Consider the following 69,043-nt stretch of genomic DNA (forward strand, 5'->3'; position numbering starts at 1 on the left):
TTCTGACTCTGATTTTGCGGGATGGCAAGATAGTAGACGATCTACTTCGGGCTATGTTTATTTGTTGGCTGGTGGTGCAATTTCTTGGCATTCTGCCAAGCAAACGCTTGTGGCTTCATCCACCATGGCAGCTGAATATATAGCATGTTATGAGGCATCACATCAGTCATCATGGCTGAGAAATTTTGTCATTGGGCTGTGAATTGTGGAAAGAATTGAAAGACCGCTAAAGTTATATTGTGAGAATAGATCAGCCGTATTGTTCTCCAACAACAATAGGAGTTCAGCAAAGTCGAAACACATCGACATTAAGTTCCTAGTTGTTAAGGAGAAAGTACAAAGTGGACAACTTTTCATATAACACTTAGGCACTAACTCCATGATTACGGATCCTCTTACAAAAGCTATCACACCAAAGGTCTTTCATGAGCATACTGCTCACATGGGTGCTCTGCAATGTGAGGATATTTTGGTTTAGTGGGAGTTAGAATGTGCACACACTTTTATTATGTGATTTCAGTATTATGTATGGATACTTTGTATTCAAACTTCAGTTGATTAATCGTTAAGTTTGATATTATGTCTTTATGCTTTGTACAATAAGGTTTTATGTTATTATTAAGGATCTCACTAAAGTTAAGTAGGACCAGTTGAAAATTGACATGTATAGATCATATTCGTGTGATTTACATGCTACACATTTCATGATGAATCTATGTCATTTAGTTGTGTCAATGTTGGTGATCATTGTTGAATTAGTCATGATTGATATGGCGAAATTCACTGTGATTCAATATGGAGACAGGCCTAATGGACAATATAATTTGGGTATGCCTGAGACATAATGACAATATTTAAGCGCGCAATAAGAATAACACGTATGGAGAATCATATGTGTGACTAGTGGGAGATTGTTAGAATTTCTGACAATTTGTGGGTCACAAATATAATTCTATAATTGTGTTATGGTCATTATTTAATTAGACAAATATAAAATGGTCTTCAAGAATCAATTTGGTGGCTAAGGGCATATGTGTCATGAAATATTATAAGTGTAGATACATTCAGACAGTTTCTGATTTGATGAAGGGACTGAATCAAAATTATTGCAACTTAAGCAGTAACCGCTTCGGTTACTTTTATGGGTTATGGTCCCCATTTGTAGAGCAACAGGTTTGGTTGAGTGGCTGATGAGAATAAGTGGATTAAAAGGTTAACATTATCCATATGGGCATATACCAAGGTAGGATAACATAACCATCAGGACATGAATCACTCTCATCATTAGGGTTCACACTCTCTAACTTGGCTTTCTGATTCCCTTCTAGAGAACCAAAGAAGAACCGTCAAGCTCTAACATCTGGAAGATCACCACACCCACATACCTTCGAGATTCCAAATGACTAATCAATGTATCTTTTTCTTCTTCACCTTGAAATCAATTGAGGTTTCTTCGGTCTGGATCATGGTTGTTCTATTTGAGTTTATGTATGGACATAAACATTGTGTTATAGGAACAAAACCATGATCATTAGGATTTCCGCATTCAATCTAAGGATTATAGATGGAGAAAATCTCCAACAAGTAAATCTCCATTAATATATAAATGTAAAAATGTTAAGGAAGTGTTGAATTCCCAACTTTTATATGAAATGACTGACTCTCAAGCCATCGTATAAAAACATAATCATACTCGAGATATATTTACATTAAATATGGAGAAAATAATACAACCAAATATAAAAATAGACAAAATATTACATATTTAAGCGTCACATTCTCTGTGAATCGAATAAGAATGCTTCACCTTAGTTTCTTCAAATCTAATTGACTCTCAAGTCAATTTAGATCTTTGTCGAAAATAAATTGGTTGAAATATACTCTCTTCATTGGTTCATTTATTACGATTGATAAAAGGTTACTACTTTACATTTTGATTTTACTTCTCTGTTTCCTTTGTTTATAAATCTTCCATATAAACTTAAAATGGATTTAATTTTAATTCACTATAATAATTTAACAATTAGAATAATTAATATAGTAATTGATTATCTACAAAGTTAATGTTCGCTTAATAAATTAGTTTGAGTATAAGACTAAAATACAGTTTGAAATTTAATTCATAAATTATATTCATATTTTTTTACGTAGCTATAATTTATGGTTGCTTATAAACTCAAGAGTAAATTACACTAACACCCCCTGAGTTTTAGTGAAGTTACATAAATCACCTCTCACTTTTCTACCCCTACACAAATCTCTCATAGTTTTTATACTTTCATTATATTGACCATCCCTACATAAGAATTAAGTATAATCTTTTAAACAAAAAATGTGATAAATGCAATTAAGTTAAATAAAACATGATATATTGTATAGACAATTCCAAATAATATACAAATCAATATATCTTTTTTGTAACAAAAAATAATAAAGATACGTTGATTTGTATATTTTTTGGAGTTGTCTATACAATATATGATATTTTGTTTAACTTAATTGCATTTATTATATTTTTTTGTTTAAAAGATTACACTTATTTCTTATGTAGGGGTGGTCAATGTGCGAAAGTATAAAAACTAGGGAAGGTTTGTATAGGTGTAGAAAAGTGAGGGGTGATTTATATAATTTCACTAAAACTCATGGGATGTCAGTGTAATTTACTCTAAACTTAACGTTATATTTGTACAGCTAAAATCAATACACAAATGACACATACATACGTATTTACCCAAATACGGGTGAAATTTTTACTGAACAAACAGAATGCAATTTTTTTGTATGAAAGCAGAATGAGGCAAACAAAATTTCTTGTAACCCAAGTTGTTTTGACAGTTGAAAATCTCTCACAAAAAAGTCTTCCAATTTCACTACACGAAAGAAGAAGAAGAAGAAAACGAAAAGCTTCTGATTTACGTGTTCTAGAATCGAACAAAATGAGTTAGTGACCACCTTTTCCCAATGCCATTCAAAGGTGCTTTGAAAGTGCACCTTACCTTTTGTGTAAATTGTGTGTGCAGATTCTCTAATGGGAAACTTATCAATAAAGTTTCATGACTCATTGCTTTTCTTGATTAGAATAAAATATAACCTTATATTTCCTACAGCTAACAACACCATGACATATATCATAATTTTACTTGCCATAAAAAATAATTTATCTTCTACTTGTTGGAATTTCTGACAATTTGTAAGTCATAAATATAATTCTATAATTGTGTTATGGTCATTATTTAATTAGCCAAATATAAAGTGGTCTTCAAGAATTAATTTGGTGGCTAATGGCATATGTGTCATGAAATATTATAAGTGTAGATAATTTCGGGTAATTTCTGATTTGATGAAATGATTGAATTGGAACTATTGCAACTTAAGTAGTAACCGCTTGGGTTACTTTTATGGGTTATGGTCCCCATTTGTAGAGCAACGGGTTTTGTTAAGTAGGCTGATGAGAATAAAGGTGGGGATTATGAGAAGTTATCCAATAGGATATAAAACCACCATCACAATTCCATAAGGTAATCTTGATCATAACACTTAAGCTTGAACTTGACTTTCTCATTCCCCTCTAGAGAAGTAGAAGGAAAATCATCAGGCTCTAACATCTGGAAGATCATCACACCCACATACCTTCGAGATTCCAAATGGCTAATCAAGGTATGTTCTTCTTCTTCACCATGAAATCAATTGGGGTTTCTTCGGTCTAGATCATGGTTGTTCCATTTGGGTTTATGTTTGAGCATAAACATTGTGTTGTAGGAACAAAGCCATGATCATCAGGATTTCCGCATTTTGTTTAAAGGAATATTAATTGAGAATATCTCCAACAATTGGTATCAGAGCCACCCTAATTTGATTTATGTGTGAAATTAGGTTTCTTGTTTTTCTTCCTCAAAAACTGGATTGATTTAGGGTTTTGTTGTTTCATTTATGCCATGGATCGATTATGATAGAAATTGATTGTTTTCAATGTAAATATATATAGATTCGAAATGAATCGATGTTCTTCTGGATTTTTTCTTGATTTTTGGGTAATGTTTCGGAGAAGAACGATGCAGAAACCGCCATGTTCGTTTTTCTATTGTGGTGCTCTCGCTCAAGCAAGAGCATCCTCGCCCAAGCGAGAGCTAAACAAAAGCATTGGCTTCTATTGCGCTCAAGCGAGAGTACGCTCGCCCAAGCAAGGGTTCCCCGCCCAAGCGAGAACTGGACATAAGCTTTGTCTTCTATTGAGCCTAAGCGAGAGTACCTCGCCCAAGCGAGAGAACTGGACATAAGCTTTGTCTTCTTTGTGCATTGACTTTAAGTGTTATTTGGTTATCCATTAAGTTGTCTGTTATTTCAAGTGAGCCAATTGAAGTGAAATGTCGCCAAAGTGACCCATTTCATGGATATAACTCATGAGGAATATTGGATGTAAGTGTGTATGATCATTCATGCGAGTATTAATTGGCCCAAAGAAAAGTTAATATTTGGCCGAAGATCATAGACACCTGTGATGATAAACATGTTATAATTCTAAATTTTTTATACATGAGACTGATGAATCAATCCAAAGAGGGATTCGTCAGTTGACATCCTTATTATAAATGTTTGATCATTACAACAAGAGTACCACTTGCAGTTAATATTACTATCCAAAGACTTGATATTAATGGTGCACTAGGTATCTTGATTTGGACATATCATTATTTAAGCACATTGATAGTTTTAAGTTGTGAGGATAATTTAATATTTTGTCTTTTGTTCTGTTCAACTACATCAATTGCTTCTATATCTGCAAATTTCAATTCAGTTTCGGTTCTTAATGGAGAAAATTTTAAGGGCTGGAAAGAGAACATGGAAATTGTTCTTGGCTGTATGGATCTAGACTATGCATTAAGGGTAGAGCAACCCCCTTCTCCTTCGAAATTCAGTGCCTTTGAAGAGAGGAAGGATTATGAAAAGTGGGATCGCTCTAATCGCATGAGTCTGATGATTATTAAGCGCGACATTCCATATGTCTTTAAGGGTACTATCTCGGATGAGATAAATAGTGCCAAAGTTTTCCTTGCTGAGATTGAAAAACGCTTTGCAAAGAGTGATAAGGCGGAAACAAGTACTCTGTTACAGAACTTGATTTCCATGAGGTATCAAGGCAAGGGAAACATAAGGGAATACATTATGGGAATGTCCAATATTGCTTCAAAACTTAAGGCCCTTAAGCTTGAGATGTCGGAAGACTTACTCATACATTTCGTCTTACTTTCCCTTCCTGCACAATTCAGTCAGTTTAAGATTTCTTATAACTGTGAAATGGAGAAATGGACTCTAAATGAGCTCATTTCATTTTGTGTGTGAGAAGAGGAAAGACTGAAGCGAGAAAGGACTGAAAGTGCCCATTATGTTAGTACCTCTAAAGACAAGGGCAAAAGGAAAATCACTTCAGAGCCCAAGAATGAAGCTGCTAAGGGTCTAGTGCAAAAGCAGAAGCAAGCTGATGTCTGTTACTTTTGCAAAGGCACTGGACATCAAAAGAAGAAATGTGTAAAGTATCACGCCTGACGTGCTAAGAAAGGTACATTTCTTGCTTTGGTCTGTTCTGAGGTCAATTTAACTTCAGTACCTGGAAACACCTAGTGGTTAGACTCCGATTCAACTTCTAACATCAGTGTTTCAATGCAGGGTTGTCTGAGCTACCGAATGCCTAATTATGTTGAAAGATACATCTACATTGGCGATGGAAAGTCGGTAGAAGTGGAAGCTATAGGGCATTTTAGATCTATAAGTACTTCCTAAATTCTTACCTATATGTAGTAACTTAATTATAATATCATTTTAATTCATATATGTGATATTATGTTGCTAAGTATTTGTATTATATATGTGAGGTAATGCTATATTGATTAAATACTTATGATTTACTAAATAAATTTTGAAGTAATTGTTGAAATATATTTTGAATTACATTCCAACTTGGATTGATATTGTATTAGCTAAGCTAGTTATAGTTAGAGTTAGTTTTAGTGGTTTTAGTTAGTTTTACATGTATATATAGTTTACTTTCATTGTAAACTATTATCCATTAAATTCAATATGATAAGGAGAAATATTTGTTCAATTCAACAAAGCTATGATTCCATTCTTTCTCATTCTTTCTTCTTCTTTAACCTTTAAGTTTTTCTTATTTTTCTCATTCATAAATGTCTCATCTTTCTTGTTCATCTAAAAGATTTGTCAATGCCTCATACCATTTTAACATGGTATCATAGTGTAATTATTATTTTGGTAGCTTCCGCTTATGGCTCTATCTTCCAAGATTCAGCAAAGAATCATCGTTATTCTCAATGAGCCACACATGTGAAACAACAACTTTCTTGCAAGGGGTTCATGAATCTACTAGAGGAAAACTTTGGTATTCTACTATTGATAATTTCATTCTTGACTTTCTTGGTCTCAAAAAGGCTATGTTCCAATGTCATCATATCAAGCTTCATACTCTACTTCAAATTTGAGACTCTAATGTTATGGATGAAGGCAATCAATTATTGAAGATTATCTACAGATTGTAAGTGGTCAGAAATGTTGGGTTTCTTTGAAGTACATTGTTTTCATTCTTGATTATGTTTCCAATGAAGCATTGCATTTCAAGATTCTAACTCTTTCTTTTAAAAGACTTTCTAAAGCATTCATTTTGTTGTTGCTACACTTTCAATCATATTTTCTACTGCTCAAGACAATAATGACTATTCTTTTAAGCCTTCCAAATCAAGTTCCAATTCTTATAGTTGGTACCATTTCTTTTTTTGCTCTTCTTGTACATGAAAGCTTTAAAGCTTTGGGCTATGATTTTACTGAAGATGAATTCTTCATTATTTACTCCCTCAATTATTTCTTTTCTTTACTACTCTATTTTCTTTACCTCTCTCTCGTTAAACACACAACATTATGGTGTGTAATTTTTCCTCATTAAAGCATCATATAAGGATCAAGATTAAGATCTGTTTTTCTCTCTTTCATCCATTATGGTTGGTTTAGTTGACTAAGCTTCTGTCAAAATATATGGTTAAGCTTTGGATGAAGTTGCTTCTGCCTATAGTAGTTAAGCGTCAATATTGTTTCATATTCAGATTTCAAGACTAGGAGATAAGGATTCACTCACCAGCTAGAGGAGGTACTAGAGTATATGATCGTGTTCAACACAATTATTTCAAGCTTGGAATGTATGATACATTCTAGCTTAAGGGGGTTGTTGAAATATATTTTGAATTACATTCCAACTTGAGTTGATATTGTATTAGACTAGTTATAGTTAGAGTTTATTTTAGTGGGTTTTAGTTAGTTTTAGTGGTTTTAATTAGTTTTACATGTATATATAGTTTACTTTCATTGTAAAATATTATTCATCTAATTCAATATGATAAGAAGAAATATTATTCAATTCAATAAAGCTATGATTCCATTCTTTCTCATTCTTTCTTCTTCTTCAAGTTTTAAGTTTATCTTATCTTTCTCATTCATGAATGTCTCAATTTTCTTGTTCATCTAAAAGATTTTTCAATGTCTCATACCATTTTAACATTTGAAATGGTATGAGACATGCTTGAAATCTTCTTAATGAAACAAGAAAAATGAAAAGGAGAATATAATTCATTGAATATTGAACAGATGGAAAATCAAAATTACATTGAATCATTTATATAAAGGATAGAAAAACTAACTATCCTAACCAAACTAACTAATCAACTAACAAAAACTCAACTATTTTAACATTCATCCGCAAGCTGGAATATATTAAGCATTCCAAGCTTGAAATAATTGTGTTGAAACACAATGACATACTTTAATACCTCTTCTTGCTGGTGAGTGAATCTTCATCTCCCATTCTTGAAATCTGAATGTGAAGCAATACTGACGTTTAACTGCCATTTGACAAAAGCAATTTCATCTAACGCTTAACCATCTTTTTTACAGAAGCAAACCAATCATAATGGATGAAAGAGAGAAATGAGATGAACCTTAATCTTGATCCTTATATGTTGCTTCAATGAGGAAAAAATTACACACTACAATGTTGTGTGTTTAATGAGAGATAAGTAAAGAAAATTAGAGTAATAAAGAAATGAGAAATAATTGGTGGTAATAGATTAAAGAATGTGTAGATTCTTGTTGTCATTGAGAAGAAAAGATTAGTTCCAAGCTATTACACTGACCTTGAAACCTAAACAACTAATTCCAAACATCACAAAGCATTGCAAGATAGCATTCATAAGGAGCTCACCGAGATTCTCAGCACTATTCTTGACACCACCCTTAGGCTGGCAAAAGGATAATCTTCTTCCATTTCTTGATATTCCACAAGAAAATCTAAAAGCAAGACCGTGGGTGATGTTCTTGGCTTAAATTTTGGCCAGACCGTGAGTGATGTGCATCCTAACATGTTAGAAATCTGCAGCAAATAGAAGTTGTGTTTTTTGATGTTGTTCTTGGTTGCTTTGACAATGTCAATACCCAAAACAGATGCACAAGATGGAGACAGAAGATGATGAAATGGAAGAATAGAAGTGCGGAGGACAAGAAAGGAATAATTATCCCTCTGATACCATGTTAAAATGGTATGAGACACGTTTGAAATCTTTTTGATGAAACAAGAAAAATGAAAAAGAGAATATTATTCATTAAATATTGAATAGATGGAAAAGCAAAATTACATTGAATCATTTATATAAAGGATAGAAAAACTAACTATCATACTCAAACTAATTAACCAACTAACAAAAGCTCTACTATTTTAATAGTGATTACTTTATTTTTATGCTTGTTGAATGAAATGAATTTTATTTAATAGACAATTTGAATTATGTTTAAGTTAAGTTTTATAATTATTATTTTTATCATATTTTCCTGTTTTTAATTACCTATTAACAGGTATATTTATAGGAAATAAACAATTGTATAAGTGCTCACAACTATTTCTAACATTTTCTAAAGCGTCATTTTCTCACCTTTGTTAAACAAAAAATGGACTAGTGCATATATATAAAAATGTACTTAAATAAAAATTTAAAAATAATTTTATTGGTGGAAAATTTTCTCTCTCTAATCCATTCTCCAACCCAAAGCGTCATTTTCGTTGCACCTTTGTTGAAAACAAAAAATGCAAGCTTGCATTTCATTATTGCATGAGGGTTCATCTCGTTAAATTGAAAGTTTTGTTATATTGCAAAGGAATCCCTTAAATTGTTCCTCAATAACATTTCATTTAACAAGTTATATAATTATTATTTAGTTAAATTCATACAATGCACGGTTCTCCTACTACTGCTAGACAAGAGAATGAGCCAGCCTTTGAAAAGCAATTCACTTTGTTGTGATATGCGGGTGCAACTTAAAAGAAAAGTGATTATTAGGGGGAAGTTAAAGTGAACATTTCTTATGATTCTCTCTCTAAATTTAGCCATCTCATGCTAAAGTATTTTTTTCATGCTACTAAGTGTATCCCCTGACCTTTTGAACAAGGAATTAATCTTTTTTTATGTTCGTAGTTACCTTTCCTAACAAGTGTTGTTCCTAGGGATCAAATTCTTCACATTTTGATCATTCTGAAAATCTAGAGGCGTCTTACACCATTAAATCAACGCTTTGTTGGTATCTCATACACAAGTATATACTTTATAAAAATAGTTCCATTATTTTTCTTTAGTGAAATTAGTTGACAATCTTTGCAAATACAAGCCTATCCTTTAATTCATTGAACTCAACGAATTTAAGAGGCAATTCCAATCTTCGTCATGCTCCCACAAACACATTTTGTCCCATTTGCTGCATAACAGCAATAGTAGTGGTATCGGTTGCTTTTGGTGGCAATAACAAAAGGCTCCTTTTAATTTGTCTCTAAAGTAAATAATTAAATGTGTATCTATACTTAAATAAGACAAACTCATTTATGAAGAGCATTATCAAGAGTGATAGAGAATTGTTGTTTATGCATGTCTGAGAACAAGGTTTTCTTTGGATAATTTTTTTTATGATTAAATTGGTGGAAATGTAGAACGAATATGCATAATTACTCTTGCGTACAACTATAAAAATATATTGGTCTGTTTCATGGATCTTATGTTTACTCTTGCTGTGGACGAGATTTAAGTTAATAGCCATACTTTGAACTTTCAAGCCCGTCATTCAGCTGAAAATGGGCGAATGTTGTAATTGCAAAGACGTTTTCCAGAACAAAAACGATGAAATTGATAATTAAGAAGGGGGAAAACAAGGTCAAAGCAAAGGTAATAATAATCGATTTTCATTTCTTGACACACTGGAACGTGATGCCATGCTTTTTCATTGTCCCAACATTTCTCACACTCTTTAACTACATAAAAAACAAATTTCCTCATTCCTTCTATTCAGAATCGGAGTCCATGTTTCCCATTGCTTTTAACCCTCTTGGTCTCTGCATGAATGTTTAAATTAGTTTTCTTTACTTAATACAAAAAATAAAAAATCAAAACCTAAACATTATTCTCTATCAAAGATATGATATAAATAGATAAGACTTTTTTGGCTCTAATTGATTTACCTTCTTGGTTATTTTCTTCTCCCTAACCTCATATCGTTCCAGGGTAAGATCGCATAACCAAGCACCTGGACTTACAAGCTGCAACACAGTCCAATTGAAACAAAAGTTATTTGGAGCCTCTAATTTGGACAATCATTCAAAAAATGAAAAAAGGACACTTAAAATAAAATATAATGAATACACTCCAAAGCAGTAATAAAAGCAAAAGGAGACTAAAGACAACTCATCACAGCTCACAGGGAATATAATCATGTATGCCCAATTCTGCTTTCCAACACACACAGCTAAGCCCAAAATAACAACATAATATGCGCCAGTATAAACCAATTCTAAATGTTTGTCACTTAATTTTTTTATTTTAAAAATCTCTATAATATTAGGATAAGATCACAAGAATACAAAGTTGCTTTGGGTTCTTCGAAGTTTCACTACATGGATGAGTGCAACACAAAGTTCCAAGTGAAATGTTGTCCACAAAATAAAAAGATATTACAAAACTAAGCAACTAACTGTGCATGCCAGAGTTATTAGCATTTTTGTTTATTATATAAGACACAGATTTATTAATCATCGTTGGGTGTATCTCATCCAAACCAAGTGCTACTAATTTTTCTTCCCCGCCCGAAATATCTCTAACCACATAATTTTTTAAATGCATATAATAGACATTATTGATTCCCATTATTTTTAAAGGCATAAAATCGAGATAATTTATTTCCATAATTTTAGCAACGAGACAATCAGATCATCCTCGTGCTTCCTCGGTAGATATTTTAATTATTTTATTTATTATACAAGACGTGGAAAACTTATGGTCATTGGTCACTGTGAACCAAGCTCCTGCTGACGGGTGTAACCCACCTATTGCCACCACCCTTTCTCAGTTCTGCGGATAAATTTCTACAACTACCTACATTTCTCATCTGCAAAAATATGAGATGTGTAACTTTTTTTTTTGTTGTAGAAAATAACTAAAAATTAAATAAAACACATCTTATGTTTATCTCCTTATACTAAAAAATATTTTATTCTCTATCATTTTTTCCTCACATTTAACAAAAATTTATGTCTTAAAATCACTCATTATTTTGACATGTATATTGTTTTTTTATTTTTATAATATATTTTAAAATGAAACCTTCTAAATAAAAGAATGTTGGGGTATAAATTTTTAATTATATATCTTTTTAGGAATAAGTTGCCAATTCGAACAAGTTTCTAGGAGCATTGTTTTAAAATAATATATAAGAAATCTGGATCCAATTTTCCAATATCAATTTCCCTGACTTGTGTTCCCCTTTAGAATTTAATAAATCATTAGTATGTTTGATATTTCTCCACCAACAAGGTCAACAAGAGAATTGACAAGAGACAACGCTCACTCAGAGTCACAGGGAGACTCGAGCAACATTACAAAGAACAACAACATAAAGAAAAATGCATCTAAAAAGTGTTTCTACGATTTAGCTATTGGGTTAGATACTTATTTTATATGTAAAGTTAAAGAATAATTAAATTATTCCTACATATACTAAATAAAGAAATACTTTTATATTCTAAAAATATCAAAAATGTATTTACTATATTTAATTCAATACTTTTTTTATTTACTCTTTAATTCAATACTTGTTTTTATTTAGTATTAGTAGAACATTTTAAAATTGTGTCATGTCCTCAGTCTTGCAACAATTTTAACAACAAATTATCCATCTTGTTGTATCAAGAGACAATCCAAGAAAGAATTTCATTCCAATTCTTAATTTATAGCATCATAAAAATCTATTTTTTTAGCAATGAAGTTTTAAGTCTTTTCTAATGCACCCATATGCTTCATCAATCATACAAGTAGACATATAACAGCAACATAGATAGAACATATTAAAGTGGAAATAATAATAATGTTAGAAGCAAACAAGGGAAAGAGAAGCCTTACATTGACGGTGCGTTGTATGAATTTGGCTCTCTTCTTCGGTCTCTGGGGCAGCTTTGACCCTTTGATGGCCAGAAAATCTTCTTCCTTCTCCTTGTTGGTCAAGGCAATCACGAACTTCGGTGGCCACACCGGTGGAGCAGCATCACCACTACCTGACGGTGACCCACCTTTCTTACTATCGTGCGCAGTATCAGATGATGCTGCAGATTTGTCATTAAGGTGGTTGTTGTTATGGGTCCCCCTCTTATCATGCGCACCCCTGTCCGGTGATGCAATTCCCCTCACCGTCCCGTTGCTATGGTTTCCTTTCATAGCAGCACTTGAACTCTCCAAATTTCTAAATTGGAAAGAAGCAAAAACAAATAAACACAGGCACAACAAATATATGATTCTGTTACCCTTTTCTCGTAACTGTAAAAATAAGGTAAATAGAGAAAACAAATACGCATTAGTAGTTGTTTTTAACAATGGAAAAATAAATAAATAAATGCATAAAAAATACTAAGGGGTAGCTATTTTACGAAATTGACCTTGAGGGTCGATCTAGATCGCAGAGTAAGAGAGGCTGAAATATTGAAAGGTTTTGCGTATAATATGGGCTGTTGTGAATTTGTATTGTGTTTTAATGATTTGGAAAAGGGAAGGGCTGGTATGACTTTTATGTATTTTATTTCACTAATTGGAATGAAAAAGATTAGACATTAGATATTTGAAAGAGAGAGAAAGAGAATGTGATTCCTTAGAAAGGGACAGCAGGTTCTATGGGAGATTTGGAGCCGTTAGATCTAGAGTGCTTTATTTGGATAAATGGAGAGAGAAGATGAGGTTAAGTACGTGTATAAATGTTGGATAGGAATGACCAGATATACCACTTGCTTCCTCATCGGACGGCCAAAAACGGATTTCTTAAACACAATAACTTTTGGTAAACACGTGGAAGGAGAATGACCATTCCATGTTTCCAACAAAGTACTATAGTTGTAGTAATCGGCACGATAATGAGATCTAGATCTACAAGTTGCAAAGCAGTTAGATCTGATCTAGTATGATGAGGGTTGGAGAGGTAAGTTAATGGTACTTTTCTGAGGCCACGAACGTGGATCTTAAAATGCAAAAGACTACTATTATCATTAGACATCATATCTTGTTTACTTGTTTATAAAAAACATATCATTTTGATATTGCTCGTCATGATGATTATTATTATTATTTATTTACTTATAATGCATATACATATGGGTTACATAAATACCAAGCACACAGACAAAAGCATCAGCATCAATCTCACAACAATATCATGAAAATTTGAAAGGGGATAAAGGTTCAATAACCACACCACCGGATATAGGAAAATTTTCAAAGCTAACCACAGCATCAGATATTCTCTCATTAGACACCCATTTGCCCCAAAATATCTTAGCCTCAAAGAGAACTTCGGAGACAAAATAAGATCCAGAGTAGCTTCCTAGCGTATTCATAACTCAATTACAATGCTGTGATATCTCCAAATAAATTTTGAGAGAATAAACGTTCTTAACTCACGCACACAAATATAAGCCTCATAGTTAGTCATCATATATACTCAGGCCCAAATGCATCTTCAATCCTACTTATTAAGAATTAAAATAGAGGTTCATCTCCGCTTTTTTTTACATTCGCAGTAAAATTTGAATCTGAAGATTCTGTGACTGACATGGGAGACTTATATCATTAAATTCACCACGTTCTCGCATCAAATTTCCTAGATCCACCATTTCCAATACACAGAAATCTTCTGAAAAAATTTAGTTCCTACAAGTTTATCGGATATGCGACTAAGTATGAAGGCAATTTGGAATAAAAACAAAAATATATTCATTTACTGAAAACTGAAAATGACAGCAAGCATCTCAACTCAACAACTCACGTTTTTTAACGAAGATCGAGGCAAAGAGCTAAAAACAAAAACTAACACCGAGAGATTCTAGTCCCCAAATTAATTGCTATTATCAAACAACTCACTTTTGTTTAATCATATTTAATTTATTGATTTTTTATATAATATTATGACGTATAAATTATTTCTTAAATTGGAGACGAGTTATCTGTAATTTTGTGGATCTTATTACCTAATATACGATCAATCACAACATTATATAACCCAGAATAAAATAAAAAATATTCATGGAGCAATAATTAAATATATTTTAAAATCCTCATACAATTTGGACAAGATCTGCCATTATGTCATAAACCATGTCACCCACAAATAAAAAAGTATATCATATCAACTAAAAATTAAATATTTTTTTTATTGGTGTTAAACATGGTTTCAAACAGAGTCTGAGACAGAGTACAATTTAAATTAAAGCAAGAAATGAGAAGGGGGAAGAAGTCAGAAAGTGATACCTTAGAATTCTTTGGGGTTGCTGCGGTGAAGGTTGGCGTTGACGGAGATTCGGATATCCGTTACTCTGATTATTATTATTATTGTTAACGTTATTAACAATAGAAGGTGTGGGTGTGGGGTTATTAGAAGAATCCTTATCGGTTCGAACAACTCGACGGTCCACCCGAACCGTTGTCCTCTGAACCGGATTTGAAGAGTTAGTGGGATCTTTAACCTGTACCTTCATGCACCTTAGCCGCTTCCGGTTTCCCCACTGTAAACCCAAATCCGCAGTCCCCGTTTGCCTTATGGTATCAGAGCTGGCCCTCAATAACAACGAACCAGAAGCCGAACCAGAAGCCGAACCGGACCCATCGGTTTTGTCTCTATCTCTAACGCTAGTGAAGTTGTTGTTACTTGTGCCATTGCTATGGTTGTTGTGAAATAACTCTTTATCCATCTCTACCCGCTCCCTGTCATAATCAATAATAAGGTAAAGTTACAAGGGTTATTAGTGGAATAACAAATAACAAAAAGGAGATTTTTACTATGTTCATGATACAATAAAAAAGATTATAGTAGATTTGTATTGCTATATATGCATCTACAAATTCCGTAACAAAAGGGGACACTACTTCCACGTATTTATTCTCAATTTATCATACAGAACCGAGAGCTTAGGTTATGAAACTTTTTTTGACAAATATAAAAAGATAGGATTCAGTTTGCACATGAAAAGAGCCTGTGAGTTAGTTTTCTCTCCAGTTTGCACTTAATTTGAGAGGATGCAGAAAACAAAAAATGAGTGAAAAACATAAACATTTGGAAGGTTCAATTGTTTATCTTCTTAAAGCGATATAGTAATCAAGTAGTAGCTCACCAATCAAACAATAACTTCCATGGATATAAGGATTTCAAGGATTGAGGAAGATTAATTGTGCTAATTTTGCTCTTTAACAAAATCAAAGAGAAAATGAGTAAGATTTCGCTTCACAAAGTGTGACCAGAAGGGAGAAAATAGGACAAAAACACAGTTTTTCTTCTATCATAACCGAGAATGGAACTGAGAAATTAAAAAAATAAACTGAAAATGAAGCGAGAACATTTAAATCAAAATATTTGCAAGGGGGAGATCCATAAGGTAGGTGAAAAACTAAAGACCTATGAAAATCAATGCATTGCCAAAAACTTAATAATCAATTTCTGATGTGAAAATAGCAACAGAACAAGAGGATAAAAAATTTCAATATCTGAAAGAGATGAAGAGAAGAGGCACAGAAAAATTAAAACCGTTGAAAGAAAAGAGAGGAATATCAAAATCGGATTAACTATTGAAGCTAGATTGCGATGAAAATCAACTATTTTCAATGTATTCTGATAGTTTCTCAATTCTCACCAAAGTTAATCTGATTATTCCAAACTCCACCAGAGAAGAACGGTGATTCAGTTCAAAAGTTTTGAAAAATGCAAATCTGTTCCAAAAATCAAAGTCGTAAATGCATTTAAGAGCTTCGATCTGCAACCACTGCTACAAGCAACGGAGTTCAGAGTTCATAAATCAGCCAGCTTTTCAATGGATCTGCAGATTCCAAAAATCAAACACAGAAATAACTTAGCACAGAGGTCAAACATCAAATAGAGAAAGAGAAATAAAAACTCTTCTCTCTCAAATCAAAACCTTAAAAATTGAAATTCATCATCACCTTTGAATATCACAATGAACGAAATGAAACCTTTTTCCACTCAAAATTTCACAATGAATTTCGGATAAATTTCATCAAACACAGATAAACCTGCAAAAAAAATAAAAAAACAAGTAAAAATTAGCGATTTTATTATCATCCATATCCATTAAGATAAGAAAAATAAGAAACAAAATTACAAATTGAATGTGAAAAAAGCCTCATTCAATGTTCAAAAACTAGCAGATCCTCAACATTCACCTTTCACTAATAACAATTCAGTTCCGAAATTCCACACTTTTGTTCAATTCAAAATGATGTAAAAACCACAACAAAATTCTTATGTGATTATAAAAAAGCGTAACATAAGATAAGAGAGAGTTTCTTCTTCTTCTTATTGAGATAGAACAAAATGCTCTGTTTCTTTCTGGTAACCCTTGTTTATATACATCTTCTACCACCTCCTGTAATTTGTGACCGTAGATCAAATATTTGACGGCTCTGATCTATCATCGCTTCAACCATGGATGGAAACCCGTTACGTCGTTTATTCGTGCCGTTCCGCTGTTATGTTTTTAACGACGTTAGTCAGATTAACGGAATCTGTAGAGTCGTGAGATCCCAAATCCCAATTATTAATAACTCTTTATTTTTTATATTAGTTTAGTTAATCCTCTTTATCGCGCGCAGAAATAATTTAACTAGGGTTAGTTAACTTGACCTTGGTTAGTCCTACATTAACGATTAAATTAGAAATTCCGATTTTTTTTGCCGATGCTATATAAGACTAGTTCTCCTAGAGATAGTTCTGCTTTATCAAACGGTCCAGTTTTCTCACCAATGAGTTGCTACTTTATGTGTCTGTCGATTATAAAGTATTATATTAAGTTGAAAGTTAAAGATTTAATTTATAAAAGCAATATTTGTTGCATAGATAACATTTCGAAAATGATTAACTTATTATTTATTAGATAAGAGTACTATTAATTATACTAAAAAATGGTCCAATTTTTTTAAGCACGAGAAGAAAGGAGTATACATGCCAGTGTAGGTGAAGTATTGATAATCCAAATTGCATATTCATATTTTTGTTATTTGAGCAATTTATAATGAGAAAAATTATATATGTTCATATTATATAATTTTTATATATTATCACTGTATTATTATTATTTATCATTTTTTTAATATATTTGTTTCTTCAAAAAGTAATATAAATAAATATTAGATGATATATTGTCTATATATAGATCTTTATATTAACACAATAGATATTACATTTATTTATAACTACTCATAAAAGTGATAAAACATATGAAGAAATTTTTTGGGAATGTTAATAACCTCAATCTATATACTATGAATAAAGTAAAAAATATATTAAAGTGATAATTAAAATGGGAGAAGTGGAATATGTTGTTAATTTGGAATTTGAGAACAACAATATAATTTAATAATTCTTGAGTATATTTTAAATGTGTATTATATATGGCACTCATCCTATATAGTATACACATTGTAGATTATAGGCACCAAAGTAAAATACAGTTAGAATATTTTATACATGTATAATAATACTAAACAATTATTGTGCTAAATACATTAACGTAAGAGTGAGTGACTCAGATTTAGTGTAGCTCAACCAGTTTATAATTAACTCGAGTTAAGTTTAATATTAACTATTTTCAGCTCAAACTCAACTCAATTAAAGTTCATTCGGCTCATTAGCATTCAGATCATTTTTATGAAATTTTAATAATTATAAATACATCTTATATTTACAAATTGATATATATATATATATATATATACTAATTATAAAATAATTTCTATATATGTAGAAATATATTATGGAACCATTTCATTTGAACTATACTTACTCAAATATGATCCATTTATTTTAATAACTATTTGCAGAATTACAATGTAAATACTAAAGAAAATCCCATTGTCCTAGTAGTGTCCCACTTATATTTACAGAGACTGAACAAGGAATCATTACTATTTACCAATGCATAGCATGTATATACAGTTATATATATTACATAATGTAACAACAATTAAGAAATAACTCATATAAACAAACTGAATTTAAATGAGCCTTATTCCAATTCACATTGCTCTTTACTATTGCACATTTTGTGAATTATGCACTGAAACTGAAGCTGGGACTGCCAGAAATGCTGATGCATGCTTGTGATGAGGCTACAGCCATTTGCTTATTGTGTATTCCTGCATTGCAGATGTTTGCAAAGGACCTCATATGTTTCATGCCATATTGAGATAGGGATCCACAATGTGTCTCAAAAGTCCTTACCTGCATTAAAAATAATAAAAAATGATTAAGGGTAGGGTATATACCATTGGGTCATAAACTAAGTGAACAAGATGTTTCATTTTTAATCCCATGTTCAATTTCCACAATGTTGTAAATATGTCAGCTACAGAGTTAGAGTGTATTGGGTTGAGATTATTTTTTCTAAACAAGAAAACATCTTTTCAAATTCTTGACATAAATCTACATCTTGAGGTGTTTGACAAAGATATAATCATAATCCTAGCATGTTTTTGAGTGAAAATAGGCATAAATTTTAAGTTTCACTTATGGACATTCCAGATTATCAAATTTGATAATTGAACCAAACGCGCTCAGGGTTTATTTGCGAGTTGTGTTTTAGAGAATGAGGAAATGAAAAGAAGACTTCAGAGTCATCTCACAAGTGTATTTTATGAATCTGAAGTCTTTAATTTCCTTTCATTCCCCTCGAAAACCTAACTCGAAAAACAATGAAAGAGATACTGAGGTTCCAGGCTCTCACTATTGTGGCCTAGAGTCTAGAGAGTAGTTATTCACACAATTAGAACACATCACAATATACAACTTTATTGTTGCACCAAGGCTTAAGCAAAATATCATTGATTCTAATTCTATTTACACTATATTTAATCAAAAGGAAAAAAGAAAGAAATTAGATCTACTACATATCAGCATTAGAGAAGCAGAGTTATCAAATATAGTACCATGGTTTTCAGGCAGAGCCAGTCATCAACAAGTGGTTTCCCAGCAGGTCTAACACTGTTGAGCACTTCTGGACCCTTTTCAATGCCAAATAAGAGCTTTCCAATAAGTTGAACCATGTTGTCTACATTTGTCCTGTGAGACATTGCTTCCTGAATTTGTTTTTGAGCTTCAATTTTCCTAAGAGAGCCCTCGGGAGCTCTGCGGAACTGGCAATGAGCAATGACGATGAAGTCAAGAAGATAAAATATAATCGAGTAATATTAATTGGACAACTGATTCAGACAACTTTTTTCGATAGCTAATAATTTTATAAACTAAGTACACAAGCTATGCTAAAAAGAACTACAAAGATGTCACGAGAAATTGTCCTTAATAACATGCTTAATATATTAAGCAAATACTCAAAACATATGGTTAGTGGTATTTAATTCATGTATTCTCAATTCTTATGGCTTAATCAACAAGTCAATATGATGTGTATCACTATCACATATCCTCAATAGTTGTCACTTAATTTCTCCACCAAGCTTCATTAATTTTTAATCATAAGATTCTGGTTCTGTTTAGTAATAGATAAATATACCCATTTCATATCATGATGAGAACATGATTAAGCATTAATTCATGAAATGAAGAATAAATATTGCATATATAGGATACCTTCTCCCAAAAATGGACGAGATCGGCATCGCGTTGGTTGACTGATTTTGAAGGTGGCTTCAACGAGTTTTCATCCACAAAAGTAATGTTATCATTGGCAGGATTTGTACCTAAATACAGGTAGAGAAAATCCTTGCTAAGTCCTACATCACCATATTGCATCACATGAGAGCCATCATATGCATTTCCATTGATAGTTCTCTCCTTAACCTGCAAGCAAAGTACAAAAAAGGCATCTGTCAAACAGTTCAAATATATCGTCTACCGATAATCCTTAAAATTAGACAGAGAATTCTATGAAAACAGACTAAAATTTCCCACATCTACTTAAGCAATCAAGGTATTAAAATGCATTCTTCAGTTTATATCAGCTGATTGTGTGAAGCAGTTAAATCAAGGTAGCAACAGGATCTTACCAATTTATATTGTTGGTGCAATGTTTCTGTTCGCAAATTGTGTATATCGCTGCGCACAAGATAATTTAATTAGTCCAGTCAAGATCTTACAACATATAAAAAATGATTTTCTTCTGATCTAATAATCATAAAAAGGGGGGCAAGTGCCAAAAATAAATTAGAACAGCTTATCATAAACTAAGTGTTCAACAAAATACAAATATTAGGTACTCTCCAAGTGTTTCATTGTTATGCACTTACCTATCTTCCATCCAAGCGATACTGTAGAGGTCGCCTAAGCAAGTTGAATATTCCGGAGGAGGACTAGGATACTCTCCAGGGCAATATGTACCCCAACTACTTTCTTCTGCATTTGAAGCTGTTGTTGCATAGATATTCAAACCTTCTGGAAGAAGACCTTCAAAGATACTCCCAGATTCACATGCCTCCAGATAAAATACCTTCACCGCCATCACATAACCGAAACAATTATTGAACTTCCGAAAGAAGGATTGTTAAAAGAAAGATATGAAAATGATAATTACTAGTGATTTACCAGGCTTTCATATGTTCCTGAAGCATGCTTCTTCTTCAAAACTTCATTCAGTTCATCTGCATATATGTAAGGACCAACAGGAGTACCTGAAATCCACCCCCATGTTAAAAATGGAGCACAAAGTTAGAAAAATTGAAAGGGGCACATAATCAAGCAATAAGCATGCAATCAATTAAACAACTACAAAAAATACACTGTCAGTAATAACCATAAGCACAGCCTATAAATATACCAACAATGCGTTGGTCTAGTAGTATAAAACCTCTCTAGATCCCCATAAAGATCAAGAGATTTAGGGTTCAATTTATGGGAGCGACACTTGTTTTGAGGGACAGCTACACAACCCAAAAGGGATCAGTTCCTACCCATAAGGTGGGGAGATACATTGGTCGTTCAAAAAAAACAACTCATGTACCATGCTGAAATGCATATAAACAATCAATTCAATCCATGATTTTTCATTACAAAGTTTGTATGAAAGAATTCATAGCTACTAACCTAGGATCCCTGGACCACCATGATCAGTATAGTATATAAATATATGATCATTGGGTCCACTATTCACAACCTTTCCACTGCCACCTGTGAGAGCTGATTTGTTTCCAAGTAAAGCAGCATAGAAGTTCTGAGCAGTAACATCTGAGCCAGTGTAATCCTAACATTTAGAAATAAAAAGAAAAGCTCATGTTAGGAGATTTTCCTAACACTATCAAACTTGAAAATCGAAGGCATTGGTGTAGTGGTTAAGACCCGTTAGATCCCAGAAAAACCAAAAGATCAAGAATTTGATTGTGAGCGACATTTGTTAGGAGGGTAACCATATACCCGGCATACCCTCGGTATTTCAAAAAAACTTGAAAAATGAAATAGCAATAGGATATTGTATGGTAAAAACCAAGATAAGTTTACCTTTGGAACTCCTTCATAAACATCACCCCCATCAGGTTTGTTAATGATTACTCCTGGCCTTGGATTCTCTTCATTGAAAGCAATGTCATCAAACATAAAAACAATGATATTTTCTTCTTTCACTCCACCTTTCCTTAGTATTTGATAGGCGTGACAAACATCAGCCTAATGAAACAAAAATGCTTAAAATTAAAATTAAACTGATATATTGAAATCTTATATCACTATAATGTTAATGTTTTATTGGTACATCTATCTTTTAGGATTATGCACTATTTTCTTCTATTTAAACACAAAACAATACCATATATATATACATTTTGTTATGTTAAGACTTGTTCAATACCAACAATATTACTAATAGTAATACATGCACCACTTGATACAATAAGACATGTTCCATCATGGTTTGATAGATAACCACATGTCAAAAGTAATTTGACATATCACTCAACAAAGAAATAATGGAATTTTGATATACGGTTACGTATATTTGAATTAATATAGTATTATTATATTTAGGATTTCGTCATTTTCATTTTATTTGAATTTATCTATAATTTATTTTGTTAGTTATTTTTTAAATTTGTCATCTTATTTTTTGTAATAACTTCTGTTTGTATAATAAATTATTTGAACTGACTCATATTTAAGTTTTATAAATCTTTATCATGCCAATTTTTTTTTACGGTATATAAGGTAATCTATACTATATTATTACCAACAAATCATATATGCATGGCATGATGACTTCTAAAGTAATTGTTAAAAGAATCAGAGTCAATTGTAGTATTGTTAACTCAGTTAAACTCATAAAAGGTTACACGTATATGTATAGATATAAAATACTTATGAATTGAAATATAATATTTATGTATCATTTATTATTTATTTGTATTACATTTTTTGAAAAATTAATGTTACTTAAATATGAGTAGTGAATAATTATTTTACATTGTCGATACATACATTTTTTCTCTATAAATTATACCTGATGCCTATAATTCCAGTAGCCATTGGAACCAGCAAATAAAATGGCCCACCTAGTCCCTTGGATGTTATCATCATGTAAAAACCTTGAGGCTTGGGTGGAGGGCAACCGGAGAACATCTCCGGCGAGGTCACGGCTACCGGAAACAAAGGCTAGAATGATGGTGAAGAGAAAGAAGAGAATTGGCAATGAAAAAGAATCCATGCTTAAGAGTGAAGAGTGAAGAACAAGATAATATGATAGAGGGAAATGAATGAAGGAGTAAGGGTATTAAATAATAGTGGAGTGGTAGTAGCGTGGGGACATTAAATTGGATAGTTTGCTGTTATATGGTTACATACATTTAGGGGGTTTCTTTGTGGGGCCTAAGATGTTGCTCTTTCACATTACATAGGTCATGATGGAACAAAATTTTCTCTTTAACTCAATAATTCATACCATTCTCATTACAAGTATCATTTGCATGGCTGTCTCATAAAGGGGTATTACTCTATGTTAATGTTTATGATTAATTGGAAAAAAATATTTAAGTTAAAATTTTAATAGTTAAATATTTTTCTGACTAATTATAAATAGTGGTACATAAAATGATACACTTTTGAAACAGAAGTTATTCACACCATTGACATAGTGTTGCAATATTTAAATGGTAAGTATTGAAAATGCATAAAAATGCTACCTATTTCTATATAAAAAATCCAAGAACCAACTTGTTAAAAAAATATATTGGTAATCATATTATTTTACATATATTTTCAAAAAATTTCAAAAAACTAAAAAGATAATAACTCAAATAATAACTAAGAAAATAAATATAAACTATTTATAAATTAAAAAATATAAGTACTGAATACATTATGAAAATCAATTAAAAAGTTAATATATCTTATTAATTACTTAAAAATGTCAGACTCAAATGCTTATTACAGTATGGTCCACTTGAGGCATATTAGACCCTCACAGTATAATTGTTAAAAGTAATGGTATTTTTATAAAAAAATTCACTTCTTACATTTCTTCGCTTTTTCCATGCCATCTTCTTGTTTTATCACATCACTTTTTCTACATCTTTTTTCTTGTACTTTCTATAGAAAAACAGAGTGTAGAAGAAACATTTTCCAATCATAAATTATGAAGTTGAATGTAGCTTTCCACTTTATCAGCCAAAATCCGTGGACAGAATGGAATCATTGGAATTCTGGTCGATGTGGCCTTTCCTACACAATTGAAAGTCTTACAGATATTTTCCTTTTAAATGGAATCCTGTGCATTCATATTGGTTTGTGTTTTATTTTTAGTGCCGTGTCCACAAACACTTATTACTTACCGACTCATATTTTTATTCTTTAGGTTGAATATTTAATTTGTATATATTTTATTTTAGAAAATTATATTATATTTTTTTGCATTTAGTTTACAAGATACTATAAATTATATAAATAAAAAAATGCAAAAATGAATTGTGATATTATTAAAACTTTTATTAAAAATTATATTAGTAGTTTGATAATTTTTAGTGTACTTAATGTCCTCTAACTTTCATTAATATTTCTTTTACTGTATGAAAAATATTATAATAATAGTTAATTAGAATGATAAATAGGCAAGTAAAAATAACATCATATATGTAGTCAAAATATGTTTTTGACTTTATATATACTATAGATAAATGAATGTTTTGTTTGATGTACATGATTATTTATTTGCAGGGTTGTAAATTATTTGAATTTAGTTGAATTTATGTTTAGTTCAAAAAATTTGACTCTCAAAATTCAATTCAAGTTTTATACAAACTATTTTTCCAACTTGAACTTAACTTGATTGGTGTACTTTGCAAACTCTTCGGTTCAACTTACTAGTTTGATTGGTCTAATTCGTAATTTGAATGATGATTATTTATTTACTATGTATAAGATTAAAGATTATATATAATCGAGATATCTAATGAAACTATATTTGGTTTAAATTTGTGTCATTTATTTGACAATTACAATTTTTAGCTCAAATTTAAGTGTCCAATTTGTTTAGTTTAATTAACAATTGAGTTTTGAATAAATGTGGATTCATTTTTAATCACATTTATTTTGGCATGCCTATGGTTGGAAAATTGTTACATGGTATGGTGTAATGCTATTTACGGTCTAATTTAAGAATTAATTAAGTTTTGTCTATATAACATCCAATGATATTAAAATATCAGACCGCCTATTCAACTAAAAAACCGGTGAACTGGACCCCTAACCATATGGCATGGTCTTTGGACCAGATGAGCATCAGAGTCAGTCAAAATCAGACCAAACCATGCAATTTTGGGTGAAACTGGCAACCAATCGAGTTGATACTAAACCCATTGGTTCATGAAAAAAATATTTTTGTACGACCAAGCCAAAATGACATCATTTTGCCACGCAAGTTACCCACATAAAGCACTTTTCTTCCTCAAAAATCCCCTTTCTTCTTCCTTCTATATCTCACAAATCCTCCATCGAGTCTTCACTGTTTCTCCATCGTTCATGTCATGTCTCTAAACGTATCTCTATCGTTTCACAGATCCATCCTTCATCAAGTCTCCACTGTTTCTCTATCGTTCCCGTCATGTCTCCAAACGCATCTCTATCATTTCATAGATTCATCCTTCATCGAGTCTCCACTGTTTCTCAGCCATTTTGACCGATACCAAACAAGAGGAATAATAGTTATTCAACGTTAACAATGAAATGTGTATTTTTGGAGAGAGATAATTAGAAGAGGAGTTGAGAATAAAATAAAATGGAAAGTTAAAGCATTAAAATAGAGTTTTCTACTTTCTTTTTATCATCAACTTCTAAAGAGAGAAATAGAAAGATAATAACCTTTGGGAAAAACAAAAGTTAGAATATGTTTAGAAATAATTAATTAAATGAGAGAAATATTTATAATTCTTTCTTGATTTTATGATTCAATTAATTTAGACACATTTGATAACCACTCTTGTTTTATATCGAATGTATCACCACCTTAATTTTAAAGTTTCAAACTTATAATATGTTTTGTAGATTGAGTTGTTTGTCTATGAGAATTTTTAGTAGACTAAATATGAATTATAAATTTAAATATATAAATAATAGATTTTTTTTTTACATGTTTATATAAACATGTATGTCCAGTTTAACTGGTTTAATTATTAAATTACTGATTGAACTACTAAATCTCTATATCAGTGTTCTAACCGGTTTGATGACTGATTTGATGTTAATATCATTGGTTAACACACAAAAATAGTGTTTTGAAATTGGTTCCTACTTCCCAGATCTCTCTCTAAGCCCTTAATCTACGTAATTTTGAATTAGCCCTTTTGTTCACTTCCAAATAATTAATGGTGGGCCTAAGAAGAAGAACAGGCCTATGAAAAATCATTCCTTCATTCATCATCGTCTTCCTCAATAACCAATTTCAGAAACTATATACCTTTGTTTACTCATTCCCATTAACCCAAACACAAGAAACAAACCCATCTTTAACAACTTAGGGTTTTTTATTTCATTATAGAAGAAACCCCCCCTCTCTCTCACACACACTTTTACTCATTCATTCAAAATCACCGAACCACCGCAACTTACGGCGTTTGCGATGGAGGACGAGGAGAACATTCTAGAATCCATTCTCGATGACGACGTCGAAATGATTGATATTGAAGAAGGAGAATTGGTCGAAGACCACGATTTGCTTCAAATCAGTGCTGCTGTTGAAAGAGGTGATGATATTAATATCAGCGAAGTAGATAAGGGTTCTGACACTAAGAATCGTAAGCGTAGAGTTAACAAAAAGAAGAATAAGAAAAAGAGAAAGAATTCTGGACCTAATGCTGCTATTAATATAGACAGGTTAATACTCTTTCTATGTTCTTAATTTTTAATGTATTGTTTTTTGTTTTGTTGTTGCTCTGAATAAGTGAATAATGTCTCAGAATGTGATTATTTATAGTTTAGCTTTCGATTTTACTTGTTTATGTATGAAATTAGATTATATTTTTTCTTTCATAGCAAATTCCAGTTAGCTATTCAGGTTTATGCATCTGTTGTTATTATTTAAGCAAACATGAAGAATTGCCTGTAATCTATTAGTATTGAATTACTCTTAAAATCCTTGCCATTTGGTGTACGCAAGATGCATTGGTTCTTATCTCTTTGGTTGAGAGTGGAACCAGAATTTTCTGTTCTGCTATGTTCTACCTGTAATCTATCGATATTGATGGGTTACTGTACCATAGTTACTAGGAATGCAGGCAGCTATTGCATTCACATGAATACATGAATTTTATCAACCATTTCATTCACATGAATGCATGAATTTCTAACAAATTAAATACTGTATTCAGGTTTGTCTTGGATACATGTCGGCGTCTGAAAGAGAAAAAGTCATACATGGTATACACAGCTGTAGGTTGCCTTGGGCTTTCTGCATTAAGCGATATCATTAAAGAGGTAGTGGAATCTTATCATGCTCTGCAACATTGATTTCATATTGAAAGCTTACTCCTTTATTAGTTATTCTATACATTTTTCTATGAAATACTGTGCCCACTAGGAAGTTGGAAAACAATTTAAGAACACTCTAGAGAATTTTATCGCAAAAAAGACGGAACCACCTAGAGATTAATGAATCATATGTACTTGAAGATATTTCTACTCAGGATCTACAATCCAATCCTCTTGATTTTCCATTGTCAAAAGTTGCTCAAGGATATATAATTTCGTAATTGGGATTCCTTTTGTATTCTTTCAATTGAATTTGTTTATGGTAGAGTATGGTGGTGTTTGATGGGACGCCAGGGACGGGTAATGGTTCTCTGCAGCATGCGCAGTTGCTAGCATTAACTTTATTATCCATTTTATTTTATATTAGCCACTTGAACAGCTCTTGGGGTGCTTTCCTCAATCCCAGTTATATCTTTACAAATGTTGTTGGGGTTAGCTATTGCTATTGATGGTATAAAGATGAGATATTTGCTTGCTGCAGACTCTCTATCCTCCCGTCTTCATCTAACTGGAATGTGCATTGCGTTTTTTTGAAATAAATTGTTCTTCTTGTGATTTATTATCCTTTTAACATGGGTGTGACTTTGTGTCCAAGAAGAGTAAAAGACTTATTTTACTCGCCTGTTATAAGGATAGGTGAGAATTCAGATTGTACCTGATTTGGGTTGGCCTTGAGCTGAGTATGCTTATCCGCTTTTTATAGCACCATACACAGATTCATAATTCTGATGCGTACAGTTTGTCCCTAACCTGCAGATTTTTATTATAGAAGCTAGGTTGCTCCTTCCAATCCTCTGCTTGAGCTTTGACGTTCCTGGTTGACGAACTACTTCATTATTTAATTGTTGTGAAGGTTGATATCTATTTTTCTCTTCATTTTGCTCTCCTAAATGGAGCGGCTGGAAAAGTCAGAGACATTTATGAATAAATATCATATCATTAGATTGAAGATTATCTAAATTTCATGTCACTTTTGAGTTCTGACAGGACCTCTGTTTTGTAATATTGTAACATACTTCTGTTAGTTTCTAATTAAACTACATTGCTGAACAACTAAAAGTTAAGGGAACTATTGATGGTACAAAGATAAGATTTTAGTTTAAACATGGTTGCCATTGGTTAGAAACACCATTGGTTTTTTGGGTGTCCTTCCTGGATTATGCAGCCTTCTAAGGGTTTAGATTTTGGCATTTGCATGATCACGCAGTGAGGACTTTTTGGTTGAACCAATGAACTTTTTAAATATCTCGGCCTATGAAGTATGATTATGTCAGTTCTTCCCTGTTTCTTATTTTTCATTTGATTAGTGAAGGGGTTATGCTTATTATCATCATATATATATATCATACACTCTTCATGTAATTACAGTAGATGATGTCATCTGTTTCCATGTTGCTGAATTGAATCTCTGAATGTGGATTTGTTTTTCATATTTAGTTTTCTTTTCTAAAATGTCAAAGTTGATACATCATAAACTTGTATAATGAAGAGTGAATATCACAGGTGGATGCAATACAGGCTTGTGGAGGCCAGAAGACTGCTGATGATAAGCGCTTCCGGACAGGGGGTGGTGTATTGTGGAACATCATTAAAGTTCGAGAGCCACAGGCCTACAAAGAGATAATGAAAAAGGCAAAGGAGTTCGAGGTGCCTGATTAACCTTTACATTTTTAGTTCTTGCATGTTTTCTTTTTATATTTATGTTCCTTGCATGCAATGATAGTGGTGATGATTGTGGATGCGTCTGCTGACCAGTATGTGAGAAGTGGGTAGAAATTGTTGGATCCTTTAGTACATTCTTGGGAAGAGGGGTAACATGGGTGGTGAATCTGGTCATGTGTACAATGAAAGGAAGAGAAGGAGTAGTCATGAGTGTTAACAGAATGCCCATGTGGTCTGAGTAGAGATAAGGTCACAGGCAGGAGAGGATTTTTTAAGGAAGAATTCAGTTAGTGTGGATAGGATAGCAAACCCTTGATTGCTACTCTATCTTTTCTTTATTTTTCAGTTTATACAGTGCGAGGTATACTTGTATTGTATAGATATCCCCCTAAACTAATATCTTTATAATATCAGTGAAGGAGAGAAGTATTTTTAAGTTGTTTTGTATGTTAGAACTATACCTGATTTCCGATTTCCCATCAGAAATATTGTAATGGACTAATGGGTTCTTTTCACAAAGACTGGGTGGGTAGAATTCAGGACCTTGTGTGCTCCTGTAGCTACTACTTTAACAAAATCTTTATCGTAAGAAGGGATTTTGTTTCTAAGAAAAGTAAACAGATTCTCTTGTAAAGCCTACCCTCTAGCGAAAGCGAGGGAAGGATTAAATTTTCATTGATTAAATATTCTCCTTACTTGAAAACCTCTCTCTATAAAGAGCCTGAAGACTAAAAGCCTCAATGTTCTCCATGTGGAGGAGGCGCATTTTTTAGTATCATAGACTTATAGTATAGGCCTATTAGCCATCTATCTTGACTTGCTATTTACATGGTTTCTGATGTGAGCATTAAGCTATTCCAGAAAATTGTTGAGGCAAATTGTCAGGGGAGATTCTGTGTTTGATATCATTTTTTAAAATTCTTTGTTCAAACCAAGTTTACTGTGGATTGTTTCAGTCAGCCTTTTCCATCAAGCATATCATGTGCAACTTTATGTTTTTCTTTTCTTCTTAAATTAGTATCATGAATATCCATTAATTAATGAGCAACTCAGGCTATTAAGATTGTTATTTACTTTTTAATAATCACTTTCATTTGTCATTGCCCATCTTGTTTATAATAATGCAGAAGCAATTCAGGCACCCAAATGTTAAGCAACCACCCATGCAAAAGAAAGAGGATGATTCTCCAGGAGTGGCCTTTACACTTTTATGTGGCAATGAGGGCAATGTTTCAGACAGTTCATTCCCTAAATCCCAAAAGCAAGATCAACATGAACTATCAGCTTCAGAAGAGAAACATGTCTCTGTTCATGATAGATTAAGGATACCTGTCTCTTACGATGATGACTTGCTTGGATCTAATGCAGATAATAATGCAAACTGACCACTGATGAAAGTGTTCATCCCGTGACATGTTTTTCTCATTTATGTCATTGATGGTGGTATTTTTTCATTTGTGTCATTGATGGCGTTTTTTTCATCTATGTCATTGATGGTGTTTTTTTCATTTGTCATTGATGGTGTTTTTTCATTTATGTCATTAATGGTGTTTTTTTCATTTATGTCATTGATGGTGTTCTTCATCCTTGGATGCTACAACCTTCTTTCTTCTGTTCTCTTTGCTCTTTTTTACCTTTCTTTTTTTGCTTCTGTGAAACAGATTTCATAGATAGAGCAGTATTCCCATGTGGATTTTGTCCTGAAGGATTTTGTCATTTGTGTTGAAAAAGGAGGATATTTGCCAGGACATAATTATCTGGATTTCTGAAATACTTATAGGATGAAACAAAAAAATCTGTGGAAAATTTCTGGTTAGTTTTAGTATTAGTATGAAGCTCTGCACAAGAGTTTCAATTGATGAATTATGGATCAGGAATTATCATAGGAGAAAGAATTAACAACTAGAGAAGCTCCCTGGTCATGCCTAGTAATTTCAATTTCTTGTACCCTACATCAATTTACCTGGAATGTTTATAATCTGGTATACTTTTCAATCAACATCATTGTTGTGGACTTGTGGTCTGCAATTACACATTGTAGCTAGGCCTTAGAAAATGAGTAAAATCAGTTTTTTACATTGCTTGCATTTTCTTTATACACCAATGAACCTTAAACCTGTCATATTTACAGACACACAGTAACATAGTTTTCCCCTTTCCCCTGTGATTCCTTCTACATTAAGAGGCCAAATACAGTGATATCATCTCCACTATTGATGCATATTATATTCTTTACATTCTTGCTATACAAAAATGGAAAGACTTTAATCTTGAAGCATTGTTATTGTAATGTTTTGTTTTATACTATCAATCAATTATACATCACCAAATATTTAATAAACATTATATAATTAGTTGAAAGGGTAAAATGCTTTTTACACCTACCCCATCACTTGCAAGAGTGGCATGAAATATCTGGTTTGAAAATGAATTCATGACCTTTATGCAGGAAATCTCCAAAACCTACCCCATCACTTGTAAGTAATACCTAAAACAAGGTTGACCTAGCCCTTCTCCTTAGTGATCATGAACTTCTCCTTAGTGATCATGAAGATCATTGCACCACTAACAACACACATATGCTGCATTGCAAAGGTAATTACAGCAGCTACATTATTTTCTTGTGGTAAACACAACATAACTACAACTACAATCACAATTAAAATTTTGAATTCACAACAAAGCACGAGTTGAGCTCAAAATCAGCCTTACCAGACTTCCCATCTCTTTCATTTTCCACAAAATTGGATGAATCTACTAGCAAACCTGTTATGTTCTATTCACTTGTTATTTCTAAGATAACAATCTCTTCCATTAGATCATGTTTTCTAATCACCAGTTTTATGCCTCCCAGTCATTTTTTTTGCTATGCCAAAAACAGGAACAACTATTTTCAATGGAGACATTATAGAAGCATCATGTATTTCATATTTATTGAAATATTACAGAAGCATCACATCTATTAATTACAACATTTCATAAACATCAATTCTATTCATTGCAACATTACAGAAACCTCACTTTTTAAACACAAAAAATATAACTATTCTTGTGTCAAATATTTTGATATAACAAGAATTATTTCAACAATTTGCTCAATAAATCGAACATATTGTGGAAGCTTGGACTTATCAGGATAAGGAGGATCTTGTGGATCCTCTCCTGAAATACAATATTCAATATTTGCTATAACAGAAGCTGCAGACGTTATAACACCAAAATAATCTCGTGCTTTCAAACGTTCTTGAGTATCCATAATTTCACCGAGGGAGCCACTTTCGTCACCAAAAAGATACAAACAATCCTCATAATGAGATTTTGCTTCAAGATCCTTTCCACTATGTGCAATCAATGACTTGATCAACTTGATTGTTTTTGTTATATTTCCAAAAACTACCTCAACAGTATAATTTGCAAGACTGCCTAGGTCTGCACCTTTTGCTCCACTAGGCTTTGAGTTCAAAATTTTTGAACAAAATGAAGGGTTTTGGACTTCTTTGCAAATGATATTTACATCCACAACTTTTGATCCAAAGGTAGATTCAGCAAATAAAAGGAATGTTAGCAAAATGAAAGAGATTAATGAAGGTTTAGAGGAGAAATGATAAGCCATTCTATCTGAAGGAATTAGGTTAAGAAAGGAAAATATTGAAAAAAATTGCTAAGCAAAGAGAATATATATGAAGCAAGTACAAGGGTGTTAACCCACAAAGAAAGGAAAAACAGCAACAAAACAAAGAAGTGACAAACAGAAATAGCAAAAAAACAGCAGCAAGGAGATCAGCAGAAAACAGAACAACAGAAACAACACTATATGAGTTGTTAGGAGTTATAATGTCACCTTTAGGTTAAGGAGAAGGGTTTAAGGAATAGAATGTAGGAGGTTGTTGGTTCGAGTCTCACCTATACCCTCCACAATAAAATTATTGCATATAAATGCACCTTTTGTCGAACATAGCAAATTTAAAAAAAAAAATGGAGTTATAAGGTGGTTTAATCTTAAAAGGAAGGGGTGGAGTGAAAGATGTTGAAGGTTCGAGTCCCACCCACAATAAATATGAACATACTAACGTTTATCGATAAAAAAATGGGATATCAGTTGTAGCTTAAAGTGCCCTTCTAAGGGTCATGCCCCAATTTATAAATACAAAAGGATTTAATTTCATAATGGCAGAAAAACAAGACCACAATCTAATCTGAATTAGGCCATGAGTTGTGGATATAGCTATACTCTTTTCCACCAAATGATGTGATAAAACTGCATGTCCCAAACATGTGTTCTATAGATTCATATCCTGAGAACCGAAAACACAAACCAGTTCGTATTCATTCTGAATAATGGACCTCCAATATGCCTTTCACAAATTAACTTTATTTGATTTTTCTGTTTTTGGTATTAGTATTTATAAATGCACTAAACATCTCATATTGCATTTGGTACAATGAACTTAAAGCACATAATTTGAAACTTTAACTTCTTGGAATTATTATTCATAGAAACTGTTAATTTCTGAAAATAGAGATACATGTCTTGAAATTTGAAACAATTTAATGAACCTAAAAATCGTAACAATCACATGATAAATGAATCAAGCGAAATTATTATTCTATTCTCCGAAGGTAATTGCCCTCAGTTGCTCTTTTCTTAGTCTGTTTCCGTTTGCAGCAAGGCAATCATTGTTCAGAAAAAGGTGAAAATTAGGTGAGTTTGGTTTCAAGAAATATTTTCTATTTCTATTCCCTATTTTCATTTTTAAGAAACAATTTTCATTTTCACGTTTTCATTTTCCTGAAAATATGTTTGTTATTATCATTTTCATTTTCATAACTATGCACTCTAAACTTTATAAACCAGGATAATTATTCATGCAATGAATCCAATTCTAAATTCTAATCACTAAAGTAGTCAAACTAATAATTTTATAGAATGTCTACATATTTGATACTTGCATTTTCTTTCCAATGTATTTTATGTCAATAATACGTTGAACATTTTTAGTTGTTGGACTTGGTCATTTGCTATTACAAAAGCGTGTGAAAAGTCATAATGAACATCATGCAATTGCAGATGCTCTCCGAAAAGGGTAAAATTAAAATAAATTACTTACGTACAAGTGCTATACTATTTAATTAAGGTTGCAGTAACATCAAGAAGCGTCAATTTTCATCCCTAAATCATATATTATCATAATCATCATAGAACTATTTCAACAATATCATAAGAGAGACGAAAAAAAGTTATTATTTGTGAGATAAAAAAATAAATTTTATGATGAAAATGTGTGATAGTAAGGACAAGGGAGGCCCTCATCAATTGATTTCAGCATCTTGTTGATTAGTGAAGAGAGTAATTGAAAATAATATTCCCCTCATTCCACATCTTTTGATGTTTAAGGTTATGCACATAGTTTCAGTTTTTTTTAATGAAGTAAAAATTCAATAAAATTTGACTAAAATAATCACATGTAATACACATAAAAAACTGGATTAAAAATGAAATGAAGAAACATGTGGAGAAAATATTAGTAATAAATAAAGGTATAATTGGAAAGTAAACTATAAATGTATATTGAGTTTTCAAAACATCAAAAGATTTGGAATTACATGAAAATGTTAAAACATCAAAAAATATAGATTGAATGGAGTAATAAAAGTCTTAAAATTTTCAATAAAATGTCATTGTCTTATTATTGAAAATATTGGAAATGATATTTTTTCATTTTCAAAATTTCCAGAAATGAAGCTCATGTTTTCAAAAATATGAAATGAAAACAACACAACATAACAAACATGTTTTCACCCTTATTTTCCGATTTCATTGAAAATGAAAACAGAAAATGGTCAAAGCAAACACACCCTTAACTATTTAGTTGGTATGTTTTTTAATATTTCTTTAATTATTTATTACCTAAATGTTTTAAACTTTTGATTTGTGTGTATTTTATAATTTAATATTAGATTTGTTAATTTTTATAGTTTTTAACAAAATGGTGGAAATACAAATTACATTTTGTCCAGAAAGATAGTAAATTCTCTTATAAACTTTACTGTAATATTTATACATTGTATTAAAGATTTATTTATGTCAATACATCAATCACCCTTCATCTTTATTATTTTTTCGAAGAGTAAATAATAATTAAATATGAATGTTAGATGATATATTGATACTTTGGTAGTATATAATTTTTTTACAACATCAGTACATATATTTATTTCTAAACTTTGTCCATTAATGCTTTAATGTATCTCAAGATGACTTATATCATAAAATAATATTCTGGTTAATAGTTAGTATACATTAAATATAAATTATGTGGGTTGGAGTAAGAAGTGGCAATTGGACTAGGGATGGCAATAAAAACTGAACCCGTGGGTACCCGCCCGAATCGAACCCGAATTTAACGAGGAAAACTCGATGTGATTGGGTTCGGGTTCGGGTTTTACCCGGGTTTAAATTTCGGGTTCGGGTTTGGGTTTGGTATAGCAAAGACCCTAACCCGAACTCGCCCCGAAGTAAGGTAATTCAATTTAAAATTGAAATTTCTATCATTTGCCAATTATTTTTAATTTCTAATGTTACTTTATATACTATTGGATCTTCAAACATAAAAGAAATGAAATAATACAAGAGAAAATAGAAATGTTAGAGTAAAATTACACGAAAATAATATCATATTTTCCTTAACACTTTATCATTTTCGGGTTTTTTTTTCCGGGTTTGGGTTACCCGAAACCCGACGGGTTCGGGGATGATATTTTTATTTTCAACCCTGTTGAGTTTGGGTTCGGGTTCGGGTTTTGAATTTCGGGTTCGGGTTTGGGTATGTGCAAACCCGACCCTGACCCGCCCCGTTGCCATTCCTAAATTGGACTTGACTTAGCAAGCAAATCATGAAGTCACCAATGACATCACTTCAAGTAGCCCACCATAGGTTTTTTAGAGTAGCTCACCATAGCTGGTCCCGTAGCTCACAACTAGCTTTGGTAAGTCAAGATCACGGAGGTGACAAATCTGCTTGATCAAGTGACCAAACCCATGCTGAAGGGTTTGGTCAGCTGCTGAGCGATGCTAACAAGCAGCTCATCGGCAGCAGGGAAATTTCTATAAATAGAGGCACATTTCATTCGAACAAAAATATCATATATCATACATCACTCACCATCTTGCCTTGAAATTCTTCCCTAAAGTTCTCTCTTCTTGTTCTTAGTTCATAGGAACTTTATTTAAGTAAGTTTTGTAATTTTAGTTTATAATTCAAGAGGAGAAAAGGAGAATGCAAATGAGATGCAAAAAATCAATTTTGTAATCTCATTTGGAACTCAAAGCATCCAATCCTTGGATGGATGACTCATGCTCCTAACAATTTCTTTTGAATATGATTATGTATTTCTACTTATTCTTATATTCTAAAGTTTGAATTTTAATCATTCAAGTTGGTGCTTTGGTTAATTTTATTTGTTTGAGAAATTTGTAATGCTCTTTTTAGATTAATCACCTAAAAACTGATTTCAAATATAAAAAAATTACTTGTCTCAAACACTTAACAAATAAACTAAGAAGTAGTTGTAGTACTTAGTTTATTTGACAAGTTAAGCATACTTTTCTTAATATCTTATATTCATTACTACTTCAATATTAGAGTACCAAGATTCGGGTGTGACAACCTAGTCTCTTGTGGACGTAATATTGTTTAGTAATAAATATAAGTGATTATCATTCTACCATTTTAGGACATACACTAAAAGGAGGATTTTAGACCTTGGTGTTTGGAGTTAATCAAAGTAAAATATAAGAATTTGTCTAAGTAGTTCAAATTCATAAGAAGTTGAGAAATATTTTCCTTATTCAAAATTATTTTGTCTTCTCAAGAATTTGTTAATATTTAGTTTATTTTTCTTCTTAATTGTTTATATGCAATTCAAAACAAAAACCATCAAAATATGTTTAACTCATTATTTGTTTAACTCATTATTTGTGCATTGACATATTCATATGATTCATTCTATTAGGCAATTCCTTGTGGTTCGACATAACTCTATACTATACTACAATTGAATCTGGAAAGAGGTGTAAATTGTAAAATAGTAAAATGTTATCAATAAATTTATTTATTGAAAACACATTTTAATATAGAAAAGTGATGAAAGCTAACTTACTAACTTTTTTTTTATTGTTATTTACATTCCACCATTTATTTAATCTTTAATACTAGCCTTCCTTAAGGAAGAAATTTGGTTTGTTAATAAAAAGAACCCGAAAGGGAGTAAATAAATAAAAGTCACTTTAATTTATTATTCTTTTGTTCTTTATTTATTTATTTGTTTCTAACAACTAACTATTCATCACTTTTTTACATTAAGAATACCATTAAACCAGTGTTAGAATTTATTCCACAAAACCGAGATGGTATTCAAAGGTACTTAATAATTATGTAATAGGGGATTGTTTCGATACCATTGTACCGGCGTTAGAATTTATTCTAACAAAACCGAGATGAGGAAAGAAGGAATAACTTATTCACATGATTATTAGAAGTAAGTTGTAATTAGAATATTCTTGAAACCATTATACCGACGTCAAAATTTATTTCAACAAAGCCGAGATGACGAACAAAGAATATAACCGAGTTCACTTACCTAATCAAATAAAAAAGGAAACACACCAAAGAAGAGGAATTTCGCTTTCAACAAATTGGCACTACTGCCAGGATGATTTGTTGAGGGGGGGGGGGACCTCCTCGATTTTTTTTAACAACCATCTACCTTACACCAACTATCTAGGTTAATTCACACTGATGCCATTGCTTCTATACACACTATTTCCTTCCTACCCATCATTGACAGCCCCTCAATAACCCCACTAAAAAAACCAGATGCCCACCCCGATATTACTTCCCTACTATCCACCTTCCAGACCATATTCCAACCACCCAAAGGCTTACCCCCAACTAGACCACATGACCATAATATTACACTCTTGCCCAATTCTACCCCCATATCACTTAAACCATACAGTTACCCACATTACCAAAAAGAGAGCATGACTACAATGACTAAGGAGATGTTACAGGAAGACATAATTGTACCTAATATAAACCCTTTCTCTTTCCCAATTTTTCTAGTTAAAAAGAAGGATGGAACTTGGTGATTTTGCATGGACTATCACACATTAAATGCATTAATATTTAAGGATCGATTCCTAATTCCAACCATTGATGAGTTGCTTGATGAACTTAGTGCTGCAACCATATTTTCTAAGATTGATTTGCAATCGGGATACCACCAGATCCGTGTGACACTAGGGGACACACACAAAACTACATTTAGAACATTTGATGGACATTATGAATTTCTAGTTATGTCATTTGGACTAACGAATGCATCATCTACATTTCAAGCAGCAATGAATGACCTCTTACGGCCACACCTACATCGGTTCACACTCGTTTTCTATGATGATATACTTGTTTATATTGCTTTGTTTAAATGATCATTTAGTTCATTTGGGCATTATATTGGACCTACTGGTTTCTAATCAATTTTATGCGAAGCTTCCCAAGTGCAGTTTTGGGGTTACCTTAGTTACCAATATCAGACACAATGTATCAAAAAATGGGGTGCAACCTGACCCCGAAAAAATTCAAGCAATGCTCGATTTGCCACGACCTCGTTTCCTCACGGTCCTAAGGGGTTTCCTAGGCCTCATGGAATTTTACCGAAAGTTTTTCCAACAATATGCTTCACTCCCTGTGCCTCTTACTGATTTACTAAGATTACAATAATTTACATGGTCTACAGAGGCTGACACAACCTTTATAATGTTGAAAAAATCGATGACAACCACTCAAGTTTTACAACTTCGGATTTTTCAGAACCATTTGTTGTTGAGAAGGATGCGTCAGTTGTGGCTATTAGAGTTGTCCTCTCCCAAAAAGGCCACCCTCTGGCTTACTTTAGTAAAAAGATGTTGAAACGGATGCAACACTCATCGACATAGGTCCGGGAAATGTTTGTGGTGACCAAATCTGTAAAAAAGTGGAGACAATACCTATTATAAAAACAATTCAATATTTACACAAATAAAAAAAGCTTACGACTCTCAATGACTCAAGGCTTTCAAACCCCGGAACAACAAAAATGGGCTACCAAATTAATACGCTTTCACTATACTATCAAGTACAAAATAGGTACCTCAAATCGGGTTACCGATAGATTATCTTGATGCTTCAGTAATGATGCTCCTATCCTTGTTGCCCTGACCTCACCGTGCCCTCAGATTCTGGATCAACTTCGAAATTTTTTTCCTCACTAGAGGGTCATGCATTTATCACCAAACAAGAATCAGATATATTTGGCAGACAACACTATCATTTATCACATGACATTCTATTCTATAAGGGGCACATTTTCATACCTGATTTGGCATATTTACGTCTCACATTGATCCGAGAGTTCCATGAAACCCCAACAGTTGGTCATTCAAGATGGAAGGCTACTTTAGCCTAACTTTCATCTTCTTGTTCTTTGCCAGGGATTGAACATCAGATTAAGACTTTTGTCTGCCAGTGTGTAATATGCCAAACAAGCAAGTACCTGCCATAGAAATATCAAGTATTGTTACAACCTATCCAAATCCCAGAAAGGGTATGGGAAGATATAACAATGAATTTCGTTACCCACTTACCAGTTTCTCAGGGTCATACTGTTATTTGGGTAATTGTTGATCGACTCACAAAATATGCCCACTTCATATCCCATCCAACCAAGTTATCAGTGGACACCTTGGTCCACCGTTTCCTCAATGAAGTTTGTCGACTTCATGGTGTCCCTCAGACTATTGTTTCTGACCAAGACTGAATCTTTATCAACAACTTCTGGAAGGAGTTTTTCAAGCTATTGGGTTCCAAACTTTGTGATAATACAAAATACCATGCCCAGTCTGATGGACAGACCGATGTGGTAAATAGAAGCTTACAGACTTATCTTCACTGTCTCACCGGCTCCCACCCCAAAAAGTGGTTTTCTTGCCTTCCATTAGCCGAGTACTGGTATAACACCAATTAGCACTCGTCTATTCAGATGTCCCCCTTTCAAGCCTTATATGATCGCTCACCGCCTAGCATCAAAGACTATCTTCTAGGCACAATGACATATTCACAGATCTGTGACATACTGTAAAGCAAAACTCAGCTTTTATAAACTCTAAAGCAACATCTAAAACATGTTCAACAAAGGATGAAAGCACAAGCAGATGGAAAAAGTGGTGATGTTACCTTCATGGTAGGGGATTGGGTCTTATTACGTCTCCAACCATGTCAGCAACACTCTGTATTTAGAAGAACCTCACAAAAACTAGCCCGCCGGTTCTTTGGACCCTTCAAGATTACTCACTGGATCAGAGAAGTCGCTTATGAACTCACTCTTCCTGAGTCCTCAGGAGTACACCTGGTGTTTCACATCTCAGCTCTTCGTTGTTTCTATGGCAAACCACCCGATTTAGTGGTCAATCTACCGAATGACCTCCTCCCTTATGAGACGGACTCGTCCCAACACGGAGAACATTTTGAGAACATGCGTGTGCCTTCGATGCAGGAAAATATTCATGTTGAACAGTCACCAAATTCGATGGGAAGAATTAGCAAGGGGTCTGTGGAAGGCGACTCCAATGATCTCCTTTCCGATGTTTATGAATTGGTTCGGTTTTTGGTGAAAGAACTTGTTTATGATGTACACTCTTTGAAGAAGGAAGAGGAAGAAGTAATGGAATTTGGAGAAGGTGATCCAAGGGAGAAGCATTCACGATTGGTGGGATTGAATGAAAAAATGAGGTGGGAAGTACAAAACAAAAGGGGGAAACAGTTCATACATTGAATGAGAGTATATGTATTGATAAATTCCCTCAGATCTAATTGTTGCATCTGGAGCATTGGATGAAACTCTCTCCCTTCCTTTAATTTTCCCACTCAACTGTCAAACCCATATTAAAGACGTTAGTCCAAGAGCCAAAACGTGTGGCAGTTGCCCACATCTCTGCACCATCCCCTCATAATTCAAATTTACATCCTACCCCTATCTCACCATCCATTAAGGCAACAATAAATTCCACTTCTGAATTACAGGATTTTCCTGACTTTTTACCGCCTACACATTGCCCACCACCCACATCTTCCAAGGAACCAGCTAGACCCTCAAACCTTATGGACAAGGTTACTTTTGAAGAGGTAGGCAATGACAGTGACCCACAAACAAATTTAATAAGCATGCACAAAAGGAACAAACAAAAGACAAAGTGACTTGCTGACTATGTTTAAATTAATTATAGTATTTTATTTTAAGTTGTTATTTTCAATTAACGACTCAAATAATAAACCATTCTCAGGACTGCTTTATCATTCACTTATGCAACTTTATAATAATCACATGTTTACCATCACATGCGTGTATATAATCCAGCTAAATAATAATCTTCATTTGAGCCGATTAATACTCGCATGAATACATATACGCACTAACATTTGATATTTATTACGAACAATTAACCAAAAATATGTCACTTTGACGACTTCTTATTTAATAGGTTCACTTAAAATGTCAAACAATTATATTTTCTAAAAAAAAAACCATTTAGTTGAGTTTGATTCAACATAACCTTAATCCAAAATATATATTATTTATATCCATATATAAATACATATATCCATTATTGCCTATTGGTAGCATTGCGTCATTCTAATCACAAGGAATGCATTTCGAATTTCAGTAATGGTCCTTTTGAATTTTCCATAAAAAAATATTGTCATTTTATACATGATTAAATATGGCAGGGCAAGTCGTCCAAATAGAAATAATGCTTCAATAATAATAATCACTTGATAATGCAATCAACCACCAACCAATGCAACAAACCATAAGTGTTACAATCATTTAAACAAACAAGTAATGTAATATATATATATATATATAATAGACTTATCACAAGATATCTAGTACAATATCAATTTATAGTCTTTGGATAGAGAAATTAATTTGTAAGTGATATTATCGATGTAATGATCAAATATTAACAATTAGTTCTATAAAAAATAGCATTTCTTTGGACCGACTATTATTTACATGAAAAATACTTTATAATTGTTTCTTATTTATCATCACATGTATGTTATTACTCAGCCAAATTGTGTCTTCTTTTGGGCTGAACACAATTCGCATAAATAATCTCATACTCATATGTTTAAACTTAATAAATTTTCACAATAGAGGTTACTTGACAAAATATTGCTTCAATTAATTCAAAATTAATTACCAGACAAAAGGAAAATAAGATGAGTCCATTATAATAAATATCATGATCTTGAAATTAAAACCTTCAGATTTGATATCTTTTATGATTCACAACTCTAATCCAATAATATAATTATAAATAAAAAAGATATATTACATATATATCAACACATAAAATGGATGCAATATTAACCAAATACAAAGTAGATCTAAAGTGAAAAACATAAAAAGATATATGCAAATCACTATAAAAAATTCCAAATCGAATATGATTATGCATATCTTAAAACATACATGTAACACTATATATATGCACTTTCACACACTAACATAGTACATAGTAAAGTATATATAATTTTAAGCATTAACCGTAACCATTATATATATATATTAACTTTAATCAGTAATTCCAGACATCACGTAAACCTCAAACTGCAAACAATTACATATGTATATATGTATATTTTAATTCACAATATATACAAGACCATGAATTCCAAATTGTATATATATAAATAAACTTACATCTTAACACATATATACCTTATACATATACTTTAACAAATTGCAAAATTGTAAAGTGACAAAAGTCAATGTCTAGCGGTAAGGCATTAGTGCACATATAATATACATATTGCATAAGAGAGTCAAAAAGTTAATGCAATGTTCATGCACAGATCTGAATATATACAACACATGTTGCAATGATTCATAATACAAATTACTCATGATTCAAATAAGTGGAAGTAGATAAAAGTTATTCTCACAATTTTCATAACCAATAGCGGAAGCATAAAAATCCCCAAATTTAAAAAATTCGGGTTCATAAAAAATTGGGAAAAAACATCTTCAATTGAGAACCATAAAATTCAGAACCTAAAGCTCTGATACTACAAGTTTGATATTTCCTAATGATTAGTGAAATACCAATTCTATAATCTTGATTCTCATGATGCTCACGTAATATAAAATAAGGATATAGAGTCATACTTGAATCTATGTTCTCTGATCTACTCCTTGATATACCTTTTGATATAGTTTTGGTATGATGATCTTCCTCAATTAAATCCTTCATTCCTTTTGAGACCTTTATTTTCTCTCTCATAGAGAGGTAAAAATTATTTGTGATTTGGTATCTTGGGGACAATAATCATTTCTTATGTGTTATCTTATAGGATTCTCATTATCTCATAGAGACCTTAAGCTCATATCCATTATCAGTTTCAAAAGTCTTTTAGGTTGTCATTAATTAGATCACTTGTTTTGTAATCTCAAATTAAATAGCCAATATAATTATATTAAATATATAATGACCACATTAATTATAAATTATGAATTTCTAACAAGTATTACTAACAAATCCTTTACGTTCTCTTCACCTGTTATTTCTAAAACAAAAATCTATGTCATTTGAGTATGATTTCTAATTATTGAAACAATATAGAAGCATCATGCATTTTATATTTATTGAAACATTACAGAAGCAATACTTCTATTCATCATAACATTACATAAACATCACTTCTATTCATTGCAACATTACACTAACCTTACTTTTTAAACACAAAAAACATAACTATTCTCGTGTCAACTATTTTGATATAACAAGAATTATTTCAACAACTTGCTCAATAAATGGAGCATATCGTGGAAGCTTGGACTTATCAAGATAAGGAGGATCATGTGGATCCTCTCCTGAAATGCAATATTCAACATTTGCTATGCCAGAAGCTGTAGAAGTTATAACACCAAAATAATCTCGTGCTTTCAAACGCTCTTGAGTATCCATAATTCCACCAAAGGAGCCACTTTCGTCACCAAAAAGATACAAACAATCCTCATAATGAGATTTTGCTTCACGATCCTTTCCACTATGTGCTATCGATGACTTGATCAATTTGATTTTTTTTGTGATATTTCCAAAAACTACCTCAACAGTGTTTTGCAAGACTTCCAAGGTCTGCTCCACCAGGCTTGGAGTTCAAAATTTTTGAACAAAATGAAGAGTTTGGGACTTTTTTGCAAATGATATTTATATCCACAACTTTTGATGCAAAGGTAGATTTAGCAAATAAAAGGAATGTTAGAAAAATGAAAGAGATTAATGATGGTCTAAGGGAGATATTAATTATTGGCTAAAAGAATAAGATGATGAAAAGACTTTCTTGAGCCAAGCAAAAAAGAAGTGACTAAAGATCACCTTGAAGAAATGGAGAATTTCTAGCCAAGTAAAAAGAAGTGGCTATGGTGAAACCAACATTAATGCACTTTTCCATTTGGCCACATAATCTTTAAGAACTTTGGCTATAAATAGGAGTGCTCCATGCCATTGTAAGACATACCAAATACTTAGCTTAGTGCATATTTTCCCTTCTTGTTCTCTTGTTCTAATTGTGTGAGAAATACTTAAGAGAAAGTGAAATTGGGTGTATTTGAGTTTTGGGAAATGAGTGAAACACTTGTAGTTCTCTTTTATCATAGTGGAATAATCCTTGTTGCTCTTTAGCTGTGGACGTAGGCAAATTGCTGAACGGCATTAAATTCTCGATGTCATTTTCTCTATTATATTTTCTCTATGGGTCTTCTGTTGTTCCAACAGGAGAAATATTATGTCATTGTATTTGAAGGAATTAGGTTAAGAAAGGGAAGTATTAATTTATTTTTGTTAAGCATGAGAGAATATATCTAAAAACAGCAGAAGACAGAACAACAAGGAGAATTCTATGAATTCTATAGATTTGATATATCCTGAGAACAGAAAAACAAACCAGTTCGGATTCATTCTGAATAATGGACCTCCAGTATACCTTTCACAAATTAACTTTGTTTGATTTTTCTGCTTTTGGTATTAGTATTTATAAATGCACTAAACATCTCATATTGCATTTGATACTAGAACTAAAGCATAATTTGAAACTTTAACTTCTTGGAATTATTATTCATAGAAACTGTTAATTTCTGAAAATAGAGATACATGTCTTGAAATTTGAATAATACATTGATAATATATAATCTGTGAAGGTTGCATATATTATGTAGGTAGGAGTTGATTGACATATTTAATTATGAAATATGCTTAGTACTTATTTTGCACGGGGAGTTAGTATTATATTTAAAGAATTACAACTTAGAAAATTCACATTCTATGTTCAGTTCCAAATCCATGATCTCGAATTCGAAATGTACTAAGTAAATTATATTTTGCATTATTTTTTTCAAATGAAATATTATTTACATTAAAATGGTTACTATTCTATAGTTATCATTTTATTTACTTTAAAATATATTTATATTTCACATAGTTCAAAATTTAATTTGATGCATTACAAAAAAAATTAATTTGATGTTGCAAAAAGATATTTATATTTACTATAAAAAATGATTGACTAATTCCAATTTATATTCAAATAGTGAAGAGTAATATCAACAAGGTGTTAGTCTAGTGTTATAAGGTCTCACTGGATTCTAAGGTCGGCAGTTCGATTCCTTAGAGCAACACTTGTTAGGAGAGACATTCATAAACTTCAAAAGAGAAATTTCATGTCATAGAGGTGAGGGGAACAAAAAATAGTCAATACAATTCTAAAACGTGGAATTGCACTTTAAAGGGTAAGAGTTAAAAATTGGGGTTTGGTAAGTTTAGTTGCCAAAAAAAAAGTTAATTCCAGAATAGCCTTGAAATTATGGTTCAGACTTCCAAAGATCAAAATTAAAATGTCAATGTTAATTTTAATTTCAAGCCCCAACTTTCAAGTCCAATTTTTTTGGTTTCCCACAGGTATCCTCTAATTGGAGGCAATCATGTCTAAGCCGGAAACATCCACAGGTACGTAGGGCTAACTCTCCCAGTGGACATTTTTTCCATCCACAAGACTCTAACCCGAATTCTTGCTTAAGGGAAATCAAACATGTACCACTTGAACCAACATCTGTCGGTAACTTTCAAATCCAATTGCAGACACCAAAAGAATAAAAACTATATATCCTCACAACAAACTACCCTAAAAAGCATTCTTCTTACTCAATCCGCATTCCTCAAAGCCCACATGATTATGACTTTCTATTTTAAAACTAAGTGTAAAATTTATACACTATCACTTTAAAGATTTATACATAATTAGTATATCATACACCATTTATTTGTATTATTTTTTCTAAAAAGTCAATAATAATTGAAAATAAATGGTGAATGATAAACTGACAGTGTATAAAACTCCTACACTGTTAGTGCATACATCTTTTTCTTTATAGTACACAATTATTACATTACTAACATAAATTATTAATCTATATTACTAATACAATATGAGAAAACATATATGTCTTGAGTGTCACTACATTATTTACCATTTTGAAACATCAATGACTCTTAAATAAAAGTAACATAAATGAATAGTTGATGATATATTGATTGTGTGCAATTTATACTCATCCAATATACATGTATGGTTATATATTTATTTTTTGTTACTAACAATGATATCCCTCACCCTTGGGTAAAAAACTAATTCTTTTTTATATACGTGGATTAAGTGGATGCCCTCCCACTAAATATTGCTTCCATAAATTGAACATTTAACCTTTTGGTCATTCTAAGGATCTAACAAGATTTTACATCACTAGATCAACATACGATTATATAGTTAGGTTACATTGAATTTGGAGCTAAGTGATTAACGAATTATTATAAAACAAAAAAGGAGATCGGGATTAAGTCATGCATCAAACTAATCATTGCTGATAAATAGCTTTTGAGAATACAAGATGAAAGAAACAAAAAGATCATGTAATTAGTACGTGCACACATTTACAATTTTTTTTCTGGATAGAAAATGCATGTTCTAGTTATACTGCTTATTAACTTGCCCAAGGGAAAAGTTCCATTCCGATGACTTATGAATTCAAAGTTTTCATCACTCTGAACACTTAAATAAAATGTTTAACACTCAAATACAAACTACTAAGGGTTAGTTTGGGAGTTGAATTTTGGAGGGGAATGAAAGGAAATAGAAGATTTGAGAGTCATCCCATTAGTGTATTTTATGGCTCTGAAGTCTTTCCTTTCTTCCCCTCCAAAATCCAACTCCCAAATAAATATTGTCCTTTCTCGCAATCGTGGTAAACACAACATAACTCCAATCACAAGTGTACAAATTAAAATCACGACTTCACAATGTAGCACAAGTTGATTTCCGTAAACTACATGTCACCTCAAAAATATCCTTTGCTAACTTCCCATCACTTTCACTCAATAAAATCGGATGAATCTACTTTTAGCACTCTCAAAGGTGCTAGTATTACTAGCATATCCTTTATGTTCTCTTCAGTGGTTATTTCTAAAACAAAAATCTATTCAGTTTTAGCATGATTTCTAATTATTGAAACATTATAGAACCATCACGTATTTCATATTTATTGAAACATTAGAGAAGCATTACTTCTATTCATCACAACATTACATAAACATCACTTCTATTCGTTGCAACATTACATAAACATCACTTTTAAAACACAAGAACATAACTACTCCAGTGTCAAATATTTCGATATAACAAGAATTATTTCAACAACTTGCTCAATAAATCGAGCATATCGTGGAAGCTTGGACTTATCAGGATAAGGAGGATCCTGTGGATCATCTCCTGAAATGCAATATTCAATATTAGCTACGACAGAAGTTGCAGACGTTATAACACCAAAATAATCTCGTGCTTCCAAACGCTTTTGAGTTTCCATAATTCCACCAAGGGAACCACGTTCTTCACTAAAAAATATCAAACAAACCTCATAATGAGATTTTGCTTCACGATCCTTTCCACTACGTGCAATCAATGACTTGATCAACTTGACTGTTTTTGTGATATTTCCAAAAGCTACCTCAACGGTATAATTTGCAAGACTTCCTAGGTCTGCACCTTTTGCTCCACCAGGCTTTGAGTTCAAAAATTTTGAACAAAACGAAGGGTTTTCGACTTCTTCGCATATGAGATTTACATCCACGATTTTTGATGCAAAGGTAGATTCAGCAAATAGAAGGAATGTTAGCAAAGTGCAAGAGATTAATGAAGGTCTAAGGGAGAAATAATAAGCCATTGTATTGGAAGGAATTAGGTTAAGAAAGGAAAGTGTTAATTTATTTTTTCTAAGCAAGAGAAAATATATATTAAGCAAGTATAAGGGTTGCCAACCCATTACAAAATGATAAAAAGGAAAACAACAGCGAAACAAACAAATGACAAATAGAAACACCAAAAAAAGAAGATCGGCAAATATCTAAAAACAACATAACCAATACCACGATATAATTTAGATGAGGTGCACTCCCAACTCATAGACAAATCCAACAAATGATATCAAAGTTGATTGTTCAATTGAGATGTGATGAACTTAATGGGGGAGTCAATCGGTAGATATGTGGTACCCACAGTTGAGAAGAAAATTCTTCCGTATCTAAAATCTCACTTTCAATATTGTGGGATGAATGAAAAAATTTATAAGTATAAAATTCCCCATAAAACATCGGTCACATATTGGTCTAATAAATATGGTCCTTTAAATATGTTTAGAGATTTGAAGTCCTTATTCAAAAAAACTCATTATGTATAGTTTATTTGGTTCTAGAATACGGTAGGGAGGAAGTTGTATATTTTATTAAAGAGTGTAATATTTATGCACTTTTAGTATAAAAGTTTGTGTATAGTTAGTATACCATCCACCATTCATTTATATTACTTTTTTTACACTATCATTGCGTACATTTTTTTCTCTTTATTAAAACGTACTGTTTGGTTGAATCTCTTGGAGAGGATGAAAAAATAAGATACTTTTCACCTCTAAACTTCGGATCTGAGAAGATTTAAGAGGGAAAGGAAAACAACTAAAACTACACTCCAAAATCACAATATTACTAACATAAATTATGCATCTATATGATTAACACAATAGACATGTATGATTACGTAGTTAGGTAACATTGAATTTGGAGCTAACTCAATAACAAATTATTAACAAACAGAAAAAGTAAATCGGGGATTAAGTAATGTATCAAATAATCAGTGCTGATAAATAGCTTTTGAGATTACAAGTTGAAAGAAACAGAAAGATCATGTAATTACTAATTGGTATCTAACACAAGGTTTCCCAGTTCTCTCCCTCAACAAATGCACTCATATACATTTTGTTTGTGTGGATAAACAATGCATGTCCTAGTTCTGCTGCTTATTAACTCGCCCAAGGCGTAAGTTTCATTTCGATGACTTATGACTTCAAAGTTTTCATCTTAAAGAACACTCAAATAAAACAATGCTTTTTGGTTGCGCATAAAATGCTTAACATTTAACACTAAAAAATAAAAACCAATAAGACTCCACCGCTTATGATACTATTACCTTAACAATCTACCAAAATGATGCCATTTCCACAAACAGGTAGCTCATTCCCCATGGCTCACAATTGTCATAAGAATATAGTGGATACATCATGTCCTTGACCAAGCCCTTTTCCTTCATGGTCATAAAGATCGTTGCATCAGTGATGTTACGAATAGGTTATTTCGAGAATCTTTGCAAACACATCATAAATATATTAATTTCACCCAATTGTGGTAAACATAACATAACCCCGATCATAACTGTGCACACAAATTAAAATCACGACTTCACAATGTAGCACAAGTTGATTTCCGTTAACTACATGACGCCTCAAAAACATCCTTTGATAACTTCCCATCACTTTCACTCAATAAAATCGGATGAATCTACTTTTAGCACTCTCAAAGGTGCTAGTATTACTAGCATATCCTTTATGTTCCCTTCACTGGTTATTTCTAAAAAAAAAATCTATTCAGTTTTAGCATGATTTCTAATTATTGAAACATTATAGAACCATCACGTATTTCATATTTATTGAAACATTAGAGAAGCATTACTTCTATTCATCACAACATTACATAAACATCACTTCTATTCGTTGCAACATTACATAAACATCACTTTTAAAACACAAGAACATAACTACTCCAGTGTCAAATATTTCGATATAACAAGAATTATTTCAACAACTTGCTCAATAAATCGAGCATATCGTGGAAGCTTGGACTTATCAGGATAAGGAGGATCCTGTGGATCATCTCCTGAAATGCAATATTCAATATTAGCTACGACAGAAGTTGCAGACGTTATAACACCAAAATAATCTCGTGCTTCCAAACGCTTTTGAGTTTCCATAATTCCACCAAGGGAACCACGTTCTTCACTAAAAAATATCAAACAAACCTCATAATGAGATTTTGCTTCACGATCCTTTCCACTACGTGCAATCAATGACTTGATCAACTTGACTGTTTTTGTGATATTTCCAAAAGCTACCTCAACGGTATAATTTGCAAGACTTCCTAGGTCTGCACCTTTTGCTCCACCAGGCTTTGAGTTCAAAAATTTTGAACAAAACGAAGGGTTTTCGACTTCTTCGCATATGAGATTTACATCCACGATTTTTGATGCAAAGGTAGATTCAGCAAATAGAAGGAATGTTAGCAAAGTGCAAGAGATTAATGAAGGTCTAAGGGAGAAATAATAAGCCATTGTATTGGAAGGAATTAGGTTAAGAAAGGAAAGTGTTAATTTATTTTTTCTAAGCAAGAGAAAATATATATTAAGCAAGTATAAGGGTTGCCAACCCATTACAAAATGATAAAAAGGAAAACAACAGCGAAACAAACAAATGACAAATAGAAACACCAAAAAAAGAAGATCGGCAAATATCTAAAAACAACATAACCAATACCACGATATAATTTAGATGAGGTGCACTCCCAACTCATAGACAAATCCAACAAATGATATCAAAGTTGATTGTTCAATTGAGATGTGATGAACTTAATGGGGGAGTCAATCGGTAGATATGTGGTACCCACAGTTGAGAAGAAAATTCTTCCGTATCTAAAATCTCACTTTCAATATTGTGGGATGAATGAAAAAATTTATAAGTATAAAATTCCCCATAAAACATCGGTCACATATTGGTCTAATAAATATGGTCCTTTAAATATGTTTAGAGATTTGAAGTCCTTATCGGATATTACTAGCATATCCGTTAACTACATGACGCCTCAAAAACATCCTTTGATAACTTCCCATCACTTTCACTCTATAAAATCGGATGAATCTACTTTTAGCACTCTCAAAGGTGCTAGTATTACTAGCATATCCTTTATGTTCTCTTCAGTGGTTATTTCTAAAACAAAAATCTATTCAGTTTTAGCATGATATCTAATTATTGAAACATTATAGAACCATCACGTATTTCATATTTATTGAAACATTAGAGAAGCATTACTTCTATTCATCACAATATTACATAAACATCAGTTCTATTCATTGCAACATTACATAAACATTAGTTCTATTCATTGCAACATTACATAAACATCACTTTTAAAACACAAGAACATAACTACTCCAGTGTCAAGTATTTCGATATAACAAGAATTATTTCAACAACTTTCTCAATAAATCGAGCATATCGTAGAAGATTTATATACAGTTATTATACCGAATTCAATTAGGAAGTTTTTTATCCAAACAACTTCTTTAGCATCTTTACTTGATGTTATATACTCTGCTTTAGTAGCTGAATCATCTATTGTCATTTGTTTGGAACTTTTCTAACTTATTGTGCCTCTATTCAAGGTGAAGACATAACCATAAACTGATTTGGCATCATCCTTATATGATTAAAAACTTGCATCGGTATAACCCTTTAACTTGAGTTTATACTCTCCATATATAAGGAACTGGTCTTTTGTTCTTCTTAAGTACTTAAGAATGGTCTTAACAACTTTCCATTATTCCTCACTTGGATTTGCTTGATATCTACTAGTTACACCTAGTGCATATGCAATATCAGGTCGTGTACAAGTCATGTTGTACATGATAGCTCCCACTGCACTAGCATATGGTACTCTATTCATGTGTTCTCTTTCCTCAGGAGTCTTAGAACAATCCTGCCTACTGAGAGTAACTCTAGATCCTATAGGTAAATAGCATCTTTTGGAGTTGTACATGTTATACCTCTTCAAGATGGTATTAATGTACAAGGATTGGGAGAACTGTTTTAGTAAAAGTTGTTTCTCCCAGATCCTTCATGGAGAACTGTTTTAGTAACCAAGTCTTTGTAGATTGCAATGCTGGAATATCATTTCCTATGAGTAATATGTCATCAACATATAGCAATCGGAAGATGATCATGCTCTCACTGACCTTTTTGTAAATACAAGGTTCTTCTTCACATCTTACAAAACCAAACATTTTGATTATGTTATTAAAGCGAATATTCCAACTTCTAGAAGCTTGTTTTAATCCATAAATGGTTAGTTGTAGCTTACAAACTTTATTATGGTCATACATAGATGTGAATCCTTAGGGTTGTGTCATATACACATCCTCTTTCAACTCTCCATTAAGAAAAGTTGTTTTCACATCCATCTGTCATATTTCATAATCATTGTATGTTGCTATAGAAGTAGAATCTGAATTGATATATGTCTCATCATAACCTATTCCTTCTTTTTGACGATATCCCTTAGCAACAAGGCGAGCTTTACAAGTCTCAACCTTTCCATCTGCTCCAATATTTTTCTTGTAAACCCATTTACAACCAATTGGTTTTGTGTCCTTTGAAGCCTCAACTAAAGTCCATACTTTGTTGGTCTTCATGGATTCCATTTCAGATTCCATGGCTTCTTGCCACTTCTCATGGTCCAAGCTTTGCATGGCCTCTTGATAACATTCGGGGTCATCATCAATATGATAATCCTCATATTCTATTGTATCTTGTACCATCAAGTTTAATCTATCTGGTGCATGATGTGACCTCGTAGATCTTATACGAGGCATGTGTGCATCTGAATCCCCTTGTTTTAGATTCATTGGTTGTTCCATTTGTTCCTGAATTGGTTTAGTAACATGTTCCTAAACTGTAATTGGGTATTAAACCGCACCATTTGACGGTGGTAACCTTTATGTTGGACTTAAAACATCTAAGCAAGCTTGCTCAAGTTCCATATCATGTTCTTGAGGATTAAATGTTTCATTGGTTTGTTGATCTTCATCAAGCATTATTTCATTACAGTGAATTTCTTCTGCAACAAATTCTTTTTCTAAAAAAGTTCCTCCTCTTGCCACAAACACTTTATGGTCAAAAGGGTGGTAGAAATAATATCTCATTGTTTCCTTAGGATACCTAATGAATCTACACTTGTCAGACCTTGCTTCAAGTTTATTCGTTTGTAATCTCTTAACCTAGGTTGGGCATCCCCAAACTTTAATGTGTTTAAGGCTTGGTTTGCGCTCTTTCCATATCTCATATGGCGTTGTAGAGACAGATTTTATGGGAACTTTATTTAACAAATAATTTACCGCTTCCAAAGCATATCCCCATAAGCTTATTGGAAGATCACTGAACCACATCATGGATCTAACCATATCTAATAAGGTTTGATTTCTTCTTTCAGATGCACCATTATGCTATGGCATACTTGGAGGTGTCCATTGTGAGAGAATTCCATTCTCTTTCAAATAATCAAGAAAATCGGCATTAAGATATTTTCATCCTCTGTCAGATTTTAGCATCTTGATACTTTTACCAGTTTGTTTTTCCACTTCACTTTGAAATCTTTTGAACATTTCAAACGATTTAGATTTATGTTTCATGAGATATAAAAAATCATATCACGAAACATCATTAGTGAATGTAATAAAATAGGTGAAGGTTTAGTAAGCGTGTTTCTAACATGCACAGTGGAAAGTCATGGATCTATTTGTGTTAAAATATGCATAACAGGTAACATTGAGACAAAAAAAACTTTTACATAAAATACCTCAGGAGACTTTGATTGCTTTAGAAAAGATTCTCCTTCAAAAGTATGAAGGTCCTACACGTGTATCCACGCCGAGACCAATCCTTGTTGTATCAATACTTAATCTGTGGAGCAAAAATTCAACTCAAAATAGAATTATAATATTTCAAACAAAACTAAAATAAAATAATTGAAAGAAAACAAGTTTTCTCTTCTTAGTGTATTGCATTTGTAACTTACTCTAGGTTCTAAATTATGTGAGTTGTTTTATAAAATATAAAAACAAAACCCACTTCAATCCATTTAGTGTCAATGAACAATCATTTAGTGTCAATTAACAACTCATCAATTTAGTAAAACGTTTTGCTTTTTGTTTTCAAAACTGGCTATCATTTTTAAACATTTGAAATATTACAATTAAGTCTCACTTAATTATATTAAAGATGACTAAGTAATATTATTTGTATTTTTGGTGCTTGGAAAAAATATAATAATATTACACTTAAAAGTAAATATACAAAATTAAACTATTTAATTTAATTAATAATATTTTCTCGTCAAACATAAATCTGAACACTCGTTAGTGTATGACTCTGTAGGTTCATTACTAAACCTGTAGTAAATTAACTCATTAATTTACTGATCAAGGTTGGCATCTAGCAACACTTCTTAACGACCGGATAGAAATGAAGTAATATTTTTTACTTTAGAACCATTAGAAGATTAATGTAATATTTCCTTCCATCTTTAGAACTTTATGTTAACTCTAGAATATGGTATAATTGTCAAATTCTAATAAGTTAACTTGTAGTGAATGACTTAAAAAACTTTTTTCTTCATTCATTCAATCTCCATTGGCCAATGTCTTTATTTCTATGGAGTTCAAACTCATTATCATGAGTTGGTGGATTCTTTCTTGATTAATCATTAATCCTACAAGGATTTAATTATACCTAATAATTATTCAACTAATATCATAAAGCATTAGGTGTCCGATATCAAAATATAATAAATAACTTGTTAATTACTATGGTAATCTCAAGTCTAAGAAAAATATATATATTTCTTCATAAGAATATCATATTGACAATTCAAAGATAATATATTAACCATTCAGAATTCTCCTTTGAGTTAGTTCAATGGTTATATCTTTATAAGCATTATTTATATGTGTAATTTAATAAATAAGATCTATTAATCTTTATCTAATAAAAATCATTACACAAATAATGATCTATCTCGATTAATAGTGTCTTAAGTTCAATAATCCCATGATCAAGAACAATTTAGATTAAAATTATAAAAGATTTATTTCTCATTATTATAATCTTTATTATAATAATAAGTCTTTAATTTTAATCAATGACATTTCATATTAATTATTTTGACAAATAATGAATATGATATTAAGATAATAATATATATAACTTTATTATTATGAATATGACAAATTGATTGTTTAGTATATATTATATCCCAACAAAAACAATTAAACAATTTGTTAATTTTCTCCACTAACTGCCTTCTTAACCAAGAGCAAAGGAGGGATTTTATGGGGATGGGTGAACTCGTCTAACATCTCAACATTTTCCCATCAACTATATAAGTAATCCTAAAACAAGCAAACATGTAGTTTAATCAAAAAAGTAAAAACTGTTTGTATAAATTTATTTATAGGAGCATGACATATACAACATTTTTTAACACAAAACCACACCTATTTTTTGTGACAAATATTTTGATATACTTCATACATTCCAAAACTTTTGATGTCTAAGATTACACACATTTTTTAAGAAGTCGATAAATTATTTAAAATTTGAATGTAGTTTGACTTAAATATATAACAAACTTAATAGATAATAAACCTAAGGTATTTTGAAACTTTGTATTTGATTATAATAAGAGTTAAGTCTCATTGGTGGGTAAATTAATAAAACACCATTTATTATATTTTGGAAAACTTTACAGACTTGTTTGTTTATCTATTGATAATTTAAAATTATATTTATGGAAATAACAAACAAATAAAATGTAAGTAAGAAAAAATAGTTTATTATAAAAGGGTTTAGGAAGGGTTTATGCAATTTTCTCTAATAAAATTAAAAAGCACCCCTAGGCCCAAGAAAGCTTGTTTTCCACATTGAGTCACCTCTCATTCTCTTAGCAGCTGCCTCTCTATCACACTTCTTCCGCCGCAGGTATTCATTCTTCTTATCATATTCTCTTTTTTCATCTCTTCCTTTTCTATCTATCTATCTACTTTATCACTCTATCTTGGAACCCTAGATTCCATTGCTTTGTGTTAACCTAGGGTTTATATATATATATATCTTTAGTTTAGTTGGAGTGTAATCCTTGAAAGAAAGAAGAAAAAACTCAGAGCTGAATTTGAAGTAAATTAGAGTTATCCCCTTATTCTTTCTGCAACATATGACTCCTAGCAAATATTCCAACCTTATTTATGAATTTGCTTTGCTAGATTTTGGTACTCTTTAGAGAGTTTCAACGATTATCTGGTGTCCTCGTTTTTGAGTTGAACGAGACTTCCTCCTAGTGAGTCTGAGATGATAGATGTACACAGTTTTAAAGGTGCGAGCCAAGATACAGTTTTCGGGATTTGATTCATGACATACTGGGAGCGACACTTGTTGGGAGAGACACACCTACGAACCCGAAAGGATTAGTTCTTTACACAAATGGTGAGGAGATACCTTGATAGTACCAAAAAAGATTCATTCTATATACTCAACATATTAATGTATGTATAAATGCATATATTACAATTTTAAAATGACAATTTATCTAAGGAATTTGAGAGGGGATAACCATGGTTTCAGTGGGAAAAAACTATATCTGCATATACTGAACCCCTCATTTTGTGTTTCATGTTTTGTTTTTTATTTAAGTTGTTTGGTTGGAAAGGATGGATTTTTCAGTTGTTTATGGATTGCCTTAGTGGTGAACTTAGCCAAATGCTATATGTGAATCATAAAGTTGTAATTTTGAGTTGTTCTTAAGTTGATGGTATAGTAGCAATGTACCCTTCTAACAATCTCTCATTTTTTATATAGTTCTTGACTTTATATGTGTGAAGGCCAAGGGAGAGGAAGATGAAGACAGTTTCTGGAAATAGTGTTTCATCGAAACAAATATCACTTTCGAAAGCAGCAAAAATTCTCTCAAAGTTTGTTTCTGCTGATAATGGTGCATCACAGGTCACCAGTGCATATCTACATCGGGCCTCTGATGCTTTCAATGAGCTGAAGCACCTCCATAAAGAGCTTAATTCGCCACAGTCCCATAAAAAGCACAAAAGGATCCATGATGACAGTGGGAATGTAGTGGTAAATTATGTTCACAGCTTTGAGATTAATCTCGAGCTGAATCATGAGCGACAGTTTGACAATGAGAATGGTGAAAAATCAATTCAGACTGTAGCTAAATTCAGTGAAGAATTTATTGGTTCTAATGGATATGATGAAGGAAACGGTAGAAGTGAGAAGAATAAGAAGAATAAAAAGAAGCACCATGTTGAGTCAAGACGTGACGGAGACAGCAGAGTTAATTATGAAGAGAGGGAAGGTGAGGGAAAGCTACCTACAAGTTTAGGTCGAGAACAGAGCCATGAAAACACCGTTGCAACGGAGAAAGGAAAGAAACAAAAAAAGGAGAAAAAGAAGGACAAAGAAGGTAACGGAGAACTATCTAACAATGTTGAAGATAATGAGGGCATGTCTAAGAAGAAAATGAAAAGGAAACATGATGATGATTTTTAATTTGAGATGTTCTATAGATTCAATTGATGTTTAATGTATTTGAATATTGTTGGGGAATATGTACTCATAGGATTGCTTACAGTGGAGCATCAGTTTTTTGAACTATCTTATAACATCATAGGAACATTCTTCTTGATTTATTTCCTACATATTTCTTTTGTAAACTTCTGTGTGGTGTTATTAGCCTTACTTCTTAGGAGAGGCTGCATGCAATTTCTATTTATTGCAATCACAAGCTGTTGGTGATACTAAATCTATTGTGTATATTTGCATGAAGCAATTTACTAATCTTGGTGTTATTTATTCAGTTTTGGAGAACTGTAAAAACTAAATTGTCAGGTTATGGTTGTGTAAGGCATGAAATATCTTGTACTTTGGGTTAGTTGCTTCTTTTAAGTTGTTAATTTGAAGGAACCGTCTTGTTATAGCCCAATTGCAATGTGGTATTTTGTTAAGAAATATTATTAGAAAATGGGCAAAAAAGTCAGACAAAAAAAGGTAATGTAACAAAGCATGACAAACACTATGAAACATATCTTACAATGATCTTGAAGTCCTTCCATTTATTTCCTTTCATAACCCAACTTATAAACATATCCAAAAAGTTGATGTGTTTTACACTAGAGTAGCCAAAAAAGTAATCATATCCTGTCTCAAACATGACCCATAGGAGTAAAAAGATAGTTGAAAATTCAACTCTTCATTTCCAACCACAAAAATGTTCCTCATGACACGTTACTTTTTCAACCAAAATTCTCCCTCCAAAATATATGTTCATATTATTATCATCTTGCATCTTCCTTTTTTATATATTGTATATTTTAATAATTTAATGCTAATAATTGATTGATCCATTTGTTTTTTAAATTATACCTTATATTAAATGGGATTTGAATCTCCTTTCACATATCATTTACTTCTCTCCATATTTGTTTCATGATTTCATCTTCTTCTTCTATCCTCCTCTTCCATTTTTTAAGTTAGGAAGGTTGGCTTTAACAAATTAGGGAATGATTAAACAGGACACATGTCATGATTTTAATAGTAGTTTGGGGAGATAACTTATATCTTTATATCAGGAGATATTTTATTCTTTTATATATATATATTTAATAAGATTAATACTTATATGATTTTAAACATAGATCAAAATCAATCAATCTTGTCATCAAATGTATAGATAATATATGTGTTTTTAGTCATACGACAAAAAATATCGTCTCATGCATATGCAGTCATAACTTAGATAAAAAGATAGGTCATTAACCTCTGTATTATGCATATTGATGAGAAATGGAAATAAAGAGTGGTTCTTTAGAATAAGGCCAACTAACAGTGGTCTTATGAAAAAGTGGGGTCTTATTAACCCAAATATGCCTTTTCAAAAGTTAATATGAGAAACATCCCTTGAATTTAAGGAATAATAAGAGGTAAAGGAAGGTACTTTAACAACTTTATCTGAAGATAATATGAGGTGAGTCACAAGAGAATGAATGGTCTAGGAAACTTCATTCATTCAAAAGCAATGGGCTCTCCATCAATTGCATAGAAAAGATCAGTTATGGAGGCCATAAAGGGGTTTGCTAGAAGAATCTGTTATGGTTCTATGTGGTTGGATGTTTCAAAATTTCCTTCAGTCCATGAGTTTCTTTACTTAATAAGTTAATATATTAAGTAACTTTTTCTCTTTTGTACTGTAATCATAATGACGTAATACTGTCAATAATTTATACTTAGTCAAGATGAATAGTGGATAATATAGTGAAAGTGTATAAAACTGCTATAGTGTCAGTATATACATTTTTTTTCTCTCTAGTCATCAAATATTAGAGCATAATATTTATTGAACATAAGAGTTGGGCATGGAGCTACCCTCAAATGTATATATTTGTTTAACGTATGATATGGTTTGGTGGATCTGAGTTACCCAAAAGATGCAGAGAAGCATTTACTTGCAGCCCAATTTGGTTTGACAAGAAGCCATGTACTTACTACTCTTACTTTTTTTTTGGTTACAACTTATTATTACTACATCCTTGCTAGTTGTTTGGGGTTTTTACTGAAAAATATAAATTTTAAAGTAACCATAGCTACCTCAATCTCAAAGGAAAAACCACCCTTGCTGCTACTGAAACGTATCCTTTAACTTTAAAGTAACATCTTATTATTCAACACTGTGCTTTGATATCTGTATATGGAAACCTATGACTGAGGAAATGTATGCTGAGATGGATAGAAGGCATGTTGAAATGAAGAAGAAATGATTGCAACCATAGAATCAATATAAGCATGATGAGCAATTAAATGTTTAATATCAATTGATGGTGAAAAGTAGATTAACAGAATGATGGGGCTTTTTTTTTGGTTCAAGTAGGTAATAACACAACACAGTGAAACCAGAAATGCATAAATATTCTCTTGAAGATTAATGCTTTCATAGAATGGATGTGAAGATCAAGACTTGCAAATAACAACATAATATATAGTACATTACATAATTATTTAGAAGTCTGTGATATTGAAGATACAAGAGTGAGATCTTTGGATGAGGGAGAACTGTGACAAAGGAAGGAGATTCTTGAAGATGGAGGCACTAGAGAAAGTTCTGATTGAGTTTCTGTTTTTATGATCAAGGCCCACATGGATTAGTATATTGAGCTGAGTCAAGTGATAGAGTTATAAATTGAAAGAGCTATTATGTATTATAATTACCGAGCTGTGTGGTAAACACAAAGCGAACTATTTTTTCACCTTTTACTAAAGAATACTGTGTGTTTGTCATCTAAAGCAGCATACGCTAATTTTTGGGAAGAGCTTTCCTTCTTATGAGACAATTTTGTTCCTTTTGCTTGGAGGGTTTTTCCTAGCTTTTCCCTTTGGAGTACTCAACGATAAATTTTCCAGAATTGACTAAAAGTAATTTTCCCTTTGAAATGGATTTATCTTATTTGTGTGTTAATAGTTTAAAATTAAAAAAAAATTATTTCAAATGGTTTAGGTCAATTATTTTTATCGTATTAAAAAATTATAAAATAATGGATTTATTTGAAATCAATTGTTAAAATATTATAGTGACATTGCCGTTAATGCAACTCAACTTTCTCTCAATCTCATTCACTATACTGTATCCACACGTTTCTTGTTGAACCTTTTTCGTTGAAAAGGACAGGTTTTGCACCTTACTCATATCTGTATATTAATAACTTGCTTTTTATCTTGTTTGCAAACATAAGCACATCTATTTACGAAGGCCATAAAACACAGATGCCCCTTCATCCATACTTCTACCACTGCATGTCTTAATAAAAATTTAAACATCCCCAATTAAAGAAATTGAATAAAGGAATATCCTATCAAAGAAATTCAAAAATTGGGTATAAAATTAAAAGAAACGTGGATGAAGAGTAAAAGAACAAAGCCAGAAGGGTAGTTTCCACTTATTTGCGTGCACAGTTGATGTTTTGTCCATATACTCTTCGTCTACATAGTTCTATGAGGATTTTAATGGCAACAATGTAAACTCCTCAATACACATTTTATGTATTGAAGAGTCCATAAATTATTACATTGTTAACTAAAGTTTATCATTTTAATAAACATAACATTTTGCCTAGGAACTCCTCAATATGCATTTTGTCCTGATTCTTAAGCTCGAATCTTTTTTCCCCATAATGATAATACTAACATATAATAATAAGCATAAACAAATGAACTCCACTGCAAACATATACAATTAAATTCCAATAATGCTTCATATTTACAATTCAACAAACCCCATTTTTGTTGTATCAACAATGAAGGGGGTGCCTACATTATTGAAGTACTTCAGAGCAGAAGGTTGAGGACACTATCCCTTCCACATTTGCTAATAATTGCTTTACAATTGTAACCAGAACTTCAACCTTTTTCATAAAAAAAGCCAACTAAAATCTACTATTATACATGAAAGAATGACTATATATTGATCTCTAGTAAACTCTTATTGTTTCTTTCTTCTTTGTTGATTTCTTGTAATCAAACCTACCCATCTACAACAATCTTGCATTCCAGATTTCCCACTACTTCAATAAACAGATCAGAAAGAGCAGAAAATTTTCAACTTTTTTTTAAAAGCAATTTTCCCACTACTTCCCTTCATTCTAGACACGCATAGAAATCCGGGTTTTTATCGGTTTCAATTTCAAACCCATACTCTCTGGTGAGTAAAGCTCAGGAGAAATGCAAGATGGACTCAAGGGACTTCTTGGACTTACACTAAGATTGGTTGGTCTGTACAAACCATATCCCATGAGAAAGTATTCCATTGGTATTAACATAGCATTAGGCTGCTCCTCTGTTACCAATGACCCACATGATTGAACCTGAAGATCCATCAACAACCAAATCTTAAGCTCATTTCAACATACACACATTCTCATCATAAGTTAATAGGCAAGTCAGAAATTGGACTATTTTACGCACCTCAACTAAGGCGCTGAATCGTCTGTCTAACTTCGAAGTTATATGGAGAGCCTCCGAGTGAAATGGAGACATGTCACCAACGAAAATAAGTGAACGACAATTTAATTTTCTCAATCCTTCACTTATGTCAGGTCTCCTGTTAATTGCCAAAACAAAGTTAAATGAAATCGAGACATGTTACATAATGATACAAACAATTGGATCCCAGAACTTATTGAACAAAACCGTAGGCATATCCATCTGTGAATCGAATTAAGTAGATTATCATCCATGACAAATGCTAGTATATATAGTTATTTTCGTGAGTGGCGTTACAACTATAGAAAGAATAATTGTTTTTTTATAGAAAAATAATTAATAATTTAATAACTTACTGAGAAATCACCACTCCTACAATCCCCATTGGAAACAAAAATGAAAGTAACTACTTTGTAGTGTAATCTTACCCATTAATAGCTTCAAGGAACCTCCAGACATTTAAACTCTGCCTCTCATCCAGTGACTGTCAGAAAATATTGGAACAGGATTAGACAAGTAATGTCAGCTTCAAACAACTAACTACCAGTTATAATCCAGGCCTTACATGAAACATTACATAGATATACTGACTAACCTTTCGGCATGCTTTAACTATATCCGACTCTTTCAGCTGAGTACCACCCCGAATTTCCTATAACCACAAATGAAATTAAATTGTTCAGCCTCGCATCCTGGAAGCATAAATGAATAAAAGAGCTTTTGGAAGCAGGCATAAGTATACCTTCCTAAAGTACCGCTTCAATAATATTTCCTTTACCACTCCACACACACCATAAAAATAGAGTAAATTTGACATGACCTGTAAATATTACCAAATCTTCAGAAACATGTAAGATTCCTTTCTACAAGATGCAATTCTTAAGCCATAGAAAAATAACCTTGTTGCAAAACCATTCGGTCCAAGATGGTTCTTTACATAGAGGAGAAACAAGTATCAAACCCAGAACACGTTGTCTATACTTCATCTGTTGTCAGGAAATAGAAAAACCTGAGTAAGATTCTGTTATTAAAACTTTAAACTAAATATGAAGGGGGAGGAGGTGCAATCACAACTTACAGCAAATAAGGTAAGAATGTAAGCCCCGGCAGTCACTCCCATACACATGACTGCACCGAGACTGCAAACAGAAAGAGAGCAGAGGGTTCAGATTGCCTTTCCAAGATGAAGGAAAGGTTAAATCGGTTTCTAGGATCACTTGCACAAATTATTAACCCAACACTTTCAATCTAGCCATTCTATAAGGACTAATGAACTTGAAATTGTGAACATTGTAAGTTTAAACACAAAACTACCAATACGTAAAGGCAAATGGGAACTGGTCTACAACAATTCCTTCCTACCACTGAATGTAAAGCAGTTGCTTATTAAACTAACATACACTTACCCGAAAAAGTTGAGAACCTCAGCTATTTGATCAGCTAAGTCATCAACAGAAAGAATTGGGTAATCTGGATCAATTGCAGCTGCTCCCGACTGTAATAGATGAAGAAAGCACAAGATGAGAAGGAACCAGGAAAATTAGAACAATCAACGATGTAAATATTTATAATAATGAGGAGATGAGAATCAAGAAACAGTGCAACACCATGGTACAACTTCATGGTACAAAGCTACAGACCTCATGACCCGGTGGACTAATATGATATATGCAGAAATTGTGGAGCAGCAGGGAGCATGCTTCGGGACAAAATAATAGCCCTTGAAAGCAGGAGACATCTGATGAAACAAAATGCATGAAAACAGAAGATTACATTGTTAGTAATTAAACAAAAGAAACATTAAGAAAGTCACCAGTGTTTGGTAGAAGTCACAAAACACGATTTTTAGATTTGGTTTTCTCTGCATAATACCTTTCCAGTGCATACCTTAACTTTTACAAACAGAAATACCTTGATGAGGAACTAAACCATATTTTTTAGGCGAAAGGCAAATGTTTGATTTTCTAATAATGATTGTGAAACATATTTAATCATGTGCAACTACCGGATAATCAAAACTCTGATTACACTGAATTTAGTTAAATGTATTGAGACAGATTTCTCATCAACCTGAGGTTTTGAGAGAAAAATGTAATACTTCAATGAAAAAACATGAAAGGGATGTATGTAGAAATTAAAATTCATGACTTACGATTTAAAGCCAAATCTGGATAAGTGATAAGAGCTGGCTTTTCTGGGTCTCCATACACGGCAACAGAGACATAGCCATGATATGTTGGTATAATATATTCCTGAAGAGACATCCCAGTAGCTTGCTAATCAGTAAAAGCACATGAAGCTAACAAGATAATAAATTGCTTATGATAAAGCGTCGCCTATAGATGTTTTATAGTCTGTTTTGGTTGAAGGTCAGAAGTGAAGCAAAGCGCGCTTGAAGCTCCTTTCACGCTTCTCATTTGAAGAAAAAACAGTTGCTTTATTTTTTTTAATGAGAGTTCAAGGACGTCTATATCAAACAAGTCATTAATCATGTGTGAGCATTTAGCAATTTCACAAAAACGTGCAAATGCTTCGGGATTTATTAACCGTAAAAGGATATTAGAAAGAGGTTTATTCAGGCACGCAATAGAAGCCACACGCAAAGAAGCAACTTATAACATAAAAAGTGAGAATCTTTCAAAGTTGTAACGAAACCACTATTTCAGATGCAAAGAAGCAACTCATAACACGCAAAGAGGTACTTTACTACTTTTAAATAAAGTTATTTTAGACGAAACCACTATTTCAGTCCCTAAATATGTAAGCATCTGTCATATTAGAGCTTGACTTTATGAAATTATCGTTTTTGTCATTGAAATTGTTGTACCAGTTGTTTCGTCTCTGAACTTACAAACCTATGGATGGGCGGATTATGATTTCGCATCACAAACTAATATAATTAGTGCTTACAAGTTTATAAACTAAAATGATAATTTCTTAAAACGAGAGATTACCAAGACATTCGCTTGCAATTTCATAAACTTAAGAGGATTCTTGCAAGAGAGCTCATTTTAGTTCATTAAAGCAGCTTATTATCATAAAGCTTTTAAAAATAGCTGCTGACTTTGCTATTCACATTAGCTACTTGTAGCTTATTCCATCAGCTTATCAGAGAAGCTAATTAGAGTAAGCAATTTAAAATATTTAAAAAGTTATCAAACAACCGTTTAATTAAGTTATCTTCCCAAAGACACCCTTAATCATAATCTATCTCTACCCAGAACACTACCGAAAACAACAAAGTCTCAATCTCACTAGATGATATCGGCTACATAGATCAACAGGACGTTGTCGTTCTTTTATTTTCTAAGAACACCATACTAATTGTGTACTCCATCAAAAGCATGATAAAATAAACACAATGTCTTCACTAACTCAAAGCTTTTAAGCATTTAGAACTCTCTAATATGGTTACCATCAAGTTATCTGTCAACAAAAGTAACCGTTTAACACACAACAGCATGAAAAATCAGAAGTTGACATTGTTTTTTTATTTACATCAAACTTCATTATCTGGTGTAATTGCTAATTAAACAAATTAATTAACAGAATGCAGTAACTATATTATATATATCCAGAATGTAATATCTATACACTTTGTGTCTGAAAATTTATACACAGTAATTACATCATTTATCCTTCATTTTATATTAAAGAACAATGATAATACAGTGGATGATGGAGTAAATGTATAAAACTCTCGGTTTTTTCTCATATATATGTGTGTGTGTATAATATGGCTGTAATGTAATGTAATGTAATGCATACCGTCGGTGGAGGAAGAAAGAGAGCATCAAAATCCAGAGACACTGAATCGGTAGAATACGCCATTTCTCTCTCAAATTTCAATTTGCATTTGAATTTCTTATTTCAACTTGTGTTGTTTCCTTTATATATGAGAAAAGGTTTTTTTTTTCATTTTCGGGAATAAATAATGAACTCACTCGTGTGTGTTAGTGAGTCCAAACCGAGTCACCGACGCTCGGTCGTCATCTTTCAGAATCGGTCCGCATCAACTATTGCCACCTTATATTCTGTGGAAATTAACCATACTTAGTTAGGCCGACACAAAAAAGAAATACAAAATAATAATTAATCTTAAGAAAATAGAATGAATCAATGATTTTGTAAAAAAAAATAAAAACTTTCTTGTTTTTGTGGAATTATTTTAGCATCATACAAAGATTTCTGAGATATTTTCTATTCTAACATCATATTGATTTACTCATAATTAATTATTACTATTTTGAAATTGACAACTATCCATTTATGTAAGTTAAATTATGATACTTATAACCTTTTATAAAGTAAACTTAATCAAACAAATCGTTTTATTGAAAGTTCATACCATATCGATTTTATATTCAAATTTCACAAAGGTAACCATCTATATTCATTATTATTAAGGAAATATTTGAAACACATGAGAATTGAAGATATTTGAATATATATTATTGTTCAATTTTTTTCATATTTGAGATGAATGATATAAATGAAATATACTTACCAGTCAACAGTTGAATCAGCGTAATATATATTTTATATAAAACTTAACAGCACATGATTTAACTTATTGTACATACATTCATCTTCCTTAAAATAATGATTTTTAAGATTTATTTGACGTATATTTAGCTTTTGCTTTCATATTTTGAATTGCTTCCTCTAAGTTATTTTAATTTTATGATAATTAAATGTTTCAAAATATTTTATTTCTTAAACTTATCTCATCATAAAATTTAAAAAATGATACTACTATGCACTTAGAAACAATTTTTATATAATATTTTATGATTATTGGGATAGTCAAGTTAAAAAGGATATGATATAATAAACTATTATATTTTATTATGGTTCATGGCAATGTTGCATGGATATCTCAGAAACAGTAAGCACCGACATTGGGTATGTACCCGTATTAGTTAACTTAGTCTTTAACAACATTTTGAAGATCATTTACACACTCAAAGTCACTCATATTTGGAATCAAAAGTAATTTTTATACCAATTTCTTTGTTAGGCATAAATCTTGATATCCTTTGGTGTACAAATACCTACTATCACAATCTATGCTCATATTTATATCACTCAATGGTAATCATCCATTTGTTTAGTCAATTTAATCATCATTTTCACACAACATTACCCCTATTTCTAAAATGAGTTGTTTTATAATTTCAAATCGACTATGATGGTTTGACTTAGATTAAGTATTACTGAAGAAATATTCACTTATGTAACAATCAACTGAACAACAATCAACTGAACAAAAGATTAGAGAGAACAATACTACTAATCGCGTAGTATACATCCTCCTAAATATGAGACTTATTATCCCTTAGAAGAATAAGTGAATTAAGTTTTAATTTGTTGTTCCATTTGTATTCTTTATAATATAAATTTTTGTTTAAAGAATATATTATAATATCATATGATATTATTTTTAAAAAGTAATTACAAAATCGCATTATTATTTTTATTTAGACAGTAGATAAAAAATAATAAATTACATATTATAAGAATTTTTGTAGTTTTTCTTTTTTATATATATATAAAAGAATTTTCAACTTGAGTGAATTTTGGACATAAATTTTAAAACTAATTTGTGAAAGAGTATAAAATTTGTACACTAGTAGTGTAAGATTTATACATGTGCACTCAATTATTCACATTTCATTTGGATTACATTTTTTAAAAATCAACTATAATTAAATATCAATAGTAGATAATGCGATGACAGTATATAAAACTCATAGATTATCAGTGCATACATATTTTTCTTTTTGTGAAATTATTTTAATTAAACATTATAAAAATAAATTTCCAGACACATATACTAACTTATTTATTTAATTTTTCTGATCTTTGGTATATCTGGTTGTTTTAAAAAAATTCAGGAATATCTCAAGGCTATTAACGGTGCATGATCCATTATTTTTTGCACAAATAACATCATAAATCCATCATTGTGTTTAGGTAAATTTACTATATTTGTCTTTGTACAATCATTTTATATTAAATTACTAAATGAAAAATGCAAATTCAGTTTCACCAACCAAACCATGTTTATGTAATGGGATATAGTTTCAGACATGTCTGGCTTAATGGGCTCCATTACGTGGTGCATTAATTACACAGATATATCACTTTCTTTTCAAATAGCATTCTCTGTCTCCGACAATTGTTTGGTCATTTTACTTATATAAGCTAAACAAAGTAATTCTGTATTTACACTCATGCAAGAAAAACAAAAACATTGTCGGTTTGTGATTTTAGGAAAGTGGTAGCTTTTAAGCTTTCCTTTCCTTACCATTGGGAATTTTAGCTTATTTTTCCAGAGCAGTCCTATATACTCTATTATATAGTTCTACATCTTAACCAAAATGTATAAAAT

General features: G+C 31.8%; 6 protein-coding genes across 10 annotated transcripts; 2 read left to right on the plus strand and 4 right to left on the minus strand.

The window, feature by feature from the left end:
- Positions 1-10,204: 10,204 nt before the first annotated feature.
- LOC109337104 (CAR1 transcription factor-like) lies at positions 10,205-16,941 on the minus strand. Its single transcript, XM_019573986.1, has 7 exons — positions 16,800-16,941; positions 16,560-16,649; positions 16,253-16,435; positions 14,877-15,329; positions 12,489-12,825; positions 10,556-10,633; positions 10,205-10,429 (listed from the first exon to the last, which is right to left on the minus strand). Exons 4-7 carry the CDS (start codon positions 15,314-15,316, stop codon positions 10,379-10,381), a joined length of 906 nt encoding a protein of 301 aa, XP_019429531.1. The 5' UTR covers positions 15,317-15,329; positions 16,253-16,435; positions 16,560-16,649; positions 16,800-16,941; the 3' UTR covers positions 10,205-10,378.
- A 1,720-nt stretch (positions 16,942-18,661) lies between these two features.
- On the minus strand, positions 18,662-23,321 carry LOC109337103 (vacuolar-processing enzyme-like). Its single transcript, XM_019573985.1, has 9 exons — positions 23,072-23,321; positions 22,081-22,245; positions 21,670-21,826; positions 21,172-21,257; positions 20,877-21,076; positions 20,637-20,685; positions 20,221-20,430; positions 19,560-19,766; positions 18,662-18,855 (listed from the first exon to the last, which is right to left on the minus strand). The coding sequence occupies exons 1-9, from the start codon at positions 23,273-23,275 to the stop codon at positions 18,685-18,687; spliced, it is 1,449 nt and encodes a 482-aa protein (XP_019429530.1). The 5' UTR covers positions 23,276-23,321; the 3' UTR covers positions 18,662-18,684.
- Positions 23,322-26,464: 3,143 nt separating this feature from the next.
- Positions 26,465-30,720, plus strand: LOC109337093. The gene is made up of 4 exons (XM_019573971.1): positions 26,465-26,934; positions 27,429-27,534; positions 29,092-29,235; positions 30,378-30,720. The coding sequence occupies exons 1-4, from the start codon at positions 26,681-26,683 to the stop codon at positions 30,633-30,635; spliced, it is 762 nt and encodes a 253-aa protein (XP_019429516.1). The 5' UTR covers positions 26,465-26,680; the 3' UTR covers positions 30,636-30,720.
- A 1,573-nt stretch (positions 30,721-32,293) lies between these two features.
- On the minus strand, positions 32,294-32,863 carry LOC109337096 (pectinesterase inhibitor 1-like). The gene has a single exon (XM_019573975.1). It carries the CDS (start codon positions 32,861-32,863, stop codon positions 32,294-32,296), a length of 570 nt encoding a protein of 189 aa, XP_019429520.1.
- A 23,642-nt stretch (positions 32,864-56,505) lies between these two features.
- On the plus strand, positions 56,506-58,308 carry LOC109337107. 5 transcript variants are annotated; one of them, XM_019573989.1, is made up of 2 exons: positions 56,506-56,592; positions 57,466-58,308. In XM_019573989.1, exon 2 carries the CDS (start codon positions 57,505-57,507, stop codon positions 58,168-58,170), a length of 666 nt encoding a protein of 221 aa, XP_019429534.1. In that variant the 5' UTR covers positions 56,506-56,592; positions 57,466-57,504; the 3' UTR covers positions 58,171-58,308. The 5 variants fall into 5 exon arrangements, with proteins under 5 accessions (XP_019429534.1, XP_019429535.1, XP_019429536.1 ...); XM_019573990.1 differs by having other exon boundaries at positions 56,515-56,591; positions 57,484-58,308; XM_019573991.1 differs by having other exon boundaries at positions 56,539-56,592; positions 57,489-58,308.
- Positions 58,309-61,878: 3,570 nt separating this feature from the next.
- On the minus strand, positions 61,879-66,547 carry LOC109337106 (pollen-specific protein SF21-like). The gene is made up of 11 exons (XM_019573988.1): positions 66,418-66,547; positions 64,802-64,901; positions 64,290-64,387; positions 64,056-64,144; positions 63,728-63,788; positions 63,549-63,635; positions 63,392-63,469; positions 63,245-63,301; positions 63,078-63,133; positions 62,632-62,767; positions 61,879-62,531 (listed from the first exon to the last, which is right to left on the minus strand). Exons 1-11 carry the CDS (start codon positions 66,478-66,480, stop codon positions 62,310-62,312), a joined length of 1,047 nt encoding a protein of 348 aa, XP_019429533.1. The 5' UTR covers positions 66,481-66,547; the 3' UTR covers positions 61,879-62,309.
- Positions 66,548-69,043: the final 2,496 nt, after the last annotated feature.

The sequence above is a fragment of the Lupinus angustifolius genome, unplaced genomic scaffold (genome assembly GCF_001865875.1).
Source record: "Lupinus angustifolius cultivar Tanjil unplaced genomic scaffold, LupAngTanjil_v1.0 Scaffold_1_1096, whole genome shotgun sequence".
Taxonomy (NCBI): domain Eukaryota; kingdom Viridiplantae; phylum Streptophyta; class Magnoliopsida; order Fabales; family Fabaceae; genus Lupinus; species Lupinus angustifolius.

Bases quoted from the DNA above. Each gene is read 5' to 3' on its own strand.
- LOC109337104 (XM_019573986.1), bottom strand. From the start codon at position 15,316: ATGGATAAAGAGTTATTTCACAACAACCATAGCAATGGCACAAGTAAC. The intron at 12,826-14,876 runs GTATCACTTTCT...TTTCCAATTTAG, and splicing joins CAACCCCAAAGAATTCTAAG to AAATTTGGAGAGTTCAAGTG. The intron at 10,430-10,555 runs GTAAATCAATTA...ACATTCATGCAG, and splicing joins AGAAGAAAATAACCAAGAAG to AGACCAAGAGGGTTAAAAGC.
- LOC109337103 (XM_019573985.1), bottom strand. From the start codon at position 23,275: ATGGATTCTTTTTCATTGCCAATTCTCTTCTTTCTCTTCACCATCATT. The intron at 21,258-21,669 runs GTTAGTAGCTAT...GGTGGATTTCAG, and splicing joins TGGTGGTCCAGGGATCCTAG to GTACTCCTGTTGGTCCTTAC. The intron at 21,077-21,171 runs GTAAATCACTAG...ATGGCGGTGAAG, and splicing joins CAGGAACATATGAAAGCCTG to GTATTTTATCTGGAGGCATG.
- LOC109337093 (XM_019573971.1), top strand. From the start codon at position 26,681: ATGGAGGACGAGGAGAACATTCTAGAATCCATTCTCGATGACGACGTC. The intron at 27,535-29,091 runs GTAGTGGAATCT...TGAATATCACAG, and splicing joins TAAGCGATATCATTAAAGAG to GTGGATGCAATACAGGCTTG. The intron at 29,236-30,377 runs GTGCCTGATTAA...ATAATAATGCAG, and splicing joins AAAAGGCAAAGGAGTTCGAG to AAGCAATTCAGGCACCCAAA.
- LOC109337096 (XM_019573975.1), bottom strand. From the start codon at position 32,863: ATGGCTTATCATTTCTCCTCTAAACCTTCATTAATCTCTTTCATTTTG.
- LOC109337107 (XM_019573989.1), top strand. From the start codon at position 57,505: ATGAAGACAGTTTCTGGAAATAGTGTTTCATCGAAACAAATATCACTT.
- LOC109337106 (XM_019573988.1), bottom strand. From the start codon at position 66,480: ATGGCGTATTCTACCGATTCAGTGTCTCTGGATTTTGATGCTCTCTTT. The intron at 64,388-64,801 runs GTAAGTCATGAA...TTGTTTCATCAG, and splicing joins TCCAGATTTGGCTTTAAATC to ATGTCTCCTGCTTTCAAGGG. The intron at 62,768-63,077 runs GTAAGATTACAC...GGCAATTAACAG, and splicing joins TTCCTTGAAGCTATTAATGG to GAGACCTGACATAAGTGAAG.